We start from the raw sequence: 71762 nt of genomic DNA, 5'->3' as shown, positions 1-71762 counted from the left end.
AAAATTAATTTTTTACATCAACTTTAATAATTGATGTAAAAAGTGAGTTTTTTACATTGGTTATTGTTACAGTCAATGTAGAAAATCAACTTTCTACATCAGTTATAGTTTTTTATATACATAATATATATTTATATACACTATCCCATCCTTATATACAAAAATAATTAGACAAACATTACAAGTCATATAAAATGTTCATCAAAACAACACAATCCATTTTAATTATCCAAAATTATTAACCATCCAACATAATTTATTTGCAACAATTAAAATTAAGGTATCCAAAACTTGTCTTAAACTAACAAATTTATTAGAATTGCCTACAATTATATAAAATCACAAACTCTCCACAAAGTAAGTTGCAAGTCTAACGTATATGAATGTCTTTAATTTCTTTTTTTAGGGAATGAATCCGCATTGTCAAACATGTGAAATATAATTTGTAAAAAAACATTAATTAACTAGTCTCCATTAACATAATAAAATAAAATTTTCAAAAATATGTTTATTTCAACTATGAATCTAGTTATGCTCAATGTGAAATATCATTGATGAATTAATAGAACATGACTATAATTTTGTGAAGTAAAAACAAATGAATTGCCAAATCAAAGATAGTGTGAGGATGTTTTGGAACTATAGTTAGCAAGCTAGCAAATTCATCCTATTTAATGGAAACATAAATATAATTGCAAAATTGGGCTAAAAAAAAGTAAACATATATATATATATATATATATATATACATCATCAAAACAAACTCACTTGCACTAAATAAGTTGTAGATTTCAAAAATGATGAGAATTGCTAATATAGCTAGCAATGTGTAAAGTCTGTGATTAAATGAATGAACATCATAGGCATAGTTAAATAACAAATACCAAGACAAAGAAGGAAAACTAACATACTTAATAGGCTTTTGTTCATTTTTACTTCTTATAAAAAATGCTATGAATCTTGTCCGCAGCAAAAGAAGAAAAATCTGGATAGCTTATTCATCCTTAACATATGAAGTGCAATTCATATCATCATAATTATCATTATACTTACATATCACTTATTTAGTCTCCATAATTTCAAATCATCATAAAAGTCCATCCACTTAGTCTAGGGTTTCAGATTTAAATTCTCCATTATCATAACCACCTAAAACAACCTAAATGACACTTATTTAACCCTCAAAACACCATAAAATTCAGACTAATTAGTTGGGCATCCCTAAAAAATGAAAACTCTAACAACAAACTCTACAAACACTATTTTAAAGAAAAAAATTAGAGAGTAGGAATGAGATTAGACAAGCTTACCTTACCAATTTAAGCATAAAAAATTGCTTGGAATCAATGCCTTAAACCAGCACACGAGCAAATAGTTGAAGAAACTAGAATAAGAACATTTGAAAATGGAGAAGATGAAGAAGGGGGAGGGAGATTTTTAGAGAAATGGCAGCGAGGGTTTCAAGTGGATGAGAATAGATGGGGAGGATCAATGCCCTTGAAAATCTATGATTTCGAGCAAGGAAAATGGTGAAGATTGAGGAAAAAATTACATTTGTGAGTGAGAAATCATGAAAAATAACGTCTATGTAAGAGGAATAAGACAATGCAAAAATTTAAAAAATATTTTACATTGATTCCCTTTTTTATATCAGTCATAACCAAAACATTTGTGGAAAGTAATTAATTTTAAAAATTTAAAAATTTTAATAATATTTTACATCAGTCAACTAGGCAATTGATGTAATTTTTTTTTTACATTGATTCCTTAGAGAACCAATGTAAAAAATCTAATAGTTAAAATAGTAATTACAAAATTGTCACATCCTTGACTTTTTATGTCATTTGCCTAGCAACCAATATAGAAAGTTTCCTACAAAAAGCCAAATTTGTACTAGTGAGTGTTGTAGCGTCTGCCTAGCCCATCACCTTTAATGGTAAGTGAGTGTTATTTTTTCTTATCGTCTTTGTGTCTTTATTTAGGATTTGAAACAATATATTCATTGCTTTTTTTTAGCATGATAATTGTCATTTACTAACTTCTTTTTATTTGTTTTTGTATATTATAATAACGAAGGGGATCCTGAATTTGTTTGTGAGAATATGGTGCTTTGATGTGGTTTAATAAACAAGTAAAATATGGAGCTAGATCTAGGACTATGTGGTTCTCCCGTTGTTGTTTAAATGGAAAGATTAAGCTTCCTCCAACTGAGCAAATGCCATTGTATCTCTATAATTTGTTTTTTAATTATAGCTTTGATGATTCAATTTTTTTTTTGACAAATAGTAGAGAATACAATAATATGTTTTTCTTTGCTTCCATAGGTGGCAAATTGAAAACATTCACTAGTCGTGGGTATTATTCTCTTACTTTAGCTGGACAAAATTATCATAGAATTGGAATTCTAATTTCGTGCAATGACTCTCGGTGAGTTTATTCACAGCTTTATACACATGATACTGAGAACAAAATTGAAAACAAAATATCCATTGTTAGGTAAAGATGATAGGCCTTTATTTTTTTCATAAAGACAATCAATTTTTATGAGATTAATGAAAAATGATATAGTCATTTTGTTTTCACAGAGATGATAATCTGGAGAATATGCTGCAACCACATATACCTGAGGATCTAATGACTGAATCAACACAAGATTAAATTATCTAATTACCCATATAACAAAATGAGAAGAGCCCAATTATTTGTCAAAAAATATTAAAAAAGAATAGCCCCAAAAAATTGAATGTGAGTCAATCCAACTACTTAAATATTTTTTGCCCATCTTAACTAGCTAACATGACAATTTGCAGAACTGCTAACTTGCTTATTGATATTATTTTGAAATTCAGTAAGAAGATACAATGAAATTAGACACCCTAAAGGAAAAGGTATAAACCAATAACATCGTGTACAGTATAATAATTGTCACCATTGATCTACGCTTTTCTGAGCAGTGACAGTGGGGCAAAATTTTTTCCCCATCTATTGTCAAATGGAAAGACAAGAAAAGAAGGGATTAAAAAGAGAGAATCGGTGGACAAAAATATTAGAAAAAAAGTATAACGATATATTGTACAAACAAATAATATTTTTAATAGTTATATAAACAGTAAAAAGATTAATGTGAGACTCTTAGCGGCCATTTGTTTAAAATTAAAAACAAATGATCTTTTGATAATTTATAGATTTTATATAAAGATTTATTTTGTGCCCGATAAAACTTATAAAATAAAATATGTTGTTATCTAAATTTTAACTAGATTTTAATTTGAATGGGGTGAAAGATTCTATGATAAAGTAAATTATTATTTACATTTTAATATAAATAGCATACAAAATTATAAATAAAGCACACTGTCACTGTTGTTTGAATTTTAATTTATGCGAAGATTATATGTTATGGAATACTATATTATTGTTTATATTTTAAATATGTATGTGGTAAACTGGTAACCAAATTTAAAATAATTTATGTTAAATAGAACAATGAATTGTTTCCCTTCAATTATCCAATTTCAGCAGCATTATTGATTATACAAATTAATCATTCCGCAACAAGAATGAATATATGAGGTGACAATGGGTGACCGTCTCTCAATCTCCATCATAGTGTCATGGCAACCACCCTTCTACAGTTCTACTAGGCATTTCATTATTAAATCCACCCACTCGTCTCAATTCTAATTCATATAATTCATTATCATAAACATGCCATCTTAAAAACATCACATCTTGTGTGTCGGACGGGGATGAATTCTAGTTTACTATTGTGATGCATTATAACTAATTAATAATTCATAATATTCTTTTCAATTTTATTTATAAATTATTTTTTAAAAAAATTTAATTCTTTTTATAAGTTATTTTACATAAAAAAATTGATCGTTAATCACTTTCTTTCCATTTTACCTTTTTACAATTTTCAACAAATAGATGGTAAAAGTTGCATGGGAGAAAATGTGTTTTTAAAAATGTTGCATTTAATAAAGATAAATTGAAAGTTTTTTTTTTGGTAGAAAGATAAATTGGGAATTTTTTTCTTTATCAATAAGCTAACTATCTCTTCTTGATTTTTATAAAATGTTTAAAAGTGATTTATAAATAGGCTTGACGGAAGTATAACTCAACCTAATTAATCTTTTTTTTTTTGTGTTGCTTAGTTATCATTTTTGTTTTTGGGGAGTCAAGGTATATTTTTATACTTAAACTATCTTTTGAGGAGTATATAATATTTTAAATTATTTATTGTGACAATTTCATCTATAAAGTAATTAAAATATAGTATATTTGTCTAAAATGTTAAATACCTCAATGTTGATCGTGAAAAATACTAATGAGGATACACGTCATGTTAAGTGGATTCAAATTAAAGTGTAAATTTGCTGCAATATAAATAGTTTAGGATACTATATGGATGCTCTACAAAAAACAATTCAAAAGAAAAAATGTATTTTAATACACTTGATATAACAGGTGATATGTTTGGCCAAAACTTAAGTTTCATTTAACATTTTTAACATTAATCTTGGGATATATAATGTCAAAACCAAATATATTATGTTTTAATTATTTTAAAAATAAAATTATTATAAAAAATAATTTAAAATACTGAGTGTTACACAAAAAATAATTTAATCAAAAATACACCTTAATCTTATTTTTTCTGGGCCAACTCAGTTGCCAATTTCAAAACTCAAAAATTTCAATTATTTCCCGCCTACATCAAAGCCGCGTAGGTATTCCCTTTCAATTTTCGGGTTTCGTCATTCCCTCTCGTTCAGTGAAAATCGGCCACTTTCTTCTTCCTGTTTGCCCAAAAATCTCTTCCACAGTAATTTAATTCTTATTTTTACCTCAACTCCCCATGCTCGCCTCATCCACTCGGCGGATGAAAGACCGCAACGGAGGAGACGACGGAGTCGCCTCCGCCGTCAAAGTCGCCGCTCGTCGACCTTCCAAATCTCTAACCCCTGCTTCAAGTTCCGACAAAATCCCTAGCGCCGCAGCTCTCCGTAAATTGTCTGCTGAGAAAGAGAATCGGAGATCCACGTCACGTGGAGCTGCTACGGCCGCGACTCAGAGACCTGCTGTTCGATCCCTGCCCCGCGTTGACAAGGCATCGCTGGCGGGGGTAGGAAGCGGACTTGAGAGCCGTGACCGGAAGTCCACGTCGTCTGTCCCTCGAGGTAGGAGCTCTAGCCCTTCTAATTTTACTAGGGTGTTATCGGATACCCGAAAAGATAGGTGTTCCGTGGATCGGGTTGTTAAGGGGCCTGTCGCAGAACCTGATCGCTCTGCTTTCAGTGGGAGCAGGGGCCTGAAAGTTGCTAATCAGGCAAAAGGATATCGAGATTCGAGCATCAAAGGAAGCGCGCAGGTTGGCAGTAAAGCAAAATTTCGAGGGGATACTGACGAAAGTGCAGCAAAGAGTTTGCATTCAGAGATTAAGAGTAGAAATGGCGGAGTAATAGAAAGCAAAGCCGGGGGAAGTGAAAATAATAAATCTTTCGCGAAATCAAGTGTAATTAAAGATAGTGGAGATCTGCAGATTTATGGTGAGGAGGTTAATTCTGAATCTGAGTCAAAAAAGCAGACCGATATCGGTGCTGGTGGGCACCGAGGGCAATGTTCTACTGGTTTGGAAAAGACTTGCAATGATATAAATTCATGTTTTATTGAAGTTGGTGGAAAATCGGCTAGTAAAGCCAAGGTTTTGGAAATTCCAAAACAGAAGGAATCGGAAAATGAATGTGCCAGTGGTGGAGTTACTTGTAAATATCCTAGCAGGCTTCATGAGAAGCTTGCTTTTCTAGAAGGAAAGGTCAAGAGAATAGCGTCAGATATTAGGAGGACCAAGGAGATGCTGGATTTGAATAACCCTGATCAATCAAAGATCATACTTTCAGATATCCAAGACAAAATCTCAGGTATTGAGAAAGCAATAGATCACGTAGCTGGTGATTCAAATGCTAAAATAGGGTTCTTGGAAAGCAATGTAAATGATGATAAGGAACCTAATGTGGTTTTTGATAGCCAAAATAAGCAAGTTGACAAGGGTAAACGCGGGGTCAAAGAATTAAACAGCGAGGAATTGGAAGCTAGATTATTTCCCCATCGCAGGTTACTTCAGAATCGAACATCGAATAAAGCATCGTCGGAAAACTGCTTAAGCAATGAATCCATGAAAAAGCAACATTATATTTCAGCAATGGTCGAAGGAAAAGTGCTAAGCCCTATTGAAGAGAGCAAGATAGCACAAGAGTTCTTGGCTAACCTTAATAAAGGGGCAACTAACGTCAAATCAACAGATGGAAAAGCTGATATGAAGTATTGTGGAGTTAAAGAAACAGGCACGGATGACTCTGCTAAAACAAAAGACTCTTCCTCCACCTTCAATCAAAAGTGTGATGTTGAGCTCCTTCTTACAACTGATGAGAAGCTTGAAGAGTTTGATGATCAGGAGAGCAGGCAAGGGCTATATATTGATGAAGAGACAGAAGATGATTTCATTTATTCACTGAATGGTATAGGAAATAAAACGGCCGTGGGAGGCTGGTTTGTGTCTGAAGGGGAGGCTGTCCTCATTGCTCATGATGATGGTTCGTGTTCATATTATGACATTGCGAATCGTGAGGTATGTAAACTGTTACAAATTACAAGTCTATATTGTATAATGTAGGCAGTAGATACTATGCTATGCGTGCTCCGTAATTGAGTTCAAAAGTTTACTTCTTAATTTGCTTTATGTTTATAAGCCGTTATCGATTCTGAGATACCAGTAGTTCATATTTCAGTTACATGATTTTGTTACTCCATATACTTCATTAAATAATTGAATAAATGATCAAATATCTCTGTACCATATTTATATTTTTCCTGAAGCCAGTTTGTGTCTTCGATTACATTTTCATAACGAATTATGCATATAGATTCGAATACTTTCAATGAGCTTAAACATGCAGTGCACCTGCTCACAGTTTACTATCTTTCCAGGAGAAGGCTTTATATATGCCACCATCTGGAGTTTCACCTAATATGTGGAGAGATTGTTGGATAATTCGAGCTCCTGGTTCTGATGGTTGCTCAGGAAGGTTTGTCATAGCTGCATCTGCTGGCAATACTATGGATTCGGGATTTTGCTCTTGGGATTTTTACACCAAGGATCTCCGCGCTTTCCAACTAGAGTTTGGAACAGCTACCTCAAGGACTGCACTTCGACCCTTGGCCAATAACGTTGTGCAGAGAAGAAATTCTGGATCTGGCAACTTGGCTACTGAAGCTAGGCAATGGTGGTATAAACCTTGTGGACCTCTGATTATCTCCACTGCAAGCTCTCAGAGAGCTGTAAAAGTTTTCGATATTCGTGATGGAGAACAAATCATGAAATGGGAGGTTCAGAAGCCCGTTCTTACAATGGAATATTCCAGCCCTTTGCAATGGAGAAACAGAGGAAAAGTTGTGTTAGCCGAAACAGAAACGATTTCTTTGTGGGATGTGAACTCACTTAGTCCTCAAGCCTTGCTGTCTATTCCTTCATCTGGGCCAAAAATTTCTGCTCTTCATGTGAGCAATACAGATGCAGAGCTGGGTGGAGGGGTTCGGCAAAGGTGAGTTTGAACCTTAGACATTCTTTGTGATTTGTCTTACCATCTCTTGGTCACTGCTACCTTGCCTGTTGACCTTTCTTTCCTATTGTCTTGGTGTTATCTTGAATGAAATTGTTTATGAAAGTCACGCTATTCGTTCCATACATTGATGTCAATTATATCGTCAATTTTGAATCTCCAATGAAACTGTTTGCCTCTATGTTTGTATTGCACCATGAAATATTTTAATCTGTTTGCCTTCTCGCTAACATTTCGTTCCTGTTTTGATATTGTCTTGAATCTAAGCGTTCATGAAGTAGTCTCTTTATTCCTTCCACATATTTCTATGTTACCATGCTACTTTAGTTCGCTTCCCATCAAGGAAAAAACGGAGTTTTCTTGAGTGCTTCTGATACATGCATTTGTCAATGTCATTCTCAATTGTTACCCAAGTTTACAAATATAATATCAGGGTGAGCTCATCAGAAGCTGAAGGAAATGATGGTGTGTTCTGCACTTCAGACGCTATTAATGTCCTGGACTTCCGCCAGCCATCTGGTGTGGGTCTCCGGATATCAAAACATGGGGTGAATGTTCAGTCAATTTTCTCACGAGGAGACTCCGTCTTTCTCGGTTGCTCAACTTCAAGTTCCATTGGCAAGAAGCAGTCCTCGTCGATGGTGCAACAATTCTCATTGCGCAAACAAGGGCTCTTCAGCAGCTATGCTCTGCCAGAATCCAATGCACATTCCCACCACTCTGCAGTTACACAGGTTTGGGGAAACTCTAACTTCGTTATGGGCGTCTGTGGGCTTGGATTGTTTGTGTTTGATGCACTGAAAGATGATCCCGTGCGAGCTTTCAATATGGATTCCACAAACACTCAGAGGGTCAACCAAGTCATTGGCCCAGATAACTTGTATTGGCCTTCCTTTGATTATTTGGGCTCTCGTGCTCTCCTCATATCAAGAGATCGACCAGCTATGTGGAAGCAGCTCTCGTAGTTTTGGTGCATTTCTCATGTTACAAAGAGAAATCTACTTGGGGATTCAGAAAGCATTTGCTTTTGCTGCTTCCCTTTCCCCCCTAATAAGTCAAGTGAAGTTAAATTCCCTACTATACTGTTTAGAGTTGCTAAATTTAGGTTTTGGATTGGAGGGGATGCTGTAAAATATATGGATGTTTTTTGTGCAAGCTTTGAAAGACTAGACCTAGTGTTTATGTGTTTTTTGAATTCACGAGCGCCCTGAAATTCTTTGTTAAGTAGCGCATAGTTGCAAAACAATTACTTTCTTGATTTAATTATATTTGAATTTTTAAATATTATTACATAAATATTAACTAATGCAATAAATATGTCAAAATATAACATGTTTTTATCAAATTTGTTTCTCATTTAATGTTTGTTAAGGTGTTGAAAAGTCTTTCAAAATCAAATTAATGAATTTTTCAAAAATATTTTTAATTAGAAATGTACTCCTTGCGTTAAAAGACATAAGATATTTTTAATTAAATTTTATTTTTAATAAAGTTCTTATTTACTTTTAAATTAATTTTATCTTTTTATATTTATTTTTATTAACTATCTTATAATAAATATAAAATTACTATTAATAGAGATGCTTTTGAAAAAGACAATAATTACATTTTGAAAAATTAAAAATATCTTATATTTTTAAATATTTAATTTTTAAAAAATATCTTATATTTTTATGGAGAGAGTAATTGATGATGTTTTATAATTAAAATATTTTATTAAATAGGTATAAATATGGAATGAGTATAATTTTAATAATAATTCACTAATTTATTGAGATGTAATTCAATTAAAAGCATTTTATAATATTGAAGGGAGGGAATAATAGTAAATAGTAAACTATTTTAAGGATCAAATAATGGAAATGTTATTAAACTTCTTTTTCCTTAATCCTGGAAGGGAAAGTACTGGTCAGTTCAAAAAAATTAAAGTTGGGTCAGTTTTGCAGCTTAAATATGAGGATAAAGTTGTTGAGAGTTGAGAAATGTGGAGACAAGCAAACCCAACACACGGACAAGCACTCCAACAACCTTTTAGCATTAATCAAGGCTCAGAAACTGAGAACCGTGAATTGTACTAGAGAATTGCATCTTCCATCATTCTCAAATTGTTTTCCCTTATTTATAAGCTGTCAACCTCTATAAACGTCCAATTTGTTTTTTCGTTTTTTTAAAGAGCATTATTAAATAAGGAGCTCCATCAAAGAACCACGAACGGGCTTTGCAGATTTAGAGGGTTGGTTCGCAGAGTGACGATTGAACAGACAATGGCCTCTTCCCTTATCTACTACTCCTTCGGTTTCTAAATACTCTCACCAAATTGTAATATAGGATATTTTTTAAAAAATTTATTTAATTCAAACTATAAAATATTTGATAATTTTTATAATTATTTTTTCAACTAACTCATACTTTATTGATTACTCTTTTTAAAAAAATAATACATAAAATTTTATTATCATTACCAAAATATTTATATATGATATTTAATGAGAGTAAAACTGAAAAGATATTATTTTTTTAAAAGAAATTTAAGGTTGCAACTGATATTTTTTGTTCTTGAAAAAAAAAACTAATATTTTTATAAATTATAAATTAGTTACCAATGCCTTATATTTTGCTCTAAGTAGATGTAAAAAATAACCAACTCACATAGTTTAAGAAAGTTAATTAAGTGTAATGGTTATGTCTGAAAATTTAAAAATGAATTAAATTATTCCTGCAATTAATAAAAATAAATTTGTATAATGAAAATAAGCATAGACTTTGTGAAAAAAAATTTAAAAATGTGACATATTCTTTTTGAAACCTATCATTGTGCATATAAATAAAAACAAAAAGAAACATAAAGTTTCTCTTATATTTAAAAACAGAACAGTAAAAATTACTTCAGCATCTATCTGGGTCAGATTCAAGATGTTGCTGCGCCAATGACTCCACGATAATTAATTTATTCATCAACAACTTTTTGGCACTTAACATTGCTGTATTTTAACTTGCTTCTTTCACTTGTATTCACAAATGAATGAATTGATTATTGATCCTAGTTTTCACTCTTCACATCCTTATGAAAAGACCAAGTGAGTGAGTTCCCAGTTCTCACTTCATCTGTTCATGATATTCACAAATGAATGCAATTGGTTATTGATCCTTGTTTGAAAAGAATTCCCCCCCCCCCCCCCAAAACCCTTTATTTTTTTCTTTTCTTGGATAAAATGATGGCCTAATTTTTTCCATTTGGCTGCAATGTCTGCCACCAAGGTTCTACTCCTCTGATTGTATATATAAGCAAAACATTCATGTGATTTCTATAAGTAAAATAATAAATTTTAAAAAAGTATTTATGAAATCTTTATTAAATTGTCCTTAATAAAGTCATTGTTTTTACGACACGCTCAATTCCTTCTAATATTAAAGATTAATTACAAGGACATTTTATTCTTAAATTTTTAATTTCAAGTATCATTATTAAGATTAATCAGATTTTTTAAATTGTATAAGCTGGCTAAAATTACCAAAGATTAATTACAAGGGCATTTTGGTTTTAAACTTCTAATCTCAAATGTAATTATTAAAATTAACTAACTTTATTAAATCATATAAACTTGCTAAAACTTGCTTAAATAATATAAAAACCAAGGGAGTAATTACAGTATGATTGGAATCTAAAAACAATGCAAATTCTCGTGCAGTCGTGCAGAGAAACCAAGGGAAGCATTCAAATCCTCCATTTGGAGAATTTGTTCCCAACGTTTTTGAAACAGGTTACCCAAGAAAAGACCTTTTTAATTATTTATTTATATAATTTTAATAGTAAATAATCAAATTATCTACTAAATTTTAAGCCAAATAGAATCATAAACCTTAAACTTATTTATTATAAAATTATTCTCTCATCTTTTAAAAATGATACAATTTGGTGTCTACCATTAATAAAATTTAATTTTAATTGTTAGTTGACAAAAAAATAACAAAAAAACCTAAAAAATTGCACAAAAAAATTATACATTTGACCTAATAATGACAGACAAAGACCTAAAAAATTATAAAAAAGGATAACAATTTTTTAATAATTGTTTATAATTTTTTAAAATTATTTTCTATTATTTTTTAATAGTTAAAGTTAATTTTTATTAATAATAAAAGTTAGATTGTACATTTTTGAAAAGTTTCGGAAACGATTTACATAATAAAAAATTTAAAATTTATGATACTATTAAATTTAAATCTAAAATTTAAGGATAATTTATTTATTTATCCTCATTTTAAATCCATGTTTTGCAATTACTCTCTTGTTGCATGATATGACCTACCATAAAGAAATTTGTATGCATCGCTCAACTGCTTTGTGACTCATTTTTTATTTCTTTAACTATTACCACGAGTCTCAAAACCAAATCGCTCAATTATTGCTTCTTTTAGTTTTTAGGTGTAATATTAATCACCGTTACAAATGAAAACTTTCCCACTATAAAATATTTTTTAAAAGATTGAATATTAAAAAATATAAAATATTTTTAATATTTTAAAGTATAACGATTGTGTTTTTTTTAAAAGTGATCCTAATAAGTAAATCACATTATATTTATTTTAAAGTACAGCACTTTATTAAATGAATAAATATGAGAAGACAGTATTAGTTTAAAAATAAATAATTATTTTATTTAAGAGTGAGATTCAGTTACAAATTATTTATATTTTTTTAATGAAGGGATTATTATTTGCACCAAAGTTATTAAACATTTATTACATACACTAAACACTCAAGAATTTTCCTCGTTCTTCTTCTTTTAAATTTGATCACTTCCCACGTACCATCTTAATTACTCTGCTTTTATAATGTATTTGTACCTCAAAGCTAGCCTCCCTAAGATGACTACTAATTAAAAATTAATTTATCATACATCGTGAACTTTGCTTTGCATATGCTAGCCTCCCTGAGATGTCTACTGATTAATAATTAAATTATGCATGCATAATTTAATATACACACACATTTTCTCCAATCTTTATTATATATGACATTTTCAATCGTTTTATATATATTAATAAAATTTAATTTTTTTAATATTATAAAAAAGTGAGATACATTTTTATTTTTATTTTTATTTTTATTTAATAATATAACTACATTAAACATTTTTATGTTAATAAAAATGAATAAAATTTAAAAAATAATTTAATTATTATAAATTTTCTTACATTCTAAATACAAGATTGTTTTTAAAAAGCGTCTTAGACCGGAGGAAGTATATAAGTGTACAGAAACGAGCATGACTTAATATTTATAAACATGAAAAATGTACAGCGCAAAACGTGATTTTGTGCGTCTCCCATGCGCAAATAAATATAATTCTTGCCATGAAAACGTGTAACTTGTTGGTTAGTGTGCTGCACAGTCAGCCTACACATTGCAAGTTTGAATGGCAGACCAAAAAAATAAGTATAATTCTTATTTTATCATATTATTTTATATAAATTTAATTTTCTCACCTAGGACAAATTAAATTTTCAATAATAGATATAAAATTTACAAAGAATCCACACACAAAGAGAACTATAAGGAATCACATTGTTTGCAAGCAATAAACAATACAACTCATTATTATATTTCGCACATCATGTATGATCCATGCTTTCATCTTTTAAATAAATGGTTGGGGATTCAATTTCTAGTTTATGTGTATATAATAAATTTAATTGAAAAGGGGTTAGTTTTTTATTTTCATACCTAACAAAAATTAGTTTTCACTGTCGGCATCCCCAGAAAGAAAAAAGTAAAAAAAGAAAAAGAAAGGCCAAAAATGTTAGTTTAGTTACATTGTATATATTGTTGCAGTGGCCTTACAATTAATACTCATGGGTCCTCAAATAAATGAGTTTGGTTTTGATAAATTGCCATTAAATACTCCCATGCAGCGTTAGGTTTTGGTCTTTTTTCTCTTTTCCCTTACCCCTTCTATATATATAGTTACTTTCTCCGTTTAAAAATATAAAATATTTTTAATTAAATTTTATCCCTTAATAAAATAGTTAGTTATTTTTAAACTAACCCTATCTTTTTATTTTTACTCATATTAAACACCCTATATTAAATATAAAGTTATTATCAATAGGGACACTTTAAAAAAAAATAATTACACCTTAAAAGATTAAAAATATTTTAAATTTTTAAATATCTAACTCTTTAAATTTTTTTTATATTTTTAAACGGAGGAAGAATTTACAATAATGAGGATAAGGAGATGATAAATAGTATACAGATGATGTGGATATCAAACCTGGGACGTGTTTGGCATATAAACCCGCCGAGCTAAGTAGGCCCAATAGAAATTAAAGCTTCAGATATAAAAAATATTTAATGATATGATATTAAAAAGAGATGCTTGCTTAATGAGGATTTACATATGCGCTACTATTCAAGATAGTATCTCATCCTATTCTATTCCAAGTTACAAGAGTGTATCTCATGACTCCTTGCACTTTATAAAATACTAAAAAAAAAATTCTTCTTGAGTATGGACTCCATTGTACTCAATATAAATAAATTTTAACTAACTCATACAATTTTAAAAATTAGTTAATTCTAATAATTATGTTTGAAATTAAAATTTTTGGACTAAGATGCTCTTATAATTAATCTTTAACTTGTCTGCTAATTGAATACTATTATCGTTTAATAAATAAAAATTTAAAAAATAATGTCAGAAATAATTCTTGAAAATTAGTGCTTTATTTATAAAAAAACACAAGAAATCGTATGAAAGTTTTGCTTGTATAAGAAGAGAGCATATACATACATACTAATCATGATTATCCCTGTAGTAACCAATGACCGTTTTCTTTTACAGACCAGCATTCGATGAAGTGGAAGAAAAGGTCCTTATATAAACAAATTTGTTATGAATATTAAGAAATTATGTGTATGTTTATTATCTCAAATTTTTCAATATCTCTCTATTACTATAATATTTTTTAATTATTATTATTTGATATATTTATTTACTTTAATTGATATATTTATGTCTATAAATAGAAGACATCTCAGTTGTACTTTACAATTGAAATAAGAAACCTCTTCATTTCTTATTTTCAGTATAGTTTTTTCTTTTCTTTCTTTTCTCTATCTCTATTTTCATAACATGTTTTTAGTACTCTATTCTTAGCATTACTAGGTGGGTGCCTTTATAATTATTGAATTAGAGATTAATGCCCATACCAATAAACATTTTTAATAGAGATGGATGCACATTTGGTTGAATATTGAGCAAATCTCTATCATTCATGTACTTTTGTTATTTATGTTATTTATTAATTTATTTTTTTGTTCAATTATTTTCTTTCTCCCTCAATTAATCAAATAATTACATATTCTATGTCCCATCTAAAAGTATGAGGCACAATTTAATTTTAAAAATAAGATTTGTATGTGTCCGTGTGAGACTGTAAGGTATAAACCCTAAATTAACAGCACTGTTTGCTATTTAAAATATAAGATTTTTTATCAACTTGTGTTCATCCAAAATGCATGACTTCCTAAGTAATAGTATTCTTTTTCGATCTCCTTATTATTAATTATATAATGTAATTAAAATAGATTAATTTTAATTGTTGGTAATCTTAAAAAATAGTGATATTTTTTATATCATTTTAATGATATGCTAAACCACTTTCAATTACCTTCATTTATCATTATGAAGCACTTAAAATTGTCCTATGTTTCAACCCCAAGATTGGAAGGAAAGTATTGATATTTATTATAAGAAAAATAATAATAAAATTCTTTCAAATTATATAAATGATAATCTAGTATCTTAAAATATTATAATTTCAATTGAGTCCCTAAGAACGTCTGTGCCAATAAATTTTAAAGTAAAAAAATTATTTTATCCTTACTGAAAATAATAAGCCCAATCACAATTTTTATTCTATAAATCACAAGAGTTGAACAAAAAATCATAATTTATTAAGTGTAATATCTATTATTAAAAAATAAACCTTCAATCATAACTTTTATTTAAGGGATAATATGTAACATCCTAAACTTCAAATTAAGGGTTGAAGTTCAATATGTTACATAACAACTTTTTTTGTAGATCGCAAAAGTTAAATAAAAAATTATAATTTATCAAATATAATTTTAATTTTTTTTACAGTTGTGCAGGAGTTCGTAGAAGATCGTAATATTAAAGTTGTCACGAGATGTCTAGCTAGCTAAGATTAGTGTATTAATTTGTTTCTTTATAAACATGATTAAAAGTGATCACCTAATTCCTCATAGTGAAATCTTTGATTTTTCTGATGATGTCATGTAAGTAATGATTTCCTAAGTAGTTATGGCTAATGAGTGACAATGTCTTTGAAGTTGAGTGTATGTTAACTTTGGGTAATTTTTCATTTGAGCAAAGGCTAAGGTAATTTTTTATTCATATAATTTCTATTATTAAAAAAATAAGTTTTCAAAATAATAAATCCTATTTACAATTTTTATTTAAAAATTATAAAAAATAATCAATAAATCACAATTTGTTGATAAGGTGAAATGATGTTTTCATTTTAAAATTTACTGACAAAAAAGTCTCTAAAAATTTTAATAAAATGATAATATTTTGAAGGATCAAGTTGTTATTTATATACTTTAAAAGAAATTTATTATTATTTTTCCTTCATTCTATATATTAATTAAACAAACGCCAGAAAGAATGATTTCGTCATCAATGGATATTCTAAACCTAAAGCTAAAATGACACTTTCTTATCTGGGAAAATACCTCCAGAGAGAGATATTTTGCTTATGGATGAAGAATTCATATCGTTCAAATTTGTCCATCACATTTTATCCCGCGTAGGAGCCTTCTCTTCTCATAATCCTATTACTTAATTGTGGGATATAAACATCACAATGTGTAATGACCCGTAAAAGCACAGTCGCATGTGATTCTCACCCAAAAGAAAAAAGTACGCTTGTATCTTTGTATAACCAATAACAAGTAGCATGTACCAAAGTTGCCTTCAAAATTATATCTAATTTTCCGTTAAAAATTAATTTTAAAAAAGGAATATCATGGGCATGAGGAGGCTTGCTTATACAGAAGAACGGATCTAAATATATTACACTTGAAAAGCGAGATAATTTTTTGTATAATTAATATATAATTAATATTTATTTTATACTTACTGTCATACTTCATTTAATATTTAATACTAGTATCGTTCGGTTATTTTTATATAAAAAGTAGGAAAATTATTTTTAACTGCATCTTGTCTGTTCTGTTCTCTCTTACATTTTTTGGCCATTTTTTATACATTGATCACATCATTTTTCTAAAATTTTTTTTACTGTCACTAAGACAACTAGCATTGACATGTTTAAAAAAAAATTAGCAAATTTAAGGTTTAAACATTATGCATAACAAATTTTTTTTGAAAGAAAAAATTGTTGAATTGTGTTGTGGGCCTACTCTAAGGAGGAGTCAAAATGCAGATGAGTCACATGAGGCACACGTTAATAAACAAAACTACATCACACAATTTTAAAAGAATAATTAACTATGATAATTATGTTTTAAAATAAAAAAATTAGACTAAAATACTTTATATTAATCAATATAAATATTTATTAATTATTTTTTATTGATGTAAATTATGAAAAATAATTTAAAAAACTTGTAATAAATATTATTTAGGATATATGATTTTATTTATGAAATAAAATAAGAAATAAAACTTTTCTAACAAATAAAATTGAGGGGAGTACAATAGTTGGTAGCTATGTAGGATTGGCTAAATAGTCAAAGAAGATTTAGTCAAGCCACCTAACATGGGGCCCCGCCCTCTGAGTTAATTAGCAATTTTTTTTTTGGGGATGAAGGTTAATTAGCACTTTTATGGATTGTCACATTCCGTCTCTTGCTTCTTTTGGTCAAATTCCAAAGTATATCATCATTTAAAGTTAACCCCTCACACACTGGGTCATTAGTGCTACTCCTCTACCTATCACAGAACATTTCTAATTGTCTCATTAGAATGTTAGAGAGGTTAAATTATTATTTTTTGTTTAAAATATAATAAAATTCCAATTATATTTCTATCTAAATAGAAAATTTTCAAATTTGCTCTATATTCTCTCTCATGAGTAATAAGTTTAAATAGGGGTCTAAGATTAAAAAAACATAAATAATACTTCTATTAAGTATTTTTTTATTAAGGGCTAAATTAGGAATCTTTTTAAAAAGTGTACTGTGACAGGGAAAGGAGGGGAGTGCGCGATTTAACTATATTTGTACACTTGTCTCAATTTGTGTATCGTTGATCATACCTAACTCAAACGAAGGCGCTATGATGTGTAGCACCAGAATGGCTTTCTTTCTCCCTTAGTAAACTTAGTCTGGTTTACACAACCCTTCACAAGTGGGAATCCCATCACTTTCTTTCGTTTTCTTCCCAACCATCCTTATTTATCGATATAATTAACCACTCTTTCTTCAGAGTTCTAGTACTATTTATATATAGAAGCACACGCATGCGTTACGATATTGATTAGCACAGCAGAGAGAGAGAGAGAGAGAGAGATGAGGAGAGAGAGTAGCTGTCATCCATTGTTGAGAGGAGGAAGAGGAGAGAGGAAATACAGGCATGGGTTCTCAGAAGGGGAAATGAAGTCACTGGGAAGCATATGTGAAGTTGTGTTGCCATCTTTGCCATTGGAAGCTCTTCGCACTCAGACTCGTTCAAAGCCTCTTTCGTCCTTCTGGTCCTCGTCTGCTTCTCGCTTTCCCATCCCTCATGAGGTGCGTACCTTGCTGCTCATTGATCGCCCCTCCAAAACATTTTATTTCATGTTATGTGAAAAAGGAAGCTCTATTTGGTTTCTGGTCTGCTGAATTTCTTCGTCTCTTTCTCTTGTCTTCTCCCTCTTCTTTTTCTGAAAGTCCGTTTAGCTGCTATTAGAAACACAGGCCATGCATGACACGAGACTGTTGCCGTGTAAGTTTTAACATGACTGCGTGTTAATTTCACAGATGAAAAGAGAGAGAGAAGGGAAAATGACAATTAAGAACTCTGTAAAAACATTAATTACAACAAAAAACTATTTAAAAATGTGAATATTTAATTAAAAAATCTATCAATTATATTTGGAATTATTTTCATGTCAGTTGAAAATTTAAAAAAATTAGTTGATAATCTCAATTTTTTACTGTTAATATAAAAATAAATTATCGAATAAATCAAGAATATATACTTGAATTATTTATAACATTAATTAAAAATTTATAAGAGTCAGTTATAAATTATAAACTAATTATTTATAATTTTTGTGCTTTCAATATATAAACAAATTATTTAAAAATATTAAATATATTTAAAATTATTTGTAATATCGGTTAAAAATTTATAAAAATTAATTGTAAATTGTAAGCCAATTATTTATAATTTTTTTACTATTGTTTGAAAAATTAACAAAAATAATTGAAAATTTTTATAATATTAGTTGAAAATTTATTAAAGTTCATTATGAATTTCAAGCAAATTAATAAAAGATAATTTAATGCAAGTAAGTATTGTAGTGTATTATTAAAATTTTAATAATTTAAAATTTTTAATTATCATTAATATTCTTACAAGATTTTTAACCATCATTTTGCCAATAGAAAACCGAGTGTTGTAAATAACATGTCGATTATAGCTTACGGATGTTTTCGTGTTAAAAAACAATGTCCTTTAATGTCAGATTCTTCTTGTTTCAATTTTTGTGAAAGATTCTTATTAATTTATGGATTCCAATATCTAATTTTGGTTCTATTATTTTTTTAATCGAAGTGAAAGAAAAATTAATTTCATACACCTTTTTCTTTTCTCTTTTTCTGGTCGTTTTCTTTTGCGGTACCCTGTATTTCTTTTATGAGATTTCAATTTAATTTAAAGTTGGAGCCTTTGCAACGCAGGTATGTCTATTAATAATATAATCAATTTTTTCTAGGAAAATAACAATGAAAAATTAGGATCCATATATTATACTTATTACCACCCACAGTTCATGGCCTAAACTCCCAAAACTTTATTTCGTAATTAACAATCTGATGCATTTTGATTTTAGCAACTTACACTTTTTACAGCTACGTGGCAAATATGAGGAAGGGTTTGCTTAGTGATTAAGACGTTAAGTGTTGAAAACCTCCAAATATAATAAATAATTACTCTTTTTTTTTGTTCTTAAAAAAGTCAAAAAGCATTCAACTTGAAAACATCTTGAGTGTGAATGTTTCAATTTCATATCTGCCAATATTTTATGCCCCAGTCAATTCAATTCGCCTATCTGTTAAGTACTACACCAACATGCATGTGAGTGAGTTGGTGGCCTATTCATAAAAACAACAATTATGTACTTAAGGGGTCATCTGGTGTCTAAAAAAATTACCAAAAAAGAGGACCAATATTGGTCAATTTATTTTTTTGTTTTTGGAAATTCTAAATGACCACACCCACCATTACTTTGAGATTTATGTCAGTAATTCTCACTTAAGAGAAGATAAATTCACTGAAAAAAATTATAGAGAACTGAATTATGCATTTCTAAATTCTCTCTTATCTTATTGTTCACAGAATAAAAACATAATCAAAAAGAAAAACTAATTTACATAATAGTCACAGAACCATAATAAATATTGTAAAATGTTAGTCCCACCTTTTTACTATAAAAAATATTCCCGCTTATTATTGTAGTCAAACTATTGTTATACACTAACTAGGATTTGTAAGGAGAGCAGGTTGCAGAGACGTTAGCGAAGAGGGGTTTGATAGAGGCACTGATACTGGTAAGAGTGATTCTATGGCTGCTTTCGACAAGGCTAGGGACTTTGTTGCTGTGTGGGTCTCTGTGTCTCAGTGGGAAATGGCCCTTCCTCAACAATTTCTCAAACATCCCTTTGCACCAAAGAGAGAAGGTTCTGCAGTGCTGGCTCCAGCATCGCTTCCTTACTCCTATCAGGCTCGCTTTCGCTTACATCAAAGTCTTATGCCACTTCGTTTACTTCTCTTGGGTATCCTTAAACCTCCTTCCATTTAATTTCATTATCTTACGCCACTCCTCTCACTACTTGACCACTTCAAGATCCTAAATGCCTTTGATTCCTGCAGGTTGATGAGAATGGTGACAACCCAGCATGGAAAGCTATTGGATATGAGGTGCCTGCAGATGATGGGACACCAAGCAATGACTCTGACACGAGGCCTCTTCAGAAGGGAATCATAGAAACCATTTGTGAGTCTGATTCAACTCTGCAACAATCTCTGGCTGAGAAAGGCCTCCATGTCACACTGGACTCTCGAAGCAACACCCTGAGGGTCAAATGTGATGTAGTGATTGTGGGGTCCGGTAGTGGTGGGGGAGTTGCTGCTGCTGCTCTTTCAAGTGCAGGCCACAAGGTGGTTGTTATTGAGAAAGGCAACTACTTCACAGCCAAGGATTATTCTTCCCTTGAAGGCCCTTCCATGGATCAAATGTATGAAACTGGAGGGATCCTTGCTTCTGTGGACTCTAGAATCCTGCTTCTTGCAGGATCAACTGTAGGAGGTGGCTCTGCTGTGAATTGGTCTGCTTCCATTAAGACCCCACCTGAAGTGCTTAGTGAATGGTCTGAGAGCCATGGGCTTTCCTTCTTTTCAAGCCCCGAGTATTTGTCTGCAATGGAATCTGTGTGTAAAAGGATTGGAGTCACTGAGAATTGTACGGAGGAGGGTTTTCAGAATCAAGTCCTCAGAAGAGGGTGTCAAAATCTTGGCTTGAAAGTTGATTATGTTCCTAGAAACTCATCTGGGAATCATTACTGTGGTTCTTGTGGTTATGGCTGTCCAAGAGGAGAGAAACAAGGAACCCAACTTACATGGCTTGTAGATGCTGTGGATCATGGGGCGGTAATTGTTACTGGATGCAAAGCTGAGAGGTTCATGTTGGAAGGTAAAAAGACTGGAAGTGACAGGAAGAAGAAATGCTTAGGATTGATGGCAAAAGCTTTAAGCAGCAGAATCACAATGAAGCTGGAGTTTGAGGCCAAAGTGACAGTTTCTGCAGGCGGGGCTCTTTTGACACCTCCTCTAATGATCTCTAGTGGGCTGAAGAACAAGAACATTGGGCGAAACCTTCACCTTCACCCTGTTCTAATGGCTTGGGGATACTTCCCAGACAACTTTTCAGAATTCAAAGGAAAAGTCTACGAGGGAGGCATAATCACATCGGTCCATAAGGTGCAATCATCAAGTGATTCCAAGTCCAATACAAGAGCCATCATTGAGACTCCCTTTTTGGGACCAGCAAGCTTTGCCTCATTATTCCCTTGGCAATCTGGACTTGACTTCAAACAAAGGATGCTGAATTACTCAAGGACTGCCCATCTGATCACAATAATCAGAGACAATGCTTCTGGGCAAGTGACATCAGAGGGAAGGATCAGCTATAAGTTGAATGCAATAGACAGAGAGAACATGAAGGCTGGGTTGAAGCAGGCATTGAGGATTCTAATAGCTGCCGGAGCAACTGAAGTAGGAACTCACAGGAGTGATGGGCAGAGAATGAAGTGTAATGGGATCAGTGAAAAGGAAGTGGAAAAGTTCTTAGACAATGTGTATCCAGCAGAGGGGGCTTTATCACCAGGTAAGTATTGGAATATATACTGTTCTGCTCATCAGATGGGAAGCTGCAGAATGGGAGTGAATGAGAAAGAAGGAGCAGTTGATGAGAATGGGCAAAGCTGGGAAGCAGAGGGCTTGTTCGTCTGTGATGGCAGTGTGCTTCCAACTGCAGTTGGCGTGAATCCCATGATCACTATCCAGTCAACAGCATACTGTATTTCAAGGAGAATTGCACAATTTCTGACAGCAGAGCAAATCTCTAAAGTTCATTGATGGTTTTTTCCTCATAGGAAGCTTGATTATCTAGTGGATAAAATGCAGCACTCTTTATATCCAGTAGTCATGCTTTGTTGTTAGGAAGAGCAAATTAACGCTTGAAGTGAGTTTGTTATATATCTCTGCATAATATTGGGATTGAAATCATATAATGAAGTTATTTACTTGTCAATTTCTTATGTTGTTATCATGTATTTTATCTATAACTTATACAAACTTTGGAAATAATAACGTCGATATTTTTTTTTTTGAGACCTTTTATGAAAACATCTTGCCGTTTGGTGATTGGGTATAGAAAAATAACGCAAGCGAAAATATGTATATTTTTTGTTCATTAACGACTCGTTCTCTACTGAAGTAACTTCATCAAAATATATAGGTAATCTCACTTCAAATGTTTTTTGAAAAATTTGCCCAAAAGAAAAAAGTAAAGTCAGTAAATAATGGATAAAATAATTATGGAAACGAAATTGGTGTTTCATCCACAAAAAAATCTGGTTTCACATGATTACTCCACGTCTGCACCGAACAATTGCAGAGGGAGCATGAGGAGCCTATTTAATAACTATTTAAACTCTGTCAGAGAATATGCCAAGGGGCTTTCTAGTTAGGTAAGTTGTGTGGCATCATTAGCCTGCACAGAACATACCAAACTTGTGGGAATTAACGTTGAAACAGTCGGACGTTACAGTGACACATGCAGCTAATTATTTCCCGAGAAGCATTAAAATGTCCTCAAAATATCTTCATAGCTCCTGACTCAAGGAAGCTAGCATTAATTAGGAGACTATAAATCCATGATTGTGGTGTAAACGAAGCCAGAAACCAATCGCAAGGACTGAACTAGTACTTCTTTTTCACTAAGTGCCTCCTTTTGTAGATTTTTTTTATTCATGTTATTAAAATTTAGCAATGCTATTGACTTTTCCGTCAAGGTTAATCCAATTGATCCTTTAATTTTATATGATATTTATTTTGGTCATTTAATTTTATAAAGTATTTTTTTAATTTTCTAACCTTAACACTATTAATTTTATTAGAAAAAATGTTGACATTGAAATTTTAAATGTTGAAAACATATCATCAAATGCAGATATATTAAGTTTAATTTTTAAAGTAACAATAATTGACACCAAAAATTATTATTTAAGACTAATAATATTTGGGTTAGGAAGCTGAAAAAATACTTTATAAAATTAAATAATTAAACTGAAATTTTGAATAAAGTTAAAGTGCCAAATGTGCAATTTTACCAATTCAATTTATTCATAAAAATTGTAAACAAAAGGAGTTGCGTAAGATGTGGGGTAAATGAATTGAGTCTCCCATGAAAACTGAAGAACATTTCCATACAAGAGGCCATGATGGAGACGATGATGAAATATCTCAATTGGTTAAACCCAACATTGAAGCTTACTGCATATGGCTTCAAGTTCTTCATTGCACACTTGACAAGATATGTTGCTAGAAAAGGTACAGGAATGGAAATAAAATGTCGGTAAATGACTAAAATACCATTGATCATAAGAAGCTAAAAGCTCAGCTCCTAGCCATCATGCAATCAGTGTACCATTGTAGCAGCTTGCTGGGCAATTCCTTTGTTTGGTTTGTGTCATGACCTGCTTCATTCCTGCTCCTTAATGGCAGTCACTATAGATGAGTATAGTAGTTTTCATCTGAACTTGGACCACTCTCACCCCTATATAACTGTTAATTTGTTTCTGTGTTGGGGGTTGATACACATGGAGTGTAAAAGATGGAGATTCACGTGACCCCCAATACTATATACCCTGAAATAGAGATGCCTACCAAGCCACGAGCTTAAAGGAGAAAGCGCCGTTCCACTATACTACAATAGAGAGGAGACTAGGTACGGGGATAAAGATGAATCATGCCATATCAGACTTTGCACCTGGTTAAGCTCAGGAGTCAGGGTATTAGGTTTTCAGGGTTTCACTTTTGTGATATTATATTGAAGCGCACTATAGATTTCCATCTATGGTCAAAGAGAAGAAACTCCAGCTGAGCGCAAATTGTTTTATCGCACCTTTCATCTTCAATTTCATAATGATTCTTCGCTATTATTGGCCATGCCGACAGCTTTCCCCCTTCAGCTTCTCTTCATTTTTGTAACCATTCCCTGCGCCTCCTCGACAAAAAATTGATTCCACAAATTTGTGGGGTCCACCATCATATGACCATAATAAAATGAAAAAATGACAATTAAAAATCTTATAAGAATATTAATCTCAATTAAAGATCATAAAATTTTGAAATTTCATGATCCTTAATTGATATAAAAAAATATAGTTTGTCTTAAATGCTCCTGAGATTCACTAATGTGAGGTATGATTTACTAAAGCTACTTGAAAATTTACTAACCCAACTTGAAAAAATTGCTAACGTATATTATAAAAACTTGAAATTTCATTGGAGGATCGTTCAACAAAAAATGTCATTTGAAAATTCACTAACCTGACTTAAACAAATTTCTAACATATATTGTAAAAACATAAAACTCCATTCGAGAATCGATTGTTTAACAAAAAAAGTTACTTAAGAATTTATTAACTTGATTTGAAAAAAATTTTAACGTATATTGTGAAAAAATAAAACCCCACCTGAGAATCGATTATTTAACAAAAAGTGACTTATTTAAATTGAGATCCACTAACGTGAAGTGAAATTTACTAACATTATTTGAAAATTCACTAACCCAACGTAACAAAATCACTAATGTATATTGTAAAAACAACATAATTGGGTTTTTTTTTTAAGGGCATTTAAGACAAACTATACTTTTTTTATCCCAAGTCTTTAATTGGGATTTCAAACTCTTCTAGTCCTTAATTGAGATTAATGTCCTTGAAAGTCCTTAATTGTCATTTTCCCATAATAAAATTCTCAGGCAAAAGAAAAACCATAATAAATATCAAGCAAGAGAATCATATTGAGCTGTTGGTGTTAATTTAATTGCTGTTAGGTTGTGTTGATAATTTGATAACAGTGTACTGTCTTTGTCTTGCTTCATTTTTTGCTTTTTAGCTAGAAAATGTAAGTTTTTGGTGCTGTTTCATGTGAATTGGATATGGGCTGTTTGAGTGTCCAGGTTGTCTAGGCCCACTCGGAAGTCTTGGATTGAAAACTAGAGTTGAATCAGGGTTGACCAAGAGTCAAACGTATATCCTCCAGTTTAAGCACATCGGTTTGCTCCATGGAGGTGGTCGACCAGCACATTCATTGGTTGGAGCTAGTCATGGTGTACAAAGGCTGAAGATGAAGAGCCCTCTGGACTTGTTGGTTAATTCAATGATGAAACATCTCAATTGATGAGATTGAAGATTACTGCATTTGTCTTCAAGTTCTTCATAGCACACTTAACAAGACATGTTTCTAGACAAACAAGCTGTGCATCTATCTATGGATCTTGAAAATAACTGCAGAGTATGTAAAATGCCCTTAGGAGGACTGGTTAATGTAATAGCGTTCTCATAAGAATCAAACTTCTTTCTGCTAGCTGCAGCTTGTACAATTGTTTCTTCTTGCCTTTTTTCCCCCGAGGCTACACTAGATAAGACAAACACAAACACAAATCTTTCAATCTCTTCAAACTCAATGGAACACAAGAGAAAGAAGAGGAAAAAAGGTACAGAGAAGAATCCAAGGAAAACTTTCTTTGACTAATAAGGCTGATCTAGATCAGGCCAATTTACAAGTGATCATGTCATTTTGAGGTGCACTGTTGGCATTACAGTGGACAAATTTGGTTCATATTCACACTTGTCTTGCAGCTGGCATGTCAGAAGAATGAAGAGGTATGCCCCTCTTCTAGGCATGTTTCCCTTTCAGCTTATGCTTTTTCTTTTTTATGTCAGAATTTCTGAGAGACATATATACATGCACTAGAAAATCTCTTCAATGATCAAACTCTGCCTCCCTGAATGGCAACGGAACTGCCTTCACTGCCCGGAAATTACCGACATTGTTTAGATGTTCATTCTCCAACCTGTTCCGTAAAAAAATTATTTTCTTCATTATTTTGCCACTCAGGAAAAAAAAATCCTAATGTCATATTTTTATTGAAAATCTGAATAGCAAGTATTTGCAGAACTGCAGGTATGCAGAAAAAAGTACCTGTAGAAATTCCAATGTCCTCTTCGAATAACCTCCAATGAAGCTAACCAAAATTCTAACAATCGGGATTGAGCAGGTCCTACTTTGAGATGCAGAACGCCCTCCACCCAAGCCACTCTTGAAACAACATTGAAGGCCTGCAATCCAATATATTCTTATATGATCTCAAAATGAAAGAAAGACAAAAATTTATATGATTGTAAATTTGCAATACAAAAGAAGCAGTTTTGCAAGCTGAAAGTTCAAATTAGAGAGAGAACTTTACCATTGACATGTAATATATGCTCTTGTTCTTTAGGATTAGATCATCTCTAAGCCAGGGGTTTTTGGAGTTGGGATTTAAAAACCCCCAATCCTTGACGAAATCCCAGTACAATTGGTAAATTGTGGCCACCACGGATGTCACCAAGACTATAGCAAACCATAGATGATCCTCTTTCCTGGTATAGGTGACTCTTGCCCCAGCAGCCACCATTGCTGATACATACTTTCCCATATTAGTCAAATGGTCTATATTGTTGTCATCAAACCATCGTCTTGCGCACTGGAAGTAACATTCAAATTACAAGAAGTGTTAGTTTGATGGTACAATGAGTGGAATAAATTTTTGGTTTCAACAAATTGAATTAATATTGAAAGTCTGTAATCCAAGTCTTACTTGCATAGCACGCCAATAGTAAGGCAAGAACGAGATTAAGTAAGTTATTTCCACGTATAGCTTTCCAGAAGAGCATGTGTCAAGTGGGTATGTTTTGAAAACTCTACCAACGTAGTTGCAGCCTGCGGTTTCCATACTCCTTAGCAATGGAACCTGTATTCACAACATATAATTGAATGTTCTTCACGAGTTAGAGGAGGAGAGGAAACAAAAGAATGGAATATGATCAGTTTTCATGCTACAGTAAGATCACCTGACTAGTTAGCTGGTCAGCCATAAAAAAATCTACCAGCAGAACCTGTTAAAAGACATTTTTTGAATCAAACAATGAATGTTTTAGTTTTCTCCATATATGGTTATGATCAATGAATCAGGTTGTTCAATGAAACTAACGTGGGAATTTACCTTGTAAAATGGGGAGAAGACAATGTTGCGAAGAACACGGAGGAAGCAAGACCGGGTTGAGCGGTAAAAGATGTCAAATGGGCAAATGAGCAAGCATAGAAAGAACTGAAATAGGCAAATACACAAGTCAGAATTAAGAACCATCCTCCTAGCTTCATTCTTTCTAAGTACCAAAGGGAAGCCAAACACAGAACAAGATGAACCTAACTGAGCGGTGAAAGCAATAGTAAATATGTATGATACTAACCAGAAGGAGAATTCCAGGAATGTCATCAACTTGGCCGGGGATAAGGCCGGCAGCCTTAAGAAGGAGGTGTATGATCATTGCTCCAACCACAGCAGTCATGAAGGTGGCGGATATCAAAAAGGCATCCCTATGCTTGAGAGCTGTGCTTGGTGAGAATTCAAATATGAAGTTATAGTTTATTCTTGTGCTCTTCCACATGAACAAATTGCATCCATACATGAACAAGTGTAGGCTTAACAATGCAAACACACTGCACAAAATCAATCATATATACCATTATTAGCACACTAATATCATAGTTATCATTTTGTTTACTTTAATTCAGCAAGGTATGGTCTTATGGAGGTTAGATAACATTCAAAGCTCAAGAATGGAAATTGAACTTCTCAAGCAAGAGAATGCAAATTGAACTTCATGTTTTACACTTTCTAATTAGAACCAAGGGTAAATGAGGAAAGAGTGGGGTTTTTAAGTATGTTGCCCAATTTTTTCATACTGCAGATCGATACTTTCTTTGGTATGTTGATTTCTTCATTTCCAGAGCAATTATAATTTATTTTAACAAAATTATTACGAAAGAAACATAAAAAATATCATGTTTCTCATTTACCGGACATTTTAGTAGTAATTTTATAGCAGAATGTGAAGTAGCACCTGAAAACAGGATAGATAGCATCCACATAAGCTGCCTCTGAAGTAGGAGAAAATACACCACTCAGATGGGCCAATATTACATACACGCAGAACAACGATACAAAACAACCGGTAAACAGCCCTGCAATTAACGACAGTGACAAAAGATTAATTATTAGAGAAGAGAAAATATACATTCAATTATTTTATTTGTTAGAAACCCCAAAAGAATTAATAAATTCGAGTCCACGATCTAGGTGGGCCCACAACAGTGGTGGCCATCAAGCAGAAGAAAATAAATATTTTACTAGAAAATGGGACAATAAAAAGAACATGGCTCAGTTTACAAAAAAAAAAGGGCTTACTAATTAATGTACAGCAAATATGATATGTTCCACTTTCACTAGTGTCTGAGAGAGAAGGATTACCGACAAAGAAGGTGATCGTGTGAGAATCTTTGTGTTGCTGTTGAGGTCTTAAGAATTTCATGGCTTTTTTCCTGTCATTGTCGGCGAAGTGCTTTGTGAATATGGATTCCACTTCGTCCATTAATCTTACAACCTTTCAATCCACAAATTAAAATAATCCCTCATGATCTCTTACTGGAATACCATATAACCCACAAATCTCTCCTTTCATGATCACTAATTTAACATGACCTTAACACAACACCACGCCACTTAAATATAATTAAGCTTATTACATGTATACCTTATCAGAACTTACGAAATGGGACCTCTTCACTTCTGCTAGATAATTTTCTGAAGTCTTCTGGCAAGATACCTGCTCACAAGCAAAAATTATTTGTATCGTGTCCATTATTACACACATCCTTAATTTTCTAATGCCATGGAAATTTTTTTAATAATAAAAAAACATGAAATTAAACTCGCACTGAAATGCCCCTCTGGTAAGTAATATACAAGTCTTGATTCTAAAAATATCTCTTTAAGGCTATGGGCATGTGTAGTATTCAAATACAAACTTTTCTTATGCACCTTTGCTTGCCAATCACCTCCACTAACATGAAATGTATGGATTCAGTGCAATAACATATCACTATCTCTGAAGAGGGATAAGAAAAGATTGGGGTTGATGTCACCTTTAGTTCAAGAGTTATGTAAATAATTTGGACGGAAAGAAAGTTAGGTTGATTCATATTCAATCATGGAGCACAACTCTTGTTACGCGACTATCACATTCACTATACATAGTAAGAAGCTTAGTAGCCTTCAAGTGCAATTTGCGTACATAATTTTACTGAAGAGATTTATAGTTTTTTTAAGAAAATATATTTACATGTTACATAGCTCGTTTAGAAATTCTGGGGTGTATTATAAAAAATTGCGTACATAAAGTTTATACCTTGTCAAATTTTTTGAGTATCTTTGAGAATGCTACCATATTGAGTGTGCTGTCAAAAACAAAGATGAGTGGTTTCCATCAGAACTTATTTTTCAGCAAAGAAAGATATAATATAGGGAAAATGCACGCAAATTAATAATCAACATGTATCCAGAACAGTGTAAATAATTACGTGAAAGAAATGAGGAATGAATTGTCGAGTTTCGTGGCCAAGTTGCATGCAGAGAAATATGTACGGGTGTATGGAGATAGCTTCACATATACATGATGTGCTTGCTTTAATTCTTTTCAGGTAATAGTAAAGTGGTTCAACTTCGATCAAAAAGAGCATTTTGTGTTCCAATTATTTTGCCCAAACTTTTTAAAAAGCTTTGCTTTAATTTCCCCCCAAACATTTCGTCAAAATTCTGTGCCATCAAGCAAAAACGATTAATCAATGTCACGCACACAGTACTTGGATACCTATTTATTATTGTTTTAATTATTTCCGCATATTATTTTGGGAAAATGATGACCTTTAAATTATATAAATAATAATATGATCTCTTAAAATGTTATAATTTTACTGAAATTTTTAAAAACTTATATGTTAATAAATTTTAAAATAAAAAAATTATTTTATCCTTATTAAAAATAACAAACCCCATAATCACAATTTTTACTTAAAAAATAACAATTTTTGTTCTACAAATTGTAAGAATAAAATAAAAAATCAAAATTTATCAAATGCAATTTTTATTTTTGAAAAAAAAAAGTTCTCAAAATAATGAATCTTAATAACAAATTTTATTCAAAAAATAATAAGAATTGAATAAGAAATCACAACTTATTAATAAAGATAAATTTTAATTTAAAATTTATTAATATAAAAAATTTTAAAGACTTCAATATAATTATTATGACATTTTAAAAAATTAAATTATTATTTTTATAATTGAGAGATTTTATTATATTTTTTTTAATATTCATATTCACCGCTCCTTAGTTCGGTCAGGTTTTCCATTTTTTTTCCATTCACAAGTATTCGGTAGAGTTAATTAATCTCCTAGATTATGCATGTCGTTTTAAAAAAAAAAATTCAAGTGTGAGATTTTGCGTTTGATGCATTGAAACTAAAGACTGAGGGCGGAAAAGATAAGTAAAATTGAAAGGGGAAATAAAAGGGATTTAAAAAAAAAAAAAGCATTGACGTAAAGCAAGTAATCAAGAAATCCAAATTGATTATGTTCGCTTGTGTGTTTGAAGGTGGGGGCAGCTTCACACTATGAAGAGTTTCAGAAGCTTGGAGAGACATCTTGGCCCATTTAACGAAACTATCACACCAACTCTCAATTATTGAAGGAAATCAATTTTGCGTCGCCCCATTTTTTTTTTTTTCAAAAATTAAATCATACCAAAAACAGAAAAGGAGAGAGAGAGAGAGAGAGAGAGAGAATAAATTAACCTGTAAGTCTTGAGAAGGCCGAGTGCTCTGTAGAGCTCAACAAAAGCTCCGCGAATCATTTTTTCGGCATACTGGATTTTTCTTTTTTGATTGAGGTCCACACAGCCTTCCGTCATCGGATTGTTAACCAAATCCTCCCAAAGCATGGAGGTCGCAGCTGTTATCGCCCGTGCAGGCCCGGCGGTCGGAATATCGATCCTCATTGCCATCTTGCACTTGCCGTTCTTTGTCTTGGCCACTGTAGCCGAATGCACAAAATTTACGCCATTTTTCTCCAATGTTGCCTTCACTTCATTTGTTTGCGAAGCCTCTAGTTTAGATTCATCTTCTGCGTATTATTAATTACAATTACAATTGCAAACAAGGCTCATTAATTAGGTAGTTAAGTGGATTAATCAGCTAAATTCTGAATTTGAGCAGGCGTGCAATAGAATATTAATAAATTTATAATCCTGCCCCTGCTTTTTCGCTTATGTGGCTCCCAGTTGTCAATCACATACAGCATCATTATGGAATCGTCCTGATTAAATTCTACGATTGAGACGTTTGAAATTACCAAAATAGATAGAGTACAGGTCTGTCCATTGGAGATACCATAAGCGATAATATTGCCTGGGCCTGGCTGACTACGCATATAAATTCTTCGGGCCTAACTATCATGAGTTTTAAAAAAAATTGAAGTTCATATTACTTGTTTAAGTTTTTTTTTAAATGTACAAATTCAAGATAATTTAAAAGTTCAGATTGGTACATGCAATTGGTTGTATGGTTTTATCAAAAATATTTTTTTATCAAAAATATGAAACTGACAAATTTTGGTGAAAAAATTATTCTAAGTGATGAAGATGAAGACAGTGAGATTATTGAGATATATAACACTTCAACCCCTCGCTGGTGAGCCTCTTTATGAAGCATTAAAAAATATGTTTTTGGATAATAAAGATGAGAATTGATGAATATTTTTCATTTTATATTTACAATTTGAACTTGAATTTAATTTAATTTTACTTTTTTTAATTTAATTTAATTTGGCCGTTTGGATTTAAATTTGTTTTCATTGCGCGTTGGTGTTAAAATCGGGGAAACTTAACTTTTGCATCTAAGTTCATATGAGGTAGGACCAATCATTTTTAGAAATATCTTGTAATTTTAACCATGTGTTAAAATATTTATATGATATATTAACTAAATTAATCAAATGAGTATTTAAATTAAAAGAGGCGATTTTTTAGGAGCTAGATAAGAATTTCTGGAGGAAACGTGATTTAGTTTTTATATAAATAAAATAGAGATTGTGGGTGTAGAGGTGGAGGCTCGACGTTGTTCCATCGGAAGCGTGAAGAATAGAAATAGCACAGGTCGCATGCAGTCCAACAGCAGAAATTTGCTGGAGTCATGAGTTGACATCCACTCATTCCCACTAACTCTATAGTCTATTCACATTTAGTCATTTACCCACACCCAACCATTTTTACATTACCATGAATATATACATATTAGTGTCCACAAAAAAATTCTAGATGGTCGGACTAAAAAAGTTGAAACTTAAAAGACGAGGGATGATGGTGACTGACCGGAGTAGTTGGGGTGGCGGGACAGAAAACGGTGGAAAGAGGCGGTCTCGGAGGGCTTTGACGGTTTCCGATTCCGGTCGGCGGAGAGGAGGTGCTTGAGATCGAGAAGGATCTGAATCTGCCTGTGCAGCATTTCTCCTCTCTCCAGGAACTCCTTCTCCTGCCTCTTATAGAACTGGTTCACCTTGTTCAGCTCTCCGTCCAATCTCTCGAAGAACACTCGCACCTGAAATTACCACCCAGTCAATCAACATTCACAATGTAATCTGGGACGAAGACCAAGAATTTGTCTCCGTCTTATCAAAGAAAAGGTAATCGAGGAGCAAGGACCTCATCTTCTTCGGAGAACAGCTGGGCAAGCTCAGTCTGATAGACTTCGTCGTCAGAGTCTGCCATGATTTTTCTCCTGACCTGAGATGATGGCATGTAATCAATATTTATAAAAGAGAAATGAGAAGAGGCGGAGGGACTAATTGGGTGGTGGTCTCAACAACATCACGATGATATCGTGGCATGCACAGCCACAAAAAGAAAGAAAACCGTTTTACGGGGTTTCGTCAAGGAATGAGAAACTCTTCAGAGCAGAAAACAGAAGCGTTTCAGAAATTCATCCCACTTAGCCTGTCACGGCCCTTTTCACCTCTCTCACTCCCCTAACCAACCGCATTTCATTCCTTCCTCACATTTTCTTCTCTTCTCCATCTTCTCATTCCTTTTACTTTCTCCCTTCCCATTTTTCTTTTAACTCTCCCTCTCCCTCTCCTTCCCTCTATTATCAGTCACACCTCATTTACCACATGAGCTATTTTCCAGTAACTGCATATTTTATGATATACTATATATTAATTACCTTTAGCAGTATTTAACAGGGCTAGTATATGGTTTTTTTAATATAAATTTTTGAAATAGCAACGTCTTGACTGATGTAAAATATTACTACACTGATTAACAGAATTTTTCTTAATAGATATATATCGTCTTAAAAACGTAATTTGAATATAAAAAAAAAGGTGATCGAAAAGCAGAAGAAAAAACATTTTCCCTCGGATCCATGGTATAAATCTTGTTCCTTAATTTTTTTTTTTTCCCATCCCAAATAAAGCCTAAAAGTGGGAGCCAAAACAGGAGGACAGAGCAAAGGAAAAGTTGAAACACAGGAGAGAAACGTAAAGAAAGAAGAGGAAGACGGTGGTTTGACGGCGATTCTGAAAAAAGGGGAATGCAAATGCAAAGTAAGTAACAAGGCGGAACATGATGACGTCACTGGGTCGTCATTTTCATTCATTCGGACCCGCTAGATAGCCTTCATTTAATCATGTATATGGGGTACGTACCTGAATGACGTGCGGTGGGGGAGGTTTGTGGGAGAAGAAGCGCAGTAGGGAGGGGAAGAAGGAGGGCTGATGAGGATGATGAAGATGAAGATGAAGATGAGGGGATTGAGAAGGAAGTCGAGACAGCTTGATTCGCTTGATGTGCTTCTTCAGCTGCCAGTAGTTGACGAACGCTTCCTTCCATTCCGGTATCAGCTGAGCTTCCAGCTCTTTGGAGAACTTCACCATCTCCGAGCTTCTTGATATTTCCGTATCAGAGGCAGCTAGAGACGACACCCGGAGATGTGTGTGTGCATATGATGAAGTGTGAGTGCGGATGCAGGGGATTGAGTATTTGGAGAGATCGAGCATTTGGGAAGGATATATATAAAGAGGAGAGAGCGGTGTTGACAACATTTAAGACGTGTTAATTTCTGTTGCCTTTTTCAGATTTCATTTTATATCCGATCCCCCTCCCCGATTTCCATTCCATGCACTTCCATTTTCTTCTTCTTCTTCTTTTTTTTTTTTTTTGTGCTACCTATTTTTCCATTTATTTATGCCTTTCATTCATTCAAATGCTTCTGTTTTAAGGATCCTCCATATTTTAATTTCCCTTGTCCTTCTGTCTCTCTTGAACTTTATACACAAATTCTTATTTAAATCGTTGCGCACAAGTTTCTCTCTTGATTTTCTGAGATATATATATATATATATATATAGGTTCTCTTGAACTTAGGGATGGTAAATTATGTGACCTTCTGCACGCGCTTTTTTTTTTTTTAATGAAACTCCATTTAAATCAGTTAAAATTAATTTTCATCACTTTCACTTCCATTCCGAATTCCATATATATGGTGTATCAATTAATTTGATTTGGGAAAAAAAAACTTTAGCTATGTATATATAGGGATTCAGAAAAATCCATATCCATATCAACTTAATTTAATGCGCATATGTACTGCAAGATGAAAGTGATTGTTTATTAAAGTAAAAATTAAAGTATATAAATACATTTATGGGGCGAGAAAGTGATTGTACCTTGGAATTTTTATATCTTTCATGCTTAAAAAATTGTCTATATGGTTCCTGACCGTCTATTTGAAATTTTTACCCTGCACAGGCGCACACGTATAAAACAGTTAACTTTTTTGTTTTGTTTTTGTTTTTAACTGAATACATAGTTAGGTTATACGCACTAAAGAGCAATGTTATACTTTATCTTTCAGATATTTGACATAAGCTGGCAAGCCAATTTTTTTTTTTTTTAAACAACGAACTAAGGAGTTCAACTTGACGATAGTTTGTAGAAAAATGAAGGAAAATGTTCTTATAAAAAAAAAGAAGGAAAATGTATAAATTTTTTAATTATTCATAATATGCCACAACTAATATCATAAGTGGATCACTTATCTAAAGTTTCCAACATTATTATATAACATATTCACAACTCGCAAAGCTTTTTTCCTGAAGAAAACAACTTCATTTCATAAAGAAGAATATTAAATTTAAAATGTTCAATTGATCAGTATTTACTCATCACATTCCCAATATCAACATATATAGATTATAATGCATACCAGCTTTACATGTTGAAGAGAATAATTTAATTGGGAAATAAATCGTATATATTCAATTCAAAAATTTAATTGACCGAAATTAAACACAATATAATTTGATATGGCAAAAAAAAAAAAAAGACTCAGACAGAGGTACGGGGGATCATATTTCTTTTTGGCCACAGTTCAGAGTTTAATTACGAGAATATCCAGAATTGGAAAACATATGTCGTGTAAATTAAAGTTTTCATAAAATTTCTAGAAAAGTTGAAAACTTATAACAAATAAGTAATATATATCTAGAGGCATAGATAAGTTGCCCCCAAAGTTTTACCCTCAGTCCTCAGACGGGCACATATATTTATCTTTTTTAATGAGCATTAAATTCAGAATTTTCTTCATGTATGTAGTCATAAATTTAATTTCTCCCTACAATTATATAAGTTCCCCTTATTGATTGCTTAAAGTTCATATAATAATTAATCAATTAAAGGAAAATTTAAAATAAGTGAAGTGACGGGATATTAAAAAAAATATATATATATATATATTATCCATGGACATTATCTCTAGCTAGATTTTCTCCGGACCATAATGAAGTGAGATGTGTTCCAATGGAGAAGAGAAGCCGTGCCTACGTCCTAATATTAAGGAAATTAAGATTTATATAACTAATTACATTATATTGCTTGTTATTATAAAGATTGATTTTAAATTGTGAAGTGGCCGTTCCAAGCCATCCATAATAATTACTTAATTCACTCCTACTTCCTTCCTTGAAAGACGCAATGCTAGCTTCATGCATGTTCTGTATGTATCCATTATTTTAATTTTATTCAATTCATCAATTCTTCTGTTAGCTTATGCAATGAAAAAAACTAAACCTTGAGAAATCTGAACGACATTTAATAGGTTATTCTTTTTGAGCAATCCTCCTCATATGCATCTATGAGAATTAAACTTTAAAATAATAGTTAAAGAGTCCAAGTCGCAACCATTTATGCGACACCCATTTGGTAGCTTATCTTGCTTCTTAATAAATTTCACAAATTAATTAATTAATTAATAAGTCTGTCTATTTCTTGGGCCAAAAAAGTCTAAATATTTCTTATTTTTCATCTACGCATTCAGTGGCCACTTCTACCCGTTGCACCAATATCATCTCATTGACCTTTTCGCGATTTGACTGAAAGTCCATCTTTTTTAGAATATGAGTTGTGAAATACATGCTGAACCATATATTGTTGTTGTTTTTTAAATACAGTAATTAAATAAGCGATGTAATTGTTTTAAGTAAGAAGGAATATTGTTGGCAAAAAAAAAATTAAGTAGGAATATTAATATTGATATAATAAATAATGTTATCCCTAAAAATATGTTTTACTTATAAAGTTAACAAAGCAAAAATATGTTTTTTTTTGTTAAGAGCTAAAATATGATTTTACAATACAGTTATTTGCCGTGATTTTTTGTGATTATTTATGATAAAATTTAGCTGAAATTAAGTAGCACAGGGTCATTAACTATGATAATTATATATGGATAAATCAAACTAGTTTTTAGACAGATTGAAATATGTTTCTCAAGAGAATGAATCAATTTAGGATCAAACTTTTTCAATTCCAATCCGAGCTTGAATTCTATAACTTTTTGCCTATCGTTCCTTTCTAGGCTTAAAAGGATTTCACCCTTTCGGGATGAAGCATCGGCTTAGAATATTCCAAAAATTCCAAATTAAAGGAACATTATTGATGAAAAGAGTCCTGGATTTTCATAATTTGCTTCCCAATAATTATTGCTTGGATTTGCATGCTAGCTAGCTCATCTTCCACAATTGATAGGACTCCCAACTTGTGAAATCTCTGGTTTATATTATGGAATGGACTTGCTTTTGCCTCGGATAAACATTAGAAGCAAAGCACGTTAGTTTTAATTTTATTTTTCACTTGCAAGTAAATGTCATCTTCCATCCGTTTCTTTTTCTTCAGTTACATTTAAAATATACTGCTATTAAAAAAAAACTCTTTGGTATAAGATGATTTTTAAAAATAAATTAATTATTCACATTATAAGGTGCCTCATCAAAATATCAAATGCTGTACTATTTTTATCCTTATTATTATTTCAATATCTTTTTTGCAACGTGAGCAAATGCCTTGCGAGGCTGTACATGTTTCAAAGATAAATGGCGTCCTCGATTGATCTTCCTCTTACAATGGGTATTTACCCGTGCACAGCCACCACTCTCATCTTTTTTTTTTATATTATTTATAAATATCTTTTTATTGAAAACAATCTTATTTAAGGTACAATCGGGTATTAAATATAGACACTTTTTCATTTTTTATTGGAATTCTCTTATTGGAAACAAAATAGAATTTATTGTTAAATTTTTCATAGCAATATTTATATCCCTTCAATTCCATTAATGACAGTATATATACTTAAAATATATTGATATTTTTAAATAAATAGAATATTTTGTCTTAACCTATACGTTAAAAATGTCTGAAGCATCTTATATGGAGGAGCATCTTATATATACTCAATTAATGCATGCAAATAATTGAGGGTACTTCTATAAATAAAATAAAAGAAATTCTTACAATGAAGCGGATTGAGTATTAGATGCACACATGCAAGGTTAATAACATATTCGGGGGTTAACCATGACAATATGTCGATGTTAATATTTTCCCCCATGATTGGCTATGGATTATTAAAAAAACTATATTTGGTTATTGTTTATTTGTTTAGTTTAGTTTTCATTTGATTTATGTTTAAAATGGTGGTGGATTGTCAGTACCATCAGGCATGCATGCTTGGAAATGAGAGTCTCTTATCCGCTTGATAGCTATGGCCTGATCTTGACACTTAAAGCTTCTTTTTTGGTAATTTGAACACACCACGCGATTTCTTGACAAATTTGAAGGTCATGTGATTAATATATACAAGTTCAACCATATCTCACCTACTAACTTCTTCATCATAATCTCGTAGCTATCTAGGATTCTTCCAATTCATTCACCTATAGTTCCTTATTTATGTCTTAGACGCTAACTTTTTCATTTAAAAAAAAAATACATTCGTTGTTATCTTAAACTAAATGAATTCCAATTGTATGTAATATGTATCACATATACTTACACCGCATAATTATCAATATTATAGAGATCGAGGAAACTTCTGAAAATTAACTTCATTCAAGTTTGAAAATGTCTTGTCAAAATAGTCGAATTCCCCGAATATTATATATGACCATTAATTATACATTGCCTACTTCGATCGATTATCAAATGTTTAAACATATACTTAATTACTTACATATTTAGAGAGAGAGAGAGAGAGAGAGTAGTAAAGCATGGCGTAAAGGATGGAGCTGGCAAAGTGCAACTGAAGGAAAAGACTAAAGTATATAATGAAAAGTTTTCAAAGCAGTACACGTAAGCGTGCTCCCATCTGTCAAATGTTTCGTCAAAGTGCTTTCCCTCAACGATGCCATTAGCAGCTAATTAACAGCATAATGCATCGTATCTTAACCCATTCATTTATATTTTCCTACTAAATTTTCCATTAAAAAAAACCCAAAGAATGGAGGGGCAGACTGCAGAGCCAGGATTAGATAATTAATAAGGGAAGCGAAGATTAAAACACACATATACTACAAAATTTTTTATAAATTTTAAAAGTGCCGGAAGTACTTATAACATTTATATAACGCCAAGAAAATTTTAAAAATTTGAAGGCACTATGATCCTTATTGGTTCCCCTCTCTCCGCTCTTGAAAGAACGGTAATTAACTGAACAATGCATGATTAGGGCAGGGGGGAGGGGACTCACATAAGGCAGACGGTACCGAGATGTTGAAAACTTTTTTGTTTACATATTTTTAATTAATAAAAGCATGTTAATACCAGTGAATGGTAATTTATGGATTTGCGGATTGAAAGAATAGACACGTGTACAGATGGGTGGCCAGAAGTTTACAAACGGGTAGGATAGGAGATCTGGAGACTAGAGGCTACTATCCTATTCTCAATTAGCTACGTGCTATTGGAAAGTTGTTTTCAACAGTAAACAGCAAAATTCCAGCACTTACAATAATTAAGGTTGTTCCAGTGTGGATGACACTGGATGGATAGAAAGACCCCATTTGTGATGCCTCCACTACGATAATATACAAGTAAAAACCAATATACATATATCTGTGTATGCCCAAATGAATTTTCTTTCAAGATAATGGGGATTACATACGCAACGTTTCTTTTGGTTAATCCCAATTTAAAATTATTTAGGAGAACGGACAGTTAATAAATAATAATGCCCTAGTGGGTAGATATTGCTGTGCTGGCTGGATAGCTAATTGATTACCCCTTCAGATTAAGGATAGCACCGTATGAGTATGTAAGGGTTTTAAATATTAATTCTGGCTGACCCAGAAAAACCAAAAAGCAAATATAAAGTTCAATGTCCTTATGAGGATAATGTGTTAGTGGCTAAAAGATGCAATCAGGTTTGATGAAAGAATCTCTTATATAGTGGGACTATGTATTTTAAGAGAGTAGAGTCTCTACAATAATCAAGGGTACTTCAATTTGATTCAGAAAGTGTCCTCAGTTTAGGAAGAAGGATGTGGATGTGCCCTCCAAGATTAGGTACATGTACTTGCTTGGATTAACAGCACTAAATAAAAGGATATTTATTTATACGATGCCTCCTCCTTTCATCTTAAGATCAACACAAAATTAAAGTTTGCTTGATTGAATATCTGTTAACTAAATTTTTTTTCAAGTGCTTGATGCAGAGATCCTTGTCAGTTCGTATAGCAATAAGCAGGCGGAGTGTTTAGTTTCTATAGGCCTGGTCCTCATGTATATTCCACTGCACGTATTTTATTAATGCAATCATCAAACAAGATAATGCTTCCTCCACTAAGACCCCCCCTTCATCTTCTCCTTTCCTCTTATTAATAATATATAGCTCATATCAGATCTGGATTCTTGAATCATGCCACAAGTTTTTAATTTTCCTCCTTCTTATATTCTTTATTAATTTACTAATTATTTTAGCATTAAACTGACTCATGCCAACTAGTCCGCTGACCACTAAATATAAATATATATATATATATATATATATATATGTATATAGGTAAATAAAAGTCACATGCATATATATGTGTGCGTGCGTGCGATCCATTATATATCTGCATGGGCATTGGACTAGAGAAAGATGTCGCGTTCCCTATGTGGTGGCGACCAGAGACAATCCTATTCCCTCATGGATGTGCAGCAGACAGCAACAAATCGAGCTTAAATTTGGCAAGCAATAATAAGTGGGTCGATTAGATTTGAAGGCACAAGGTTGACATATGTCACAATGTCTGTGTCTTTTCTCCTTTTTACTCCCCCCCCCCCCCCGGAGTTTTGTCAGAGAGGCAAACTCAAACACGTATCACATCTTTGTGCATATATATGAAACAGTACAGTGAATTAATTTGCAGTCAATATTCGATCCTAATGCATTATACATATCACAAATGCAACTAGAGTTCAAACAGGGCGTTGTCATTTATATGGAAAAACACTATGTTGGGTACCCGTAGGCTATTGAGCTAGACAGGTTAAAACAGGCAAGTATAGATGCATGGGTAAAAACTAAAAAGTGAAACATGCACTTCATTTTTACAAGTGAAATCCACAAATAACATACGTTTTTAACGTTTAATTTGCGCATGAAATTGACTTTAAAATGTCAAAACCGGTGGCCGCTTTATTACTTACATTTTCTCTCCTGCACGAGTCCTTTGTGTGCTAGTGTACATGTACGTGACAGAGAACTATTTATGAACTTTTTTTCTATTTGTAGTGTAATCTGAATATGACTCGTTTTCTTACATAACAAGTAATTAACATTGACGCGAACGCTTTTTTTTTAATCTTGCTTCATGCCCATAATTAGTTATCTCCATTTTTTTTTTTTACTCTAAAGTATATATTTAACTGAAGAAGGCATCATGTAATGCCAAACGTGCATATAGACTCTATACTTTCAGCATTTTCGTTCAGTGAATAAAACAGAAAGATGCGAATGACCTATAGAATTGAATGAAAGTGAGTCATGAAATGATCCTACCATTTACTATATTACTGTTATATTAATGTGTAGAGCACTATAGACAGGTATGCTTTATTGATCAAGTATAGCTATGTGATTTGGTGCTAAAGTGACCATCATATATCTACATTACTTTATCTAATCTCAGAATAGTATGCTATAGAATTAAACGCAATTTGTAAGCATTTGATAAGTTGTTTCTTTTGCGTCTGTTTTCTCTGCTTTTGTATCTATGAACCCCAAAAAAAAAAAAAATACAGAGACAAAAACAGAATGTAAGATCAGTGGCTGGTCTTGTGGGGGAGGGTTAGCAGAGTGAAATCGTTTACCAGATTTAGTTCCGCGCGCGCGCCCGCATATCAGATATAGTTTTTTAGTGCAGATGAATGGGGCACTGACAATTTTCTATCATGTGATTTTGTTTACTGTTGCAAATTGCTGCAGCTAAAATATGAAAAATATATATAGATAAATGGAAATTTGATTGACCGGAAGGGACATTTTGCCCTTTAAGTAAAGCTTAAAGCTTTAAGAACAAAAAATAAAATAAAATAAACAATCACACTGAGATCGGCTTCCTCCTATTTTGATGCTTGACATATGACATGGTTAAAATTTGAATTAATCGATGTAATGCCAAATATCATATGGTTGTCACAAATATGAAGACCAAATCTATGAGGACTGTGAATTAGTGCACAAGCTCAAAACAAGGAAAAGTTTGGGCTCCTAATTACCTTAAAATGAATGGAATATGCCCCACACCAATAAAAAGTCCATGAGAAAGTGCTTTGTGTGGAAGTATATTAAATTGGCTTGCAGTAAATGAAGCAAAAATGTTTTTTGTGCAAACCCTGTCTGATAAAAATATTCAACTCCAAGGGCTACTCAATTACTGATAATAAATCATTTAAGCACTGTTTAATTTTTGGTAAAATATTATTATCGATTCTAGAAGCAAGCTGCATGTAGATAACCTGCGTGAAAGGTTCAAATTGCTGATCCATTTTATCCACATTCTCAAGAAGCAATTAAGCCTTTTGATTTCAAATGTCATACAAAAGTTCACAGGAAAAACCAATCACTGATACCTTCAGAAATTAATAACCAAGAGAAAAGTTAAGAGATATTGTTATGCAAACCAGTCCACCAAGCATTGGTGGAGACCAACAAAGCTTGGTCTGTAGAGATTTAGCTCGTAATCCACAAAATTATGAGATCAAATTCTACTATTGATATTTGTTGGAAGGTAACCTACAAGTACTTCCATAAGCGCTTTTTAAAATTGGAGGAATGCCTAGACCTTGGTGAGCTCCTGAAATTTAACTCGTGAATTTTTACTTTAAAAAAAAACATTGGTAGACCAAAACCAACGACAAAAAGACAAAAAAAGGTGAGACTCGGAGGGAAAATCTATTTGATGTGCTGTATGTCTCTTCATGAGCCGCTTGATCTACTTTTTTCAAAAGAGGTTTCTTGTAAATGCAATCTCCAGTTGGCCAGTTACAATCAGGGGAAAACCGAGAATCAAGTTGCTTTTCCTAAGCGTAATGGCCATTTCCAAGTATGTCTGAAAAGAGAAAGATGCATGGCTTTCAAGTGACTTAAGAACTATTCAAGTGGAACCAAAACCATATCTTATCCTTAGGGTGCTTGAAGCTATTTTGACACTAGCATTTCTTCTTTTCACAGGAAAATGACTTCTGATGTCCCCCCATTTACATTCCCCCAAGGGCGTTTCAGGTACTTGAAGGATCAGCTTCACTTTTTAGTCAACTTGTCCAAGCAACAGGAAGGCAATTGAATTAAATCAGAATCCATGTCAACACTGTAGTTGGGGGAAAAAAAACACTCCTGTATCCCATTTTTGGCTACTGTCTTTTCCTCTTTATTGCCCCCCTTGAATTGCTCACTGCCATAGATATATTGTGTGTCTTTTCCCGTTATAAGTGGCTCTGTTTTCACACCAGTCCTTACATCCCTTCAACTCACCTGCGCTTGATCTCTTACTTTTTTGTTACAGAAAAAATTTAGGAAGCAAATAGGTTGTTCTAATTAACAGGGAATTAACTTGTGATTAACCTTTGTATTTGAGTTAGAATCAATCTTTAAGGGGTATCTTGAGGGGCCCTCTATGTGCACCAAGCAGTGTGCAGATAATGATTTCTATTCTGATAGCAATCACAGTCCTTGAACTTGGGGGTCAAACAACTCTTAAAGCCCTGTTCTTGTGGCTCACTATACTGAAGAGTGTACGCCAAGGCATAGCCAGTGTGACTTGCTAAAATTTGTGGAGAAGATTAGCAAAGTTGGCTTCTGCACAGCTTCCAGAGTATGAGGACCATATATTATCAATCAATACAGTTCTTCCTGAAGGTTTCATCATTGAGAAAGTTCATTTTCACAAGGTGGAGACAATCCAGTGGTAGAATTAAATTTTATTGAATGGCCCTTCTCTGAGTGGGGAGCATTGAATTTTATTTGATTTCTGAGACTAATAATCAAACGCCAAGGCCACCCAGCCTTCTCGGTGGAGGATGTATAAAATAATGAGAGAGACATTACCACTAAGCCAAACCAAATAGGCCAAAGAAAGAAAAAGAAGGAAGTGTTCTGCAGTGTTATTTGGACTATCTTTATTTGTGGAATTATTATAAACCTAACATTTCCAGACCTAACCCAAAGTTCCAATACATGCCTCCTCCAGGCATTGACAGAAAAAATAAAAATTTAGAGTAATAGATTATAATATGTAATCTGAAACATCAACCCATGGTTTGGAAAGTTCCACCAATAATTTGCAGAGAAACTGGCTGATGTCACGAGGAAATTATCAACTAGAAAATCATTGACAACTAACGGTGATGGACAAGCATGTGATACACCGAAATACCCATAATGGAATTTACAGTGAGAGCACCAAAACTCTGACATCAGATTGAAGAATACATAACAAAAGATTTTGCTCCTACCAATGATGGAAGTTCAACTTTCTGGTAAATGTCAACGAGATGCATCTAATAATGGGGCATGCTTTAATATTATTAGGCCCAGTTTTGAAAGAATATAAACAGTGCTTCCTCCTTTTCTCAGGGCATCAAATCAAACGACAGGCTAGAATTAATTCTAATTCATATAATGGAAAATTATTCCTCATATCTTCCGAGCTGCCCAAGTTGGTTGCAATTGATCTGATGGTATCGCCATCCTGACGTTAGCCCTGGTCAGAGCCTTGAAGACTCGTACAATTGCGTTCAAATTTTCGATCCCATGATAATTGTGATTTAGATTAGAAATAGCCAATGCATCAATATCTACCGGACATTTATACAAACAGTTTTACTTCTATCATATAGACAAGTACAATTCATAGCTGAAACAAAGCTGACCGTGATTCCATGTTGTCATTTTACAAGAAAGTAACTGATAGGAGGTTTGATAGATTTGTCTGTAAAATAAAATTCATTCCTTATCTAATGAATTTCTAACATGCTTCACATAAAGCTTCAACTTCATTTGTATAAACAGTATATGAAAATGACATATATATCTATCTCAAGCAAAATGAAGATAAACATTCAATCATGCAAAACAGCCTGTAAAATAGTTCGCTATGTTGGCAGTGTGGATACAAATTGTGAGTTGCTTGAGTCTGCCTGAAAAGACACTGTCCTTAAAAATTATTTTGGCATACTAGGATGATGGACCAACAGTTTTTCAAAATTAAACAAGCACTTCTTGCATAAACAAAGTACCAAAACAGCAGTATTAACAAAAATAATAACTCAAACAAAGGAGAGAAGTCAGAGGAGCAAAGAAATGCCTCAAAAACTCAAGAGGTTGGTGAGTTGTTTTGTCCACACTCATGGTTATATATAGGTCAAAGGTAGAGACATAAATGCTAGCTCATAAATCACAGGATTAAAACTTCGGTTACACACACATAAAACACTATTAACCTAGAGCCGTTGGCAAACAAGAGCGTTTAACAAATTAATTAAGAAAATCACTTTTGAAAAGTGGTTTAATACCTAGAAACGACCAAGGCTCAAAATCAAATTTCAAGCAATGAAAATTTGAGGTTTTATGGTAAGTAATATTATTATTATTTTTGTAAAAATAATCTGGTAAAAAAAACCTAGTGTCTCTTGAAAGGAGAGGCGAATTGGCTGATTTCAACTACGATTATCCTGAGTTGACCTGTTTCGTGCCCGCAAGCTCATTTTTCCTTCAAATTTATTTTACTAGCTCATTTTATTGTTTAGTATTTATATACTAGTAGAGCTCTTCATTTAGATAATGTGAAATTTTTGACATACTATTGCTACAACATGCTATCCCAAATTTATTTCAAGCATCAAGAAATCTATCAGCATACATTCAATGGTCAAAAGTAGTAAAAGAAATGTTTGATTGTGCTCGAAAGTAGTGAAGAATCTTTTGGCCTGGTTAAAGGGTACTACTACAGCAAGCCCAGATAATTGGGTCTTAAGTCAGATATTAGTTATATGGGTTCTTTATATCCACGGATGGAATCATTGGCCCAATAAATGCGCCCGCGCACGTCGATAGATGGTGGCAGGGGTAAAGAAGACAGAATTTCATCATAAATCTTAAACTTGAGTGACCTAAGCCAGCCCAATCTGTTTCCAAAACAATAAAAGATCGGCGAATTCCCCAACTGATCCACTTTCAAAGTGTGCTTCTGATTTTTATTCTTTTTTTTTTTCATAAATTTTTCTTTCAGATTTTCAAGATAAAATTCAGCTCTCTAATTATAAAAGCAAACTCAATCGGGAAAATTTTTCTATTAAATTATCATTTGGAAAAATTCTGAAAAATAACGAAGTGATGAGAAGAACGGCGAAGAACAATTAGTAATAATAACGAAGACAGAAACTCGTTAATATTGCTTAGACGGCATATGATGACACGATTAGGGCTTAAATGCAGTCAGCTAAACGATGTTGACGAAGGACATTGCCGTTAACCTTTATGACACGTATCTAAAATTGCTTCCTTCAAACATCTTAAACAAAGTAAACAGTGTTATCTTTTTGCCTAAAGACAAATAGTGTAAACCATGCAAGTTGAAAACAGTTTCATTTTGACACATTGTCGAGTCGTGATCAGCATAAATACAGTAAACCACACCGAAAATGTGCAGTCATCAAACTCCGAAATTCTAATTTTCTGAGCTTTTGTTTACTTATATCACTCTAAAACCAGTAGTCGGTTTTCAAAGGAAATATTTTTGGGCGTGGGAGATGAAGACGATATTTAGTGGTCGGGCTGCTCCGCCAAAATGGTCGGCGGGCCTTTGTGGTTGTGGGCAAAACCCGAGAATGCACAGAAACGAATATTATAATGCACATATGCTGAATAATGAATGGAATGAATAATGACGACGCAGGTTGTATAACATGCTGTTTGCCATGCATAACGTTCGGCCAAATTGCAGTAAGTAGTGGACGAAGGACGAAGTTGTAAGTATTCGTGTGTGAGAAAATGAAATGAAAGAAGGCTGATAATGACGTGTTTGTGTTGTGAAACATGAATGGAAAAATGAAAGCGTGCGTAGGGCAGGGATAGTGTACGGATTGTTGACATGATGTAGTGCCAGTGGGTGCACTCGTGCATGTACAGAGAGAAGGTGAGAGCAAAGCATGGGTTACCAGATGAGCCATGCTGTGATTGCTGCGTCCGCTTTTGCTGCTGTTGCTGTGCCCTTTGTCAAGAACATGAAGAACTCAACTCAAGGCAAGAGGCCTCGGTCCATCCCGGGGTTGGCCTCCCACCACTCGACTTCCAAAGCCTTTCTCCATCTCCAGATGATCCAAATTTGATCCATATTCCTCTGGTCTGCATGCATGATGCGGGCTAGGAACAATCCAAATCAAGAAACTGAAGTGACAAAATTGAAATGACGAAGAGAAACCCAACACTTTTTATTACTTGCTCGCAAAATAATATGCATTTTTTTTTTTAGGTTATGCATAATGTGATTTATTTATCTAGCTATTTTATTTTTGAAATTTCGCGGATGCAAGGAGACAATTTGGGCGGGTGTCTTATTTCTTTCTCTCTCCCTCCCCCTTTACCTTCTTCCCTGCGTATCTGCTATTTCATTTTGACCTTAATTACTTTGAATAAATATATTTATTACAGGATAATAATTATATTCGAAAATTTCAGTGACAGACATGGCTCGGATTTTATTTGAAATTTCACTCGCGTTTAAATAACTCAATATCCGTTAAATTTATCTGGTATATATAGTCCAACAAAAGAAGAAAGAGTTTTGAACTGTAAGTCAAATTTTGAACAGGCCAAGCTCAAATAACTTTACTTTGTTCTCAAGTCTTTTTTTTTTTTTTTAACCAACCTTGTTCTCTAGTCTTAAACGTAAAGTTATTTGAATGCTGCAAAGAGAAGGGGCATTCACCACCCGGACAAAGCCCATCGAGAATTATTTAAAGAAAAAGTTAAGAGTCAAATTCCCAATCAGATGCATCAAATAATAAACCATTCTCATGCAATCACTCAAAATACTTCTCACATCATATATGCTAATATGCTACAATAAAAAAAAATGTCAAACCGCTTTGAAAACCATTAAACCCAAACCACACTAGGCTTATTTTGCCTTCCTCTTTTATTTAGCGAGTCCTGCTTCCCAGACGACGTTATTGAAGATCTGCGCTTAATTTACATCTGCAACATTGCTAAACTACATCAAGGGATAGGCTTTAGGGAAGAGCATTGGGGGGGGGGGGTGTGTGTGTGTCTGTTGCATCTCCATTAAGAACTTCATATGTTCTCGATCATTTGTTCCAGCTAGAATTTCTCAAAGTCGTCCATCGCAGAATAACTTTTTTTTTTTTGGGGGGGGGTAAGAGATTGCAGGAGAACTGCGTGGTGAAAACTAAGCTGTGTGGTGAAAACTAAAAATCGAAACACAGGCGATCCTAACTACCAATTTGACCAGGAAACTTAAAATGCGAAAGACTTGAGGTATCTGAATAAATATAAATAGGGATTACCAAAAGGCATTTACAAGACCATGCAGCAATAATCTTATCAGTTAAATACGCTCTTTTGCAATTAACCTACAAATGTAAGAAATAAGTCTAGAGTTAGCTAGCCACATTTCATCTGGCTACATTCTTACCACAATTGTGCACGCCGATGGAGACTTAACCACGAAGCTTGTTAACTAGATTAAAATTTAAACACAACCACACACAAAAGCATCATCATCCATTTAGTTCAGCTCCCACTCAAAACATGGATCACACATGCATACATCTCCACGGCTGCATTATGTATATAATCAATCAACGCCCCACACATATGTAGCAATACATTTATTATATTCCATATCGATCGCTCTTCATAAATCAAACAAAACATATGATCCCAAGGCAAGGCGCTAGCTAGCTATTTCTATACAATTACTAGTTCTGTTAACCCTGCTGGAAAAACTCCACAGGGGAAACAACATACCGTAATCCCATGCTTATACTTATCCCGCTTTTATGCTCTTATCGTGTGGATATTGGATACGAGACTTACTCACCACCTTTCTTTTAGCTGTCAACTAACAATTTCGCACATTTATGCATCTCTCCCAATCAGAACTCGCCACGTCATGTTTTCATCCATCTAGAGAGCTGACTTGGATTCACAACGCCCGGGATGTGGGTCCCGTCTGACTTCACTATGCTTGCCATCTCAGCGAAACCATTATTTTCCTTCCTTATCATGCTCGACTGCGCCGAAGCTGAGGAGCTGGAGCCAGCCCAGGGGACAGATTCCGCTCCGCCCGAGTCGAACTTCTGCCCAAACAGAGTACCTCTTGTCAGGAATTCGTGAGCCATGTAGCCGGCTAGAAGCCGATTCGATGACATCGGCTTCACCTCCCCGGCTTCTTTGCATGAGCCGAATAAGCCGTAGTAGTTGGTGTCGCTGCTGGTGGGGCCGATGGGAAGCACACGGCTTCTCTCTCCTTCCGCTTTCTCGTCGCGCCAGGTGGCAAAATCCTACGAGGACAATGACTCGTCATGGAGGATCCAAATCATGCCACGTCAGTGAGCACAAAACGGTCGACACAGTTGCCTCCAGAGGGCAAAACCGTAAGAAGGAATGAATATTCGAGAATTGTTTAATGTGGAGGCGTCATATTCGCCTCATCGTTAAAGGGAGAAACAGAAAAAGAATGGGGCAGGGTCCACGTATGGATCGAAGAAGACGACGCACGAGAATGGGTCGGATATTGAAGGGCCAAAACCTAAGATGTAGAATCCGACCAATAGAAAAACAAATAAAATGGAAGATTGTGAGAAGACGAAGGATTCTGCTACAGGAAAAGAGTGAGCGGTCTGGAAATGGGAGGACGGTGGAGAATACGATGGGATCTGAGAAAGAGGAAGAGCCTATTCAGAATCAGAAGTCTCCGCGGCAAGAAGCGCAGAGTGGAGACGATTAACTTCGGCCGGAAGGAGGGAGGTGAGACATCTAGGAGGCGTGCAGGTGTGTTATATATATAGGATAGATATTTTCAGATATGCCCTTTCTCTTCAACTAAATAACAGAAATGCCATTTTGTGAGATGACGAAACTACCCACGTTCATTATTGATGTGATGAAGCAAATGTCCGTGGCTCAAAACACAAAACTCTCTGCTAGACGCTCTTTAATAACGGTAGCTTTGCCATGATGGCATCGAATCTTCTTACAGAGCAGAAACATGATAATAGCAAATTAGCATCAGCTCTTCGTTCGACTAAAGATCTATGTGGGACTGAATTAGCAAATTTAATTTACAAAAATTGTTGAAAAAAAAACCTAAGTGTTGACTAATACTAAATTTGTTTTATTGTTTTTACTTTTATTATACACATAATAACACAATCAAACTAAAATATTTGTTAATTATATTTTAACATATACAAGGTAATGTTTTGTATCCCCAAAAGTGATAAATTGTAAATAGCAAGTGGATAAAATAATCTGTTTAACTTATTAATATGCAAGCGAAATAAATTCTAAACTAATTTACGTGATAATATAACAAGTTGTTTTGTACTTTTAATTTGTATGGGTATAAAAATTATGAAATAAAATAAATTTTTGTTTATACGTATTTAAGTATAAATAGAGGCAACAAGTATTGGGTCAAACCAAGTTGTTTCTTATTTCTATCCCTAGGTCTCTAAGGCATCCCCCTTGTGGGAAATAAAATATCCTTTTTTTGTTTAAAAATATAAAATATATTTTAAAGAATTTAATATTTAAAAATATAAGATATTTTTAATATTTTAAGATATAATCATTATATTTTTTTAAAGAAGCGCCTATTGAATGGGTTATTTTATTTGTATAGGGTGTTTAATAGGAGTAAATATGAAGTATAGGGTTAATTTAAAGACAAATAATTACTTTATTGATGGATAAAATTTAATTAAAAATATTTTATATTTTTAAACGGGAGAAATATGTTATGTACACTTTTAGTTCAATTGTTATAATTATCTGTACGACATTGTTTATATAATTTTATTTTTACTTTTAAATATTATTATTTATTATATTCAACATGTTTAAAATTTTGGGAGAATGATAATTAAAGGCCTCGTAAAAAAACAATTTTAATTAGAATCTCATCGTAATTAAAATTCTCAAATGCAGTATCCTCGTACGTTTAAACTTTTGACGGTGAAAATCTTTTGGAAAAAAAAAAATTATGATTTGGTATCAACCTTTTTAAAAAGTTCACAGTGGTCGTTCTATTTGAAATCTAATTTATTGGAGTGATGGCGATGATGAATCCGATGTGCTTGTTTCTTGCTTTCTGTTTTCTTTTTTAGGGTAAAACTCTTGCTTTCTTTTTTTGCTCTTCTCATGTTTCCAAACACTTTGTGGTAATTTTTTGTAACAGAGTCGCTTGTTTACAAGGGGAATGTCGATTGGTTAACTTATAAAAAAAAATATTGACATTTTAGTTTTTTTGAATTTAGAGAGGTAAATATTAATGACTTGAGATTATAAACAAAATTATTAAACCCGTAAAAATATTTTAAGCGTGTGTATGTAATTGTATAACACTCTCACGGGAAATCCTTTAATAGAATTAATTCAACATACCATTATGATCTATCTAATAAAAATATAATATTTAAATAACATTAAATATAAATTGATTCAAACATTAATAATAATATAAAAAATTAAAAAAGCATTTTATTATAAAAATAAAATTATTAAAATTAATGATACATAATATTTTATTTGATTGAACTGCTACAATTTTATTTGATGGACCATAAATAATATAGTGCATCAAATTTGCCAAAAAATTTTTCATACTTTCACGATAATAAATGTATAAGCATTTGTGTTGGTCCTAAACATGAGATTCCAATCTAGTTTCACTTCCATATTTATTTATTTTCCTAAATTACCTCTGTTAGTCGTGCACGTCAATGCGTGCAATAATAGGGGTAATTTTCTAAAAATATGATGTTAACATTGATATGCAATAAATTGATAAATTATAATTAAAAATAAAACATGGGGGGAAATTTTTCTTTATATTTGGCTCAAACAAAATATAAGAAAACGATTAAGAACACATTAGCAGTGAAGTTAATAGAATTGAATATGCATAAGCAAAATTAGTTCTATCGGTATCAATTCACAATTCTTATGTAGACTTTTAAAATTATAGATGTTAACGTCATAGGCAAATTAAACTAAAAATTGAGAACTGAACAATAAAATTATAAATGCTAAAAACAAAACGTAATAAGAATACATGAATCCACCCACTGTTGCATCTTTTTTTTACAGAAAATGTAGAACAAACCCACTTCGCACATTTCTTATTATTATTTCATTGATAAAATATAGACATTTTTAATCAACTTCAATTCTAGAGCTCATTGAAATCCAAGCGCCGCTACAATACAATGGATCCCAGAGACAAGGCCCAATAGCCGGCTTCTTGAACCCAACACGTGGCTTGAATCTTTGGGCCCAACGTATTTTGTTTTTTCCCTTCGGCTCACGCCTAAAATTGTCTCTACGTTTGCACCACCGACATTCTCGGTCACATTTAGTCAATATATTAACCAATCACGCACTGACCCTCTGATGGCTATTCACAAGCACTCCGAGGTTAATGGTGCCCTCTCAACGTGTTGTGTCGTTTAACATGAAATTCAAGAATTAGTGCTGCGAGGATTTATAAATTAAACTAAATGATGTTATTACCAAATGACGATACTCACATTTGTTTTACATATAACATCACAAAATGCATATTCATATATAGGCTCATATATAATATGATGTAGAGTTAAAATTAGTCAAATAAGAATCCATGATATCCAATATTGGCAAATGTGGTCTTCTTGATAAACTAGATAGTGATTGATATATGGGTTCAATTACTGGTGCCAAAAAGGAATTAATAATTAGGATAGAAGAATAGAATGATGAGGCAGAATTAAAGAAATATAAACATGTGTGTATATGTCGGGAGACATATACCAGATGGGATATGGTGTGGATGCCAGCTACGTAGAGGAAGAAAATGGAAGGAGATTCCGACAAGCAATAAATTTATCATCTACCAAGCACATGCTTGATGCAAGTCGCCATTTTCGTCTCCAAGCTTTCCATGAATCCTTCACCAGCACTAGGTCCCATCCTCTTTATTCTTTCCTCCACCCCCGGCTTTCCTAGCCTGCGATCCGGCCGGGTTTTACAGTGCAACTATATATATATATATAAATAAGCTAAAAAAATCACTTCAAAAATTATAAAAAATAACACACACATATATATATATTACATTTTTATGTTCAATTTTTGAATTATCTCACGCATGATTAATATTTTATGATTCTCAGTTGCAAACAAATACATAATTTTTTGATTGAACTGTACAATGTACATGATTTGAACAAAGCACAATAATATTTTTGTTAATTAAACCACAAATTTTGAATAAAATATAATATTTGTATCGTTATTTCAAGAATTATATCATGAATTTTATGTTAGGAAAGTTTCAAGTCGAGTAAGGTTTATAAGTGCGATAAACTCCCTCTTATAATATGCTAATTTTTTGAGATGAATTTTTTTTAATTTGTATTTATTATATTGGTACTTTTAGAGTTTTTTTTTTTAAATTTATGCCCATGATAAATTATTCCTGCCAAAACTATACAAGAGCCACCCTCAAACTAAGGAAAAAGAAAAACCTCATGATTTTTAACGCGGCACGGTTGGAAAGTGATTGAATTAAAACACAAATGTAAGACATAACTAATATTGTAACAAGCAGGTATCAGATTGCATGGCGAAGCTGACATGCAAGTTTGAGAGGGAAGAGGTCCCCGAGCAGCTAGCAAGGCATGTGAGGAGCGATGGGGAAGAAGCACAGCATTATTGTGATGTTAGGGTTGTTCAGACTTATTTTTACTTTTACGATGCCGTGTCATATAGATTATTACTTTTACGATGCCGTGCCATATAGATTATCAAGTTACACAGTACAGTGAAAAGCCGGTGCACCAAACTCGTTCTGAATTGTAAGTGCTCATTAAATGTAACGATTGGTTAGTAGTTGAGACTGGTTAAGTAAGCATCGAATTCAAATGCTTATAAAATCCCGCGGGCGTCTTCATGCTTCACAAGGCACAACTGGCCAGTGCTCAAAGACTAGCTAGCTAGTGTTAGGAAGCACAAAATGGGAAGGATAGGTTTGCTGCTGCTGCTGCTGCTGCATCCATGTTTTTGCGACCAACGTGTTCGCAAGAAATGTGGCAAATGTGAGGCGTGACGAAGACGAGAAGTTCCAGACTGTCGGGAAGGAAGGGTCCTTCGGTGGTGGAGTCGGGGGAGGCGGTGGATTTGGGGGTGGGTTCGGTGGCGGTGCCGGAGGGGGTTTTGGAAAGGGAGGAGGCATAGGTGGTGGGATAGGTAAGGGCGGGGGCTTTGGAGGTGGTGCGGGTGGTGGTTTCGGAAAAGGTGGCGGTATAGGAGGTGGTGCCGGTGGTGGTTTTGGGAAGGGTGGCGGTGCTGGTGGTGGTATAGGTAAAGGAGGAGGTTTGGGAGGCGGTCATGGAGGTGGGATTGGAGGAGGAGGAGGCTTAGGAGGTGGTCATGGCGGCGGAATTGGTGGTGGAATAGGTAAGGGAGGGGGTTTAGGAGGTGGTCATGGAGGTGGGATTGGAGGAGGAGGAGGCTTAGGAGGTGGTCATGGCGGCGGAATTGGTGGTGGAATAGGTAAAGGAGGGGGTTTAGGAGGTGGTCATGGTGGTGGGATAGGTGGAGGAGGAGGTCTAGGTGGTGGGCATGGCGGAGGTTTTGGGAAGGGTGGCGGAATTGGTGGTGGAATAGGTAAGGGAGGGGGTTTAGGAGGTGGTCATGGTGGCGGGATAGGTGGAGGAGGAGGTCTAGGTGGTGGGCATGGCGGAGGTTTTGGGAAGGGTGGCGGAATTGGTGGTGGAATAGGTAAGGAGGAGGTTTAGGAGGTGGTCATGGTGGCGGGATAGGAGGAGGAGGAGGTCTCGGAGGTGGGCACGGTGGCGGCATAGGTGGAGGAGGAGGACTAGGAGGCGGGCACGGTGGTGGAATCGGAAAAGGTGGTGGCTTTGGAGGTGGCATTGGAAAAGGCGGAGGTATTGGAGGTGGTGGAGGTTTTGGAAAAGGTGGCGGTGGCGGTGTGGGGGGTGGAGCTGGAGGGGGCGGAGGTGCGGGAGGTGGCATTGGGAATGGTGGTGGTATTGGTGGCGGCGGCGGCTTCGGAAAAGGCGGTGGCCTTGGGGGTGGCATTGGCAAGGGAGGAGGATTTGGAGGTGGCTTTGGAGGGGGTAGTGGTGGCGGCGTCGGAGGGGGCTTTGGTGGTGGATTTGGTGGAGGAGCAGGAGGCGGGGGTGGAGGCGGTGGAGGAGGCGGTGGTGGCGGCGGCATCGGACACCACTGAACTTCGTCACGTTGTATGCAACCAATTAATGAATGGCAAAATCTCTCAAGTAATCAAATATTATGATATGTTAGTAAAAAAAAAAAGAAAGAAATTCAAATGTTATGGTATATTATCACTGTATTACATGTACTTCTATAGTATTATTGCAACTATCGGGGGGAAGTTTCTGGGAGGTCTAGATGAGTGAGAATTAAAATGGCAAAGGAGAGGCAATGGTGTTGATTTTTCTGTACCTGTTAATTCTTAGTGAAGATTATTTACAGTTGTACGTTCTTCTGGAAATGGCCCCTTTTTTGTACAATAACCGGAATGATGTTATTAGTTTTTTATATCCAATCTATCCCTTTTCCCCAACACGTAGCACACACCACGCTCACATACAAAATTTGTCATCTTTTAAATTACGTAGAATTTTGTCGTCAAGAAGTAGGAATATAAAAATGAGTGTGACTTAAACCGATGGTTCTTGACTTATGTTATTAGTAGTTGCTAGTGCCTAGTAGGCGGAACAAAATATAAAGGGAAGAACAAAATAACACAAGACTCAGATGTGTGGAATAGAGGGCGAAGAAGCCATAGGCCTAAAGTTCACGAGATGGTGTTGGAGTGAAGGCCGTCGTAATAATTGAAGCAGATGGAACCCCTCGGATGTGTGGAGTGACTAAATCATAAAAGATGTCATCTTGGTAGCACGAAACTGTTACCAGAGCTTAATATACTTAACTCGCCTAACGTTGCAACGAGAGCGAATAGATTTGCCTATTTAATTGCTCCATCCAAAAATTGAGAATACAGAGTAAATTGATTCAACTCTACCTACTTAATTTCCGTCATTCCAAGCGGCTCCTTTGTCGGTTTCATTTTATTAGCGAAATGCTAGCTAATTACCCAAGTTAAGCACAATAACCACATTACTACAGTACCTTTTTCCCAGCTCAGATAATAATATTACTACAGTATTTCATCCTGCCATTTTTTATATGCATGTTTTAATTTTAAGCCATCTTCAACTACTAGCTAACTTAACAGTGTCACAAGTTTAAAAAGCACAATACCCTATATTAGTAACTATTAACCATCGAACAAAAAGTTGCCCGCACCACACCAAGAAATCAACCCAATATACTGTTGAGAAACTCCACTGTTAAAAAAAAAAGGGAAAAAAAGAGAATGAGAAACTCCATCCAATAAACAGAATAATTTCTCCATCTATCAGACGTAAGTCTCCCCACATTTCTTTTTCCATGTGCCAATGGCACCCTGAAGGTTGAGTACAATAACAAAATAACTCGAATTTGCTAGAGATTTTGTTCAACGTTATGTTTCATGGGAAAAAAAAAGGAAAAAAAAAATGTGTCACAAACATTAGTTCTTTTTTAGCCCACACAATTTCATGCTAGTTCGACAACTGACACGTGACCCTTACAAACATATTGCATTGTAACCACTTCGAATATCAGCATCCAAATGATAGCTACGAAAGAACATTACTCCACCTCTTTCAGCTTATCTACACCCATCTTTCAAATCACATATGGCTCCTTCAACGCTGATTTTCCCGACGCCGGACATACCTAGTTCTATCATTGTATCTTGGTCTATCCTGGTGTCTCTGTGGCTGCGGCTCCACCCTTCTCTGTCTCTCAGGTGATCTCTGCACGATCTCTCCATTCACAAATAATTCAGCTGCATCAAATTAGTTTGAAAGCTCAATTAGTCATGTTTGGAGTCATGGCACAGATTAAGAATAATCAGGGCCTCATCGGGATCAAAGAGAACTATCATCAATGGACCATCTTCACATGTAATATGAATTCGTACTCAAAGAAATATTGTAGCACAGCCCTTTCGATTTTCTAAGTACATAAAATTAATAAACATCACTATTGCCATGGAGGAAAGATGGTATAAAGAATGACTTCTTGTATTGTATCTGCTCCAATGATTCTGACACTATATGGGCTAGTATTGTGACAGAATAAGATCGGAGGGAACTTTCATGTGAGTCCATTAGCATTCAAAGCTAGACATTACCCAGTGAGTTACAAGCTTTGCCAAGATGGACTGCTAACCAAGAGGTAAAGCAAATTATGATCTTACAACATAGCGGATAACTGAGATTAAAATCAAACATCTTAAAGTGCTCTGGCACAACTATGGAAAGAGGAATAGAACAGAACTTGTGTCTGATTGATTGACAGAAGCAATTACATTGTTCAAACTGACCAATTATTTTTTTATAAAAGAAACAGAACATAATTGAACACCAAAATTAGCAAGAAGAAAAAAAATAAAACAGAAATGGCATTATGAGATTGAAGGAGTAATTGCAAGGGGATATTGATGTATCAACTCCAATGATACTGTAACTCCATGTACTGGTGAAGCTACAGAACAGGATAAGAGAGAAATTCTATGTGAGTCCATTAGCATTCAAAACTAGTCAATACCCAAAGAGAGTTATTAGCTTTGCCAAGATGGACTGCTGATATTAGGAGAAAAGGAAAAGAACAGAACCTACACACTGTCATTTGTTAACTAGGTTAATCAAGCAAAATTAGAGGTGTACCACATTTCAGCTGCAGTAATTCATATTGCTCTGTAAGAGTACTACTACAAACTTTAGAACAAGCTACTGATTGGTTAAGAATCATCTCGTGTCATCTTCCTAAAAACAATTGGGCATAAGCCACAGAATATGGCAAACCATACATTTCAGGCAGATGAATTCCGATGAGTACGAATAAGCAGAAATATAACACACAGCACTGAAGAGGAGAAATAACAAAAACGTTAAAGTGTTTCATCTCCACTGATCTGCATCTCCACAAAGCATATAAAGCACAGAACAGTTAGGAGAGACATTTGATTTAAGTCCATATATTAAACGCTAAATTGCACGAAAGACAATTTAACATTATCGCGATGGACTGGTACACTTTTAAGAGAAAAACAAATAAGAAACCTGAACTAAATTGAGCAAAGAAGACGCAATAACCAACATCGAAGCTCAAGCAACACTGGAAAGCTTCCGATACTTACCACCGTAATCCTTATTTTCTGGGTCAACGTATGAATCAGGGAGGACAAACAGTACGCCGGGCAACCCTATTGACCGAAAATAACAATGATACATACAAACGTGAGAAAAGGGAAAACTGAGGTCCTGATCATGCACAGAAAGACAACTATTAAAGAAAATCTGCAACAAACCTTCTAGCTTATTAGATGTCTCCTCGTCAATTTCACACCCAAACCCGAAGTACCTCTCACAAGAAACATTATAAATCTTCTTCTTGGCTTCCTCTTCGCTGAAAAGTGAGGAGAATCGAAAGACGGGTACAGTGAATAACAGCTCAAACATTTCTTAAAATCAAGTCAGAAGGGAAACTGTCAGTTTCCCGAGCAACGCGGCAACCAAAGACATTATACCTTCCAACAACCTTAGCAAGAGTTTGTATATAACAATCAATCATCTGCTGTTTGGTAGCACCCTCGCCGCCGGGCTTGTCCATGACAATGAGCCAGTGCTCATAGTCACAGCCGGGAAATAGAGGGGCCATCTCTGTGGGCGGTCGGTCACTGAAGTTGGAGCCCGAGTTGAGAGGTGAGTAGGCGGAGTTGCCAGACCGGTTGACGCGGCATCGGACGGCGGTGAAACGAGTGACGGTGGGAACCGGAGCAAGCGAACGCAAGGCTTGAGAAAGAGGATTGAGAGATCTGCGAGCGAGGAAGGTAGTTGGGATAGGAGGGGATTGGGTGATGGACATGGAAGTGGTGGAGAGAACGCGTCTGGGAAGGAAGATGGACAGGCGAGCATAGGAAGAGAAAGGAGCTCGGGCTAGGGTAACAGCCATTTCCAAAGGTAGAGGATGATCCGGAGATAGGGTTTTGCAAGGATTTTATCTTCGAGCCTGAGAGCAAGATTTTATGGGTTGGGCTTTTGACTGGTCTGAGATTCAAGACATGAAGAGCGTAGGCCCATAAGCTATTCTCTTTCGTTGGTTTATTTTCCGTCATTGTTTTTACCCAATACCAAATTGAAAAAAAAAAAAAAGAAAAATCCCATTCCAATGCACTTCAATTGCAACTCTCCATCGTCCAAATGCATGCTTGGTTTGTTTTCAGAGTGTTAGTTGATTTATCATTTTTATCTCATATTATTTTAAAAAAAAATTCACTTAAAGACTTTAGAAAAAATTTATATCAATCAAGAATTATTTATTATTAAAATTTAAATAATATTTATCGATTTAAATTAATCTTTTATCAACAAGTATCTATTTAAATTTTAATAATAACATATTTTAAATTAATAATAATTTTTTTAAATTTTTTATTTAAATTTTAATAATAATTAATTATTAATTGATATAAATTTTTTTGAACAGTCCCTTATATTTTTTCATAACTTTTTTGTTTAAGTAAACTCAGACACACAGACATGTTATGATGTAATGATGACGACTGTTAGATTTTTCATGTGTCTGTTTTTTTTTTTTAACCTGAATAGATTTTTCATGTTTTTTTTTGTTTTTTTATAATTAACAGATTTTTCATGTTTAAGACTTTATTTTTGAGCCCTTGTTCATAATTTGGCCATTACCATTTCCCAGCCTCATATCCTTACAATGCAAGTCAATATCTCATTGAAGTTCTCGTGAAAAAAAAAAAATCAAAAGTTATCAAGTATATTTATACAAAATGTACGGTTTAAAAAGTTTGCATGAATGAGTTTTTTTTAAATATAATTTTATATCTTTATATTTTGCTCGCGCTTTATTATAAGTTCGTACATTTTTTTTATATTCTAAATCCTACACTTTTATTTTTAGTGTTTTAAATTTTTTTTTAAAATTTTTATACTTTATTCATGGATAGAACCATAATATCAAAAAATAAAAATATAATGATTATAATGTTAAAAAAAAGTATAGGTACCTGTAATAACTAACTAATATAGGATTAAAAGTTATATTTTTTTTAAATATAAATACTGAAAAAAACATAATATAAAAGGAACGTAACTCTAAAATGCAATTCACATGCGAGCCATTATCCCAGTGGATATCAACCTAATCACAGCTAGCTCTCTCACTTCCGTTCCCGTCTTTCGCTTCCTGTCCCACGTTGCAGCTCCATCTCTCTCGCGGTACGTTTTCTTCTTTGCATTCTCCAATCCATGTTACTCTCTAAAGTCTAAACCACTTAAATCTTTCAAATGCCTCTCTCGATGCTATGATGCTTTGTTTATGCGACGGGTCTCAAAAACAGTGGGATGATTTGACGCTCTGTGTGTTCCACGATTTCTTCGTCTTCCCAAGACGATGCATGAGATGGGAATGCGATTATTCTTCTCTACCAGACTGCCAGGAGCTGTTTGAGGATATAATTTTGTCGTTAATGCTCCCAACGCTAAACGCTAAACAGAAAAGCAGGTTCCATCAGTCTGGGGAAGAAGTACGTTCACACAACGGGAAACCGAGATTTACCAAACCCACCCCCCCCCCCCAAAAAAAAAAAAAAAAATTACATCAAGCATCCATGAACACATACTTTTGCCAAGACCAAACAAAGGGCACTTGAAACCCGTTGGCAAACACATCCTACGACCCTCGTTTTCTTCACGCAGTCGCAAGCCCACTGTATATTTATTCTGTCTTCCTAAACCCTTTACATTCCTAAATTGCCGGCGTTGTCCGCTCCGCTAGCACTGTTGAAGCGAGAGCAATGGCAACGGAGAAGACTTGGAAGAAGCAAATCAATCTGTTCTACTGCCTCGAATGTGAAGACCTTGCTCGCAAGGTTGCTGCAGAATCTGATCATATCACTCTTCAGAATATCAGTTGGAGGTTTCTCACTTCTCTTTCTCTGCCTTTTTTTCTTGTGACCTCCAGTGACTTGTATACAATTCCTCTTCCTCTTGAAAAGCTTATATTTTGTTCTCCCTTCTCAATCTGGGCACCCCTATGTAATGCGCCAGTTTTGGTGTTTCTGTTAATGTTATGGGGTTATTGTTTCATTTGTTTGTTTCTCCTAAATGTTTCCAAAGTGAAGACTGTGTAGCAGCCTTGACAAATGATTTTGCCTTTGATCATGAGGTGAAATTTAAGCTACTGGAGGTGGTTAAGCAAACTCATAACTGCTCTTTCAACCAATTTTAAGGCTTAACAATAATACCAACACCAATACCTCAGCCTTTTTGGTCTGATAATGTCATGGGCTCAATCTTAAGGTGTGGGAGCCCCCAACCCACGTTCTAAAACTAACCCTCCATATATATTGGGGTGGTTTTTTTTTTTTTTGTGAATTTTTATTAGTACTAGTTGAAAAACTTCTGCATGAATAAACTTTTGTTTATTTGTGAATCTGGGTTTCACTAGCTACCAGGCTACGGTATCTCTTCATATAGGCTCGGGATTAACATGAAACATGGTGGTGTTAGATGAAAACATTGTGAATATTGTGTAATATATATTGATGTGGAGGACTGCCTTAGGTTCTCTTACGATTACTGGGGAAAAATATTGCTATGGTCAGTCTGGCTGTCCACTAATGTTTTAATGCTTTGTGTTGGCCTAATTTGCATTGAAATTTTATTTTGTGATATTTTTTAGTTATATGAATTAGTGAAGTTATGCAATTCATGCGTCCTATTTTATTGTACTTGATTTGATTTGATTTCTTATTATTTTATCATTTCTAATTGTATAAATTATTTAATTTATGTTCCTTTCTTAATTTTATTCGCTTTGTTTTCCATAAAGGTCCTTTCACATACTTGACTACTTGTGGGTCTGGTCTTTTAAAGCAAATGTGCAATTTCATCAAACTATAACAAGAAGTTATTTTATGAACATAGTTCTGTCATTGAAAACATATATGGAATGATGATTCTGTTTCCTTTTTGAATCTTGACCAGGTCTTTTGCTGATGGATTTCCAAATATTTACATACATAATGCAGAAGAGCTCCGAGGTCAACATGTTGCTTTTCTTGCATCTTTCAGCACTCCAGCACTTGTTTTTGAACAACTGTCTGTCATATATGCACTCCCGCGTCTATTTGTTGCCTCCTTCACTTTAGTGTTACCTTTCTTTCCAACTGGGTCCTTTGAACGCATGGAAGAAGAAGGAGATGTAGCAACTGCATTCACCCTTGCCAGGATGCTCTCTGATATTCCTGTATCAAGAGGTGGCCCAACTAGTTTAGTCATATATGATATACATGCTTTGCAGGTTTGTATACTTAATGCATAAAATGGAAGTAGTATGCTTGGAGTTTTAGTTTTATTTGAGATCCTTGTGGATTGTGGTTGTTTTTAGTGGTGTTGTTAGTGGCTAATCATTTGTACGATTGCTTCACTTTTGTATGATGTATGTTATGCTTTAATTCTGGCTCTTTTAATTTTTCCTTATATTCTAGATGTATCTTAAACACTTTATTTTTTACTTTTTCTTTCATTGCTTTCACTAAAAAATAAAAACTATGTTAGCATTTTCCACTGTATCATTATGCTGTAGTTGTGCAAATCATGCAGGAGAGGTTTTACTTTGGAGATGAGGTTTTGCCTTTGTTTGAAACTGGAATTCCATTGTTAAAGCAACGCCTGCGCCAGCTTCCTGATGCTGATAATGTGAGTACTATACTATACTTTACACATGTTTTATCTTTAATGTTGGAATGTTGGAGGAAATGATTACATTATGTTAATGGCACCTTGCAGTGTCGGTTGCCTTAATTTTTTATATCCTAAATTCCCAATTGTTGGTTTCTTCAGATAGTTATTGCATTTCCAGATGATGGTGCTTGGAAGCGATTCCACAAGCAGTTTGAGAATTTTCCTGTGGTTAGTCTCCTAGAACTATAAGTATCTCATTTTACTCTGTAAGTAATTCTTTCATTGTCCTTCTAATACTTTGAAGTGGCAGTTGGTTTGTACAAAAGTTCGTGAAGGTGACAAGAGGATAGTTCGACTAAAAGAAGGGAACCCTATTGGACGTCATGTAGTCATTGTTGATGATTTGGTCCAGTCTGGAGGTACTCTTATTGAGTGTCAGGTCAGTGATTCAATCTATAAAGTTGTTGATTTTTGAAGGAATATTGTGCTTATGCAGCTTCTCATTCTTGCCATGGTTGGGGATAATTGAATGGGGTTTCCATCCTTGCAAATCTTTCTCTATCCACATCCCTATCTATGTACTTTTAAAGTGAACAAGAATACTTTTTTAAACATTTCCTGTGTATCAGATGCATTCTTAATGAACATGCATCAATATAAATATTCTTGCCAGCACATATTACTTTTAGATGTTATATTAATTTTCTGGATCAGCATTATAAGATCCATACAAGCACTAGGTCCTTAATGAGTGGAAAACAATTGTTGTATGATGGTCTGTTGTCATTAAACAAAATAAAACAAGAGATGACCATTGCTTTAGATCTTTTGGCTTACATATGCTAAAGACTAATGACAGCACAACTAGCAGAATAAAACATGGGAAACAGCAAACCAGAAGTAAGAGAAAAGGAACTTAGTAAAGACAAACTACTAGGCCCTCAGTCTTCTCCAGGAATTCCTCAAGCCTTCCCTTTTCCCCCAATCCATATTTAACCCCAAAACAGCCTATAACTGAATTCCATTAGCCTCCCCTGTCTTTGCACCATGTGCCCACATCACCCTCAAGGTTAGTTTCACAACCTTTTTGTCAAGGTTAGTTATACAATCTTCCAGGCAGTATACCTTTATTCTGTACTCACAGTTTCGAAAGACGCCTTACCCGTGCCCCTGACATTCCTAATGGAAACTAGTTACCTAAGCACCTAGCATAGATTATAACTTGTAGTCCCAAAGTGTTATATCTTATGGGGTTTGAATAGTTTCTCTAGAGAATTGACACACATTTCTTGTGCCCACACTGTTGGAGACTCACAGAATCAATAGGATTTGACATGCCTTGGCTTGATTGTGGAATCTATACTCTTGATTGTAGTTCATGGTTACTTGTTTAGGCCACACAAAAAGATCAAATAGAGCAATGGCTCTAACCCACTGCAAGTAAGAAATCCCGGAGGTTCTGAGGCTATAGAAGGTTATACTTGTGGGTAACATAGGAGAATTTTTCAAAAGTTTTCCTGATCAAATTAAATGTATTTCTGTGCCAGTTGGTGAGCTTTTAACTTGTTGATAAATAATCTGGGTTGGCATACCTAAGAACTACCTACAAATTTTCCTAAAGGAATATGCACACGTTTTTGGGTCCCAAACTTAACTACATTAAGTTGCTCTTAGTCTACCAATAAAACCATATGAATGCACAATTGTATACGCCTAACAAACAAGTACAACAGATTTTGGGTGGAAGTTGAGTGATTGAGTTTTGCGAATTGGAAGGTATAAGGTCTGGAGGCAGAGGAATGGGGAGCATTAGAAAGAAGAAAAAAGGCTGTGGATGATGATTGTGACCTTGGTGACATAGGTTGTTAGGATTTTTAGGTTTTATGATTTATGGAAATTGCAGTATATTTGAAAATTCATTGTGGTAACATTGAAAGAGAATTGGCAAGCTTGCATGATGTTCCAGCATCCTCCTGCATCAACCACCTTATTGAATTTCTAGAATACTTCGTAACACTTAACTGTAACACAACTTTTCACCAGGGGAAATTAGATCCATTGCTAGAGCAATGAGATTGAGTATCTCTCTAGCTCTCCTGTTCATTTTTACCTAATGGTGACTGGCAAGTGGCAAATGATTTTGGATCAGAAGTTTTATTTCCCTTTCTATTTACAGTTTCTCATGTTGAGGTGATATTCACTGGATGAATTTTTTTGGTAAGAGTTTATGGATGTTACGTTTGCAATTCAAATGAGCTGCAACTTAAAATGTGCGTGAGAACTGTATTATCAATGCAATCATTTGCATCTAGTTGCAGCTTAACATTTTTGTCTTTCTCCTATTGGATTTCTCTAGAAAGTCTTGGCAGCTCATGGTGCAGCGAAGGTGAGCGCCTATGTCACCCACGGCGTGTTTCCTAAACAATCATGGGAGCGTTTCACTCATAAAAATGGTGAGTTTCTGCTTAATTTGCAAATACTGGATTACTATATTTTTACATCTCTGATTATACCGGTTAAATTTAATTCGCAGAAGGCTCGAAGAATGCATTTACATACTTCTGGATCACTGATTCTTGCCCTGTCACTGTGAAAGCTATAGCAAATAATGCTCCATTTGAAGTGTTAAGTCTGGCAGGGTCCATTGCAAATGCCCTACAAATTTGAATACCAAGAAAGAAAAATCATGATTGAATAATATTTTGAAGCTTTGCGGAGAAAGTGATTGCTGGCAAATTACAGCATCCATTTACTTCTCTGCATTATCATCTAAACTTTGTACAAGGAAATTCATGAAGCTGACTTCATATTATCTGAACTCTTCTGATTTTAGGAAAGGACCAATATTTAGATGCGTTATCGAGCCCTAGGGATTGTTGTAATCAAAGGGCATGAAAGCTCCCTGCATAATTTGTGTCACATGAACTTAGGAGAAGCTTCTAATGAGATACGATGCCGATAATTGGAGTGATCTTTGTCTGCCGCATCTCCAAGTAGAAAGACTGTTATTTTATTTTTATTTACCATTATTTATTTGGGTGGGAAAGGCAAGCTGCAAAACTTGAAAATATTGCAAGTGACTAATCAGAGGCCCTGGAATTTACCATTATTTATAAGTTTTAACCCACTCCAACTGTATGGGAATCTGTTATGGAAATTCTCTACTAGTTTGGTGCCTTCTCACCGATCAGATTTTCAAATCAATCTTAAGTAAATAGCTACTCTGGAAACGAGGACAAATTTAGAGTTAGGTAAACGACTTTTGCGTCTCTATCCTTACAGTAAGGCACATTACTTTTTAAGAAAAGCCTGGATCAATAAGAATGTTCATATCAAAGGGAAGACTTGACAACCTCTAGAGCCAATATAAAAGTTTTCATCCTTTTATATGAGCTCATGTCTACAACCTTCTCCGCATATCTTCAACCAAGAATTCCAATGGGGGAAAAAATGCAGCACCAGAAGTTGATGATTTTCGTTCAATCTCCATGCAAATTCTAGTCAATACCATAGAACTTCTATGCAATATTTGTGCAATCTCTGTACAAACGTACGGAGTTAAGTTCAATCTCTGTTCAATCTCCATGACCCTAGAAGTTTGTTTTGCTGTTTCAATGATGCTCACCCACCCGCAATAAAAATGAGCAATTAAGTTGATTATGATCCTACTTAAAAATAAGGAGAATCATATTTAAGGACCTAACGAAAGAGTTATTTATAGACAAAAAACTAATGCAAAATATATTATGGTTAAGATAGGAATATATGTTTGTTTTTTCTGGAATGGACTTGTCATTGGTACTTGTCTGTGATTAACTTCCTTTCCAAATTTTTGGATGTAATTCTCCCTAAAAAATATGGCAATTGCTATTTCCAGTATAACTCTGACCCAACAAATTCAATTTTATTGATAATGGACTCTGCAACATGACAAGCCATAGACTCCATGGATCAGGTTTCTATGCTTTGCACTATATCCATCTATAGGCAATATAAAGATGTTGAGAATTGATATTCTACGGCCCCCCCTACAGAAAACTTTTTTACCGTTTTGGTTGAGTTTGGTATTTAATTAGCACAGTCAATCAATATCTCTAGCAAGAAGAGAACTCGTATGTTTGTATGGCCGAGGGGCAATTGTGAAGAATCCGAAGCTTGCTTGCCATAAAACATTCACTGTATTATGAGGTTCCATGCCAATAATTGGAATTAACATTAAAAATAAAGTTTTTTTTTTGTTTTTTCAAGATATCTACATAGTCGGCAATTATAAGATTAATCTCTTAAAGAATTGAAGCGTCATTTGAGGAATTGTCATTTTCTAAGTAATTGAAAGAATTACAAAGACAAACAAAAGGGGATGAGAGCTCGCAAGAATAATGATCTTGCTTTGGAACCTTTAATTATTTATATTTGTTGATATTGCCTATATATAGCCATGAAATATATCTCAAAATGGACCGAGATGGAAAAAGCTTTCTAAATCATGCATACTCCTTCATTTCTTTTTATAAGAGATAAATGAAAGCATTTTTAGTACTTAAATATAAAAAAATATTGGACAATTGTCTGGTAATTTTATTACATTATTTAGAAATATTAAGTTAGGGTTATTAATAAGTCACTATGCTCAAATATTAAGTATGAATATTTTTTAAAAAAAAATTAATGACATATTTAAGAAGCTTAACTAATTGTAACTAATGCTTCATTTGGTATGCTGGAAATGGAGACATGAAAATGAAAATGAAATTGCAATTCACATTTGCATGAAATGGATTTTCATGTGGAAATGAAATTCATCAAAATAGGTTGAATTGGATTCCATGATAAGACCCATGGAAATGAGATGAGTTCCATGAAAGTGAATTTTTTTAGACAAAAATAACTCCAGGTATGAAATTATTTGACATATTTGCCCCTTCATCAATCATTGAAGTAAATCAAAAGTTTTTTTAGTAAATATGCATATATTAAATAAAAAATATATCATAATTAAAAAAATTGGCAGGGGTATTTTAGTAAATTAATTATATAGATGCATATATTAAATAAAAATATATATCATAATTTAAAAAAATAGATAGGGTATTTTAGTAAATTGATTATATAAGTGCATATATTAAATAAAAATATATCATAATTAAAAAAATTGACAGGGTATTTTAGTATATTGATTATATAAATGCATATATTAAATAAAAAGTATATCATAATTCCATGTACATACTAAACATACTTTTAAAACTTACTTCCACCTTCATTTTCATTTCCATATCCATATCCATTTTCATTTCCATTTCCATCAAAAACATTTTCAGGATACCAAACGAGGCATAAAGTTTTTTGGATTTCATGATTGAATTATTTGTCTCTAGAAAACGGAGGCAGTATGATGGTACAAATTAGAAAGCTAAATGTCATGTTTAAACAAGAAAGAGATGACAGTTTACAATAATAAGTTTGAAAAGTAGAGACTGATTGGAATACAATGTAGCTAACTAGCAAGGCGTTAGCTGCTGATTTGGTTTGAGGTGATTGTTTCCAATTTTTCCTGTTTGGCTCATGCTCACTGTTTTGGTTTTGATGCAAAGCTTTGTCATTTTCTCTTTCTTATCTTCCTCACTTTGTCTCTTCATCAATATAATACTCATTTTAATATTAGAAAAAATTAATCACCTAGTCTTTATAGTTTTCTAAAGTTTTTAATCAGGTTTTTATAGTTTTTTTTTCTTTTTATTAAGTCCTTTAAGTTTACACTGGTATTTCAGTTAGTTCTTCTTATTTAAAATTGTTAATAAGTGCTAATAGTGTTAAAAATTTTGTTAAATAACCACAATGTGGCAGTCCAATGGGCATTTTTTTTTTACAAGTGGCATAAGATGAAAAATATATGCCACATATGAAAAGTAATTTTTCAAAGAAAATTGCCCTGGCTTACAGCTATCTCTATTTTGGTTTGCCTTTATTTCACTAGGGTTGGGGCATGCAGAGCTCTAAAGAGAGGAGGAGAAGGGAGATGGTTTGGCAGAGTTGTAAAGGGAGACACTGACTTCACTAGGGTAGGTTCACAAAGCAGAGGAGAAAGGAGGTTTGGCAAAGCTGCAGAGGGAGACACCAAGTTCACCAAGGTTCAAATACACAAAGAAGAGAGGAGGAGAAGGGAAGATGGTTTGGTAGAGATGCTGCCATGGATTAATCAGTTAATAATAAGAGCTCTTGTGGTAAGCCTTTTGTTGAGCATACCATTTAGTTTCACAGTAATGAAATTAAATCTCACTACTAGGATTATACCTTCCCTCAACATCTTTGCCAAACTTATGGGTTTCTTTTTTGTCAAAACTTAGATCAAGTTCTTGGATAAATCTAGCATGTTGAGGCAGCCATTTACGAGACAGGAGAACGTCGTCATTCAAACTTTGTGTTGTCACTTCCTCTGGCATAGCCTTTAGTGGTAACTTCTCTAACTCTATGCTTGTTACTTACAGAATTGTAATTTCAAATGTGTTTAATCTAGAAACTATGCTTCTTTGTTGTGGAAATGAATTTCAATTTAAGATTTAGACATGTGTGCTTTTTAAGTGGCAATCACCTTTACTATTTTAAATTTGAAATCTAATCATCAAATTCATATTTGGATATGTACCCTATTGAAGTGACAATTTCCTTCTCTATTTTAGAAATTGAAATTTGTAGCATCCATAGAAGATTCTATTTCTCAATTTTTCTTTTCCTTATTGGTAGGTTCTTTACATTTGTTAGTTAAAGGTATATACTGGTAAAGTATCATTATATGTTAATTCAATGATAACTTCCTTAAATCTTTCATCAACTAAATTTGTGTGGTGCTTTATCTCCTAGCATCTGTAACCAAAAATTCATTTTTGGTTGCAAGTGGAATCCGTATTCTAATTTTGCTCTCATAAGTCTTTTCCATTAATAGGCTAGATTACAGGAGCATAACACTCCACATAGGCTTTAAGACATATTGTTGAATCCACATAATCAATGAGGTTTATTTGGTTGGCATAAATGCAACTAACAACATGCCTAAAATATTAGTTATAAATATTGAACAAATGAAACTTTGAAAGTGAGTTATAACAAACTTGTAAGGTATTCTAGTTAGTTGCCACCATCAGCAAGTATACAACTTGGAATAAAGATTAACAATAAACCTTTGAGAGTTATATAACACTTTAAATTGATCATTATTAGCCCTCCTTGGTTCCCATTTTCTAATTCTTCTATCTTTTTGTCAAGCTTCTTACGAGGATGAGGGTACACATATCTCTTGCCATGATATTTTTTTACTTTTACTTGATTTTGATGAAATCTATTCATTAAATAAGTTTGGATCCAATCAAGGAAGCCAATAATTAGATGTTCTCTTGCTTATAATAATCTACCATTAAAAGACTCTGATATGTTATTCATAATCATATCAGACCTATAATAGTCATCAAAGTGTGCCTTAGTCCAATAAGATAGAGGAAAAGTCATTAAGTGATCATATGTATTCTTTAAAACTTTTTTCAACTCATTCATTATCCCTTCCTATTTTGTTGGGTAAGTTGCCTTTACTACATGAATCACTAAGTCTCTCACCAAAGTTCCTCCACCATACTTTGCCTTTATATTGGCATACAAATGTCTTACACAATAACAATGCTCAACACCTTCAAGCAACCCTCCAAATGCTTGAACCAAACCCTATACATTAAAATCAATAATTATTATATGAATAAATAAATAAAAATATGATAATTAAAGTACTTTAAATCTTAATTATCTTTTGTTAATCTGAAAGAGATATCCATATTTTTTTTCAACCATAGTGCTAATGTCATCAAACAAATTTTTCAAGGACTATGTCCAAGAATTCCTATTTTTTATTTCCACCACTGCCACAGCTAAAGGAAAATATTGCTCATTAGGGTTATGAGCTACAGCCACTAATAGTATACTGCTATATGAGCCTTTGAGAAAACACCCATCTAATCTAATAATTGGCCTACATGCTGACTTAAAGCCCTTTTTCACTAGTTTTAAGCACACATACCATCTTCTAAATACTCACGGATGATAATACATATGGCTTATATGTGATAAGACAAAATATAGACCTTAGATTTTTTAACTTGACTTCCAAAAAATAGTCCCTAAAT

General features: G+C 33.8%; 7 protein-coding genes across 9 annotated transcripts; 4 read left to right on the top strand and 3 right to left on the bottom strand.

Annotated features, from left to right (window-relative positions):
- Positions 1-4780: 4780 nt before the first annotated feature.
- LOC129307688 (KIN14B-interacting protein At4g14310) lies at positions 4781-8849 on the top strand. The gene is made up of 3 exons (XM_054948546.1): positions 4781-6634; positions 6994-7607; positions 8059-8849. Exons 1-3 carry the CDS (start codon positions 4865-4867, stop codon positions 8588-8590), a joined length of 2916 nt encoding a protein of 971 aa, XP_054804521.1. The 5' UTR covers positions 4781-4864; the 3' UTR covers positions 8591-8849.
- A 9263-nt stretch (positions 8850-18112) lies between these two features.
- Positions 18113-22772, top strand: LOC129308044 (long-chain-alcohol oxidase FAO1-like). Its single transcript, XM_054949015.1, has 3 exons — positions 18113-18411; positions 20389-20661; positions 20759-22772. The coding sequence occupies exons 1-3, from the start codon at positions 18193-18195 to the stop codon at positions 22520-22522; spliced, it is 2256 nt and encodes a 751-aa protein (XP_054804990.1). The 5' UTR covers positions 18113-18192; the 3' UTR covers positions 22523-22772.
- Positions 22773-25997: 3225 nt separating this feature from the next.
- Positions 25998-34786, bottom strand: LOC129308795 (phosphate transporter PHO1). The gene is made up of 15 exons (XM_054950169.1): positions 34320-34786; positions 33316-33396; positions 32986-33211; positions 31412-31739; positions 29968-30016; positions 29314-29385; positions 29031-29163; positions 28624-28744; positions 27970-28219; positions 27723-27827; positions 27571-27615; positions 27318-27470; positions 26925-27203; positions 26660-26796; positions 25998-26531 (listed from the first exon to the last, which is right to left on the bottom strand). Exons 1-15 carry the CDS (start codon positions 34713-34715, stop codon positions 26441-26443), a joined length of 2466 nt encoding a protein of 821 aa, XP_054806144.1. The 5' UTR covers positions 34716-34786; the 3' UTR covers positions 25998-26440.
- A 14429-nt stretch (positions 34787-49215) lies between these two features.
- On the bottom strand, positions 49216-50472 carry LOC129309609 (uncharacterized). Its single transcript, XM_054951243.1, has one exon. The coding sequence runs from the start codon at positions 49882-49884 to the stop codon at positions 49624-49626; it is 261 nt and encodes an 86-aa protein (XP_054807218.1). The 5' UTR covers positions 49885-50472; the 3' UTR covers positions 49216-49623.
- Positions 50473-54338: 3866 nt separating this feature from the next.
- Positions 54339-56302, top strand: LOC129308385 (glycine-rich cell wall structural protein). Its single transcript, XM_054949494.1, is given in 3 exon segments — positions 54339-54443; positions 54745-55498; positions 55501-56302. Coding segments are annotated over 3 exon segments (1329 nt in total). The 3' UTR covers positions 55971-56302.
- Positions 56303-57161: 859 nt separating this feature from the next.
- Positions 57162-59854, bottom strand: LOC129309297 (multiple organellar RNA editing factor 2, chloroplastic-like). The gene is made up of 4 exons (XM_054950813.1): positions 59406-59854; positions 59187-59284; positions 59016-59081; positions 57162-57659 (listed from the first exon to the last, which is right to left on the bottom strand). Exons 1-4 carry the CDS (start codon positions 59828-59830, stop codon positions 57517-57519), a joined length of 732 nt encoding a protein of 243 aa, XP_054806788.1. The 5' UTR covers positions 59831-59854; the 3' UTR covers positions 57162-57516.
- A 1186-nt stretch (positions 59855-61040) lies between these two features.
- Positions 61041-66565, top strand: LOC129309758 (ribose-phosphate pyrophosphokinase 4). 3 transcript variants are annotated; one of them, XM_054951464.1, is made up of 8 exons: positions 61041-61125; positions 61248-61825; positions 62896-63211; positions 63514-63609; positions 63754-63822; positions 63905-64033; positions 65951-66047; positions 66128-66565. In XM_054951464.1, exons 2-8 carry the CDS (start codon positions 61704-61706, stop codon positions 66259-66261), a joined length of 963 nt encoding a protein of 320 aa, XP_054807439.1. In that variant the 5' UTR covers positions 61041-61125; positions 61248-61703; the 3' UTR covers positions 66262-66565. The 3 variants fall into 3 exon arrangements, with proteins under 3 accessions (XP_054807439.1, XP_054807440.1, XP_054807438.1); XM_054951465.1 differs by having other exon boundaries at positions 61055-61825; positions 66131-66565; XM_054951463.1 differs by having other exon boundaries at positions 61059-61825.
- Positions 66566-71762: the final 5197 nt, after the last annotated feature.

The sequence above is a fragment of the Prosopis cineraria genome, unplaced genomic scaffold (genome assembly GCF_029017545.1).
Source record: "Prosopis cineraria cultivar Desert tree isolate PC_DT_omini unplaced genomic scaffold, ASM2901754v1 PC4, whole genome shotgun sequence".
NCBI classification, from domain to species: Eukaryota; Viridiplantae; Streptophyta; class Magnoliopsida; order Fabales; family Fabaceae; genus Prosopis; species Prosopis cineraria.
This window is presented reverse-complemented; position numbering and strand designations above follow the sequence as displayed.

Coding starts and splice junctions, on each gene's coding strand:
- LOC129307688 (XM_054948546.1), top strand. CDS start 4,865: ATGCTCGCCTCATCCACTCGGCGGATGAAAGACCGCAACGGAGGAGAC. Junction 6,635..6,993: donor ATGACATTGCGAATCGTGAG/GTATGTAAACTG, acceptor CTATCTTTCCAG/GAGAAGGCTTTATATATGCC. Junction 7,608..8,058: donor GGTGGAGGGGTTCGGCAAAG/GTGAGTTTGAAC, acceptor ATATAATATCAG/GGTGAGCTCATCAGAAGCTG.
- LOC129309758 (XM_054951464.1), top strand. CDS start 61,704: ATGGCAACGGAGAAGACTTGGAAGAAGCAAATCAATCTGTTCTACTGC. Junction 63,212..63,513: donor ATGATATACATGCTTTGCAG/GTTTGTATACTT, acceptor CAAATCATGCAG/GAGAGGTTTTACTTTGGAGA. Junction 63,823..63,904: donor AGTTTGAGAATTTTCCTGTG/GTTAGTCTCCTA, acceptor TTGAAGTGGCAG/TTGGTTTGTACAAAAGTTCG.
- LOC129308044 (XM_054949015.1), top strand. CDS start 18,193: ATGAGGAGAGAGAGTAGCTGTCATCCATTGTTGAGAGGAGGAAGAGGA. Junction 18,412..20,388: donor GCTTTCCCATCCCTCATGAG/GTGCGTACCTTG, acceptor TAAGGAGAGCAG/GTTGCAGAGACGTTAGCGAA. Junction 20,662..20,758: donor ACTTCGTTTACTTCTCTTGG/GTATCCTTAAAC, acceptor TGATTCCTGCAG/GTTGATGAGAATGGTGACAA.
- LOC129308795 (XM_054950169.1), bottom strand. CDS start 34,715: ATGTTGTCAACACCGCTCTCTCCTCTTTATATATATCCTTCCCAAATG. Junction 28,220..28,623: donor GCTATCTATCCTGTTTTCAG/GTGCTACTTCAC, acceptor GATTTTGTGCAG/TGTGTTTGCATTGTTAAGCC. Junction 26,532..26,659: donor GGACATTGGAATTTCTACAG/GTACTTTTTTCT, acceptor TTTACGGAACAG/GTTGGAGAATGAACATCTAA.
- LOC129309297 (XM_054950813.1), bottom strand. CDS start 59,830: ATGGCTGTTACCCTAGCCCGAGCTCCTTTCTCTTCCTATGCTCGCCTG. Junction 59,285..59,405: donor CTTGCTAAGGTTGTTGGAAG/GTATAATGTCTT, acceptor CTCACTTTTCAG/CGAAGAGGAAGCCAAGAAGA. Junction 59,082..59,186: donor GACATCTAATAAGCTAGAAG/GTTTGTTGCAGA, acceptor TTCGGTCAATAG/GGTTGCCCGGCGTACTGTTT.
- LOC129309609 (XM_054951243.1), bottom strand. CDS start 49,884: ATGTCATCGAATCGGCTTCTAGCCGGCTACATGGCTCACGAATTCCTG.